The sequence below is a fragment of the Dermacentor andersoni genome, chromosome 9 (assembly GCF_023375885.2).
Source record: "Dermacentor andersoni chromosome 9, qqDerAnde1_hic_scaffold, whole genome shotgun sequence".
Taxonomy (NCBI): Eukaryota; Metazoa; Arthropoda; class Arachnida; order Ixodida; family Ixodidae; genus Dermacentor; species Dermacentor andersoni.
Genome location: NC_092822.1, coordinates 117289513 through 117361601, shown reverse-complemented (window position 1 = coordinate 117361601; position 72089 = coordinate 117289513). Strand labels below are relative to the sequence as shown.

The window sequence follows — 72089 nt, the reverse complement described above, 5'->3', positions numbered from 1 at the left end:
AGGTATTACTAGCCATGTTTTGTTGACATAGACACACCCAGACTTGTTCTTTCTTATATGGCCGGTTATTTTCGTACTTTATGATAAGATGCAGTGCTTTTCGAACGAATGAAAACATGTGATAGTTTGTAGCGAGGTTATTTGAAAACATTTTCTGCTTAAAATTTAATTGAACCAGCCTCTGCCATTATTCAGTGCTTATGTCATTGTATTGGTATGGTTTTACTCCTTATCTTCCTTTCTACTTTTAACATGTGCTAACTTTGTTATGTAACCATTTCTCTTTAATGAAATAATAAATATTTTTCTCATGACATTGCGTCACAAATTTTACAATGATTTTGTTCAATTAGGTAACCTTACACTAGCTGATTGTTATTCTGATAGCTTAACTTACTATGCCTGGGGGATATTCAGTGCAAGCACAGGGCGAAAAATAAACTAAATTATTGGGTATAAGCAGGTCACCGGCAGTAAATGGAGCATACATAAATTTCAGGAAATAGTGCATGCTTATATGTTAAAAGCTACAAAGCTACAGCTACACATGCAGTTTTGTTTGTAAATGCTGAGACATTAGAGAGAGAGAGAGAGAGAGCTCTTTATTAGAAAAACAGAGAATTTTGCCGGCGCGTATATAACCGCTGGTATGCTACTCTGTATAGGGATGGGGACTGGAATTAAAAGATTCCAGAAGAGACTGGGAGAAAAAGAGGATAACAATAAATATAGAATGTCCGAGTGGACCTGATACTAATATTTACAGGTGACATGGCAAGCAAATTTAGGCTTTTGTATGTAAGGTGTGCAATTTTAAGAGCTTTCCTATTAGACCAATTTCTGACAGGTATTTGAACAATAAATTCAAAACCCGTCGCTGTTTTGAAGGGCCGGGCATTGGACCTAAGATGCTCGGTAACGTTAACGGTTCGTGGCAAATCATATTCATTTATTGCTCAAAAAATTGTCTCTCGTCGTGGTACGCGGGGCATTCTAATAATATGTGCTCAATTGTCTCTAAGTTGCGACAGTTATCACAGTATGGGTTAGTGGTAAGCCCTATGCGGTACAGATTGTTCGTGTATGCCACGTTCAGTCGAAGACGATGGTACGATGTCTCTGAGTGTTGAGGAAGTGGTCGTGGAATTTTCGGTCTCATTTCTGGGTCAATGTAAGGCAGGAAGCTATCTTGGTGAAGCGGCAGATTCCAGATGCGGTCTCTTTCTTGATAGGCATATTTTTTGCCATGTTTGAAGCGTCGGCTTTTGTAAAAAATGTTCTTTTGAACTTGCGGTATTGGAGTCCATTTCTGGCAGCTTCATCCGCTCTATCATTTCCCGAAATGCCGGAGGGGCAGGTATCCACTGGAACTTTATGCAATGCCCAGCAATCGTACCCCTGTGGTGAAGATAAGCAATATCAAATGATGCAGGTTGATTATTGCAACGCTTGTGCCTATTCCACATACTTTTAGGGCGGCTTTTGAATCTGTGAAAATCACCCATGCCTTTGGTGGCTGCTGTCGAAGTACATACACAAGGGCCTCCTTAATGCCATATAGCTCCGCTGAAGTAGATGATGTCGCTAGCTCAAGACGAAACGAGAATCGTTGCCCTGTAGAGGGAACAAAAAGTCCGCATGCTGATGTGGAGTTGTAGAGCCATCTGTGAAAATGTGCGTTTCGGCTGCGTATTCTTTGTGCATATTGTCGCAGCCTAGTAGGAGACGGGAAAGCCGGCGTAGAGGACGTATGAAAGCACTTTATCTGAGCAGTCAACGCGACGTCGTCGTCTCTGTTTTTCCACTCTCGCGCTACTTCAGCGTCGTTCTCATCACCTGGCACATACCCGCAGCGACCATATAGAATGTGGCATTTGCCCCCCTTTGAAAAAAAAAAGCCATCATCCCGATGCACCAACCGCCGAAGGCTGTGCACAGACGGTGCAAAGTTGAGGTCATGAGGAAATGTATGGCTTCACCCGAAGCACGTACACAACCTCGGGCAGATGCCACCGGCGTTTGGAGCAGTTATGGCTGTCGGGGACAACTTCATAATTCACATCGCTGATGCGGCGCAGAACTGTGTACGGGCCGAAGTATCTTCGCTGGAGCTTTTCAGACAGCCCCCGCCGGCGAATCGCAGTCCAGACCCACACCTGGTCACCAACATTCTATGTGACGGGTCTGTGTCGAAGATTGTAGTGTCGGGCATCGTATTCTTGTTGTTCTTTGATTCGCAAACGCGCAAGCTGCCTGGCTTCCTCTGCACGTTGCGTAAACTCCTCGGCACCAGTCTCGTCGTCACCGCACTCGTGTGGCAGCATTGCGTCCAACATTGTTGTCACTTCGCGTCCGTAAACGAGGTTGAAAGGCGTCACACATGTTGTGTCTTGGCGAGCCGTGTAATACGCAAATGTAACATATGATAAAATCTCGTCCCAGTTCTTGTGGTCGACGCCGACGTACATACCCATCATGTCTGCCAGAGTCTTATACATACGTTCTGTCAGCCCATTGGTTTGGGGATGATAAGCCGTGGTCTTTCGGTGAGTGGTACGACTTAGTCGCAACACGGTATCCAGAAGCACAGCCGTGAACGCAGATCCTCTGTCTGTTATGACCACTGCGGGAGCGCCATGCCTTAGGACGACGGCTTCGACGAAAAATCGCGCTGCTTCGGCTGCTGTTCCACGTTGGATAGCACCTGTTTCGGCGTATCGAGTAAGATAATCCGTGACGACGATTATCCATATATTTCCGGCAGTAGACAGTGGAAACGGACCTAAAAGGTCCATGCCAATTTGTTCTAACGGCGCTTGCGGTATCTGAACAGGATGCAGTAGTACAGCTGGCTTGCCGGGTAGGGCCTTGCGGCGCTGGCAATCCAGGCATGTCTGTTTGTAACGTTTCGCGATCGACGCAAGTCTCGGCCAATAGTACTTTAGCCTAATTCTTGCCAATGTCCGAGTGTAGCCTAAGTCACCAGCGGTCGGCTCGTTGTGACAGGCATGTAGGACTTCGTCGCGAAGAGATGCGGGAATGACGAGTAAGTAGCTGCTGCCACTAGGTGAAAAGTTCTTTTTATAGATAACGTCGTGGCGTAAGCAGAATGAAGGCAGCCCTCTGGCGAATAACCTCGGCACGCTGTTTGTTCTTCCCTCTAAGTAATCGAAAAGAGGAACAAGTTCTGTGTCCTCCAGTTGCTGGCGTGAAACAGCCACAGTATCTAGCACGCCTAGAAAATCCGTGTCATCATCGTCGTGCACGGCAGTCTCGACAGAAGACCGAGAAAGGCAGTCGGCGTCGGCGTGTCGTTTCCCCGATTTGTATACAACAGTGAAGTCGAACTCTTGGAGCCTAAGGCTGCAGCGCGCAAGCCGTCAAGCTGGATCTTTTAAATCGGTCAGCCAACAAAGTGCATGGTGATCACTGACAACGGTGAAACTCCGACCAAACAAATATGGCCGAAATTTCAAGATGGCCCACACAAGTGCGAGACATTCTTTTTCTGTAGTAGAATAGTTAGCCTCCGTCCTTGATAGCGTCCTGCTGGCGTAAGCAATCACTCTTTCGGCGCCGTCCTGCCGCTGTACAAGCACTGCGCCAGGGACGACATTACTAGCGTCGGTATGAAGAATCGTAAGGGCGTCTTCATCGAAGTGTGCGAGCACGGGAGGCCTCTGCAGCCGTTGCCGTAGGTCATCAAAAGCCCGTTGCTGGTCTTCACCCCGCACAAAGCGGACATCTTCTCTGGTAAGATGTGTCAATGGCCATGCGATACGCGAAAATTCCGCGATAAACCGTCGGTAGTAGGCACAAAGGCCCAGAAAACGTCGCACTGCCTTTTTATCTGATGGCGTTGGGAAATTAGCGACGGCGTAGATTTTATCAGGGTCAGGTCGGACACCTTCACGACTAACAACGTGACCGAGAAATTCAAGTTCTTCAAAACCAAAATGGCACTTTTGAGGTTTTAAAGTTAGACCGGCTGAGCGTATTGCTTCAAAGACCGTCTTTAGTCTCTGTAGATGTTCCTCGAACGTGACGGAGAAAACAATCACGTCGTCGAGGTACACCAGACAGGTTTGCCATTTGAGGCCTGAGAGTACCGTGTCCATTAGTCGTTGAAACGTTGCCGGCGCAGAACACAAACCGAAGGGGAGCACCTGAAATTCATAAAGTCCGTCCGGCGTCACAAAAGCGGTCTTCTCACGATCTCTCTCATCAACTTCTATTTGCCAGTAGCCGCTTCTCAAGTCCATCGACGAAAAGTAATGTGCATTTCGTAGCCTGTCCAGTGAATCGTCGATACGCGGCAGCGGATAAAACGTCTTTCTTTGTGATCTGGTTGAGTTTTCGATAGGCGACGCACAAGCGCAGGCTGCCGTCCTTCTTTTTCACCAATACGACAGGCGATGCCCAAGGACTCTTAGAGGGCCGAATAACTCCGTCCTCAAGCAAGGTCTTCATTTGTGTTTGTATTGCCTCGCGCTCTTTAGGTGCTACACGATAAGGATTCTGCCGAATTGGCCTGGCGTCGGCTTCGGTGACAAAACGGTGCTTAGTGAGCGGCGTCTGGCTAACTCGTGACATGGATGAGAAGCAGCTCTTAAACTCATCGGTGAGCTCAAGAAGGCTGTTGCGTTCCACGGGCGATAAGGTGGGACTGATGTCAACCACAGGGGCAGGCATAACCACGGTGGACGTCGCGTGCTCCACTGAGAGGCAGTCCTGTATTGAAGTAAATTCGTCGAAGTAAGCAGCAGCCGTGCCTTTAACAATGTGCCGACGTTCCCTGGTAAAATTCGTCAGCAGGAGTTCAGCCTGTCCGTCGTGTACGTTAATTATGGCACTGGCGATAGAAACCCCTTGACTCAGTACCAGTGCGTCGATGTGTTCAGCGACGCCAGTCCCGGTGTTCAAGTTGTCGCAGATTACAGGTACGAGGGAACAGCTTCGCGGTGGAAGCGTGACGTCGTCGTCGGTGATACGTAAGGGGGGTCGCTGTGTTCTGCGGGGTCGATGTCATCTGAGCTCGTAGAAAATGTGACGACGAGGTCACGGACATTATTCACTGCACCGTACTCTCTCAAGAAATCCATCCCCAATATAAGTTCCTTACAACACTCAAGGAGAATGAAGAGGGTGGCGACAAAGGTTGCACCGGCGATTACTATCCTGGCGGTGCATTTTCCAATCGGTGTCATCAACTGGCCGCAGGCAGTTCTGATGTTGGGCCCGGTCCATGGCGTCTTCACTTTTCTCAGCCGACTCTTTTCAATCTCACCCTCAGTGGATTAGTTTACAGCCTGCCAAGCACAGTACGACTTTCCATCTATGCGGACGACATCTGCATTTGGGCATCAGGTGTGACACGACTTCAGCTTCGCGCTCGGCTTCAGAAGGCAGCCACAATGACATCTTGCTACCTTTGTGAACAAGGACTTGAAATTTCATGCCGAAAGTGCGCAATGGTGGCATTCACGAGGAAGCCAATGTCTGGTAACGGCGTATCTATTAACGGACAACTTATACCATACAGCAGAAGTCACAGATTCTTGGGAGTCGTAATTGACAGAGACGTGTCTTGGGCTCCGCACGTCAATTACGTGAAAAAGCGGCTGACTGCTATCTGTCACCTGTCCAGGTTCCTTGCAGGAAAAAGTTGGGGAGTATCTATACAGGCTATGTTACAGCTGTACATGGCGTTGTTCGTTGGATTCCTGCGATACAGCCTGCCTGCAATATCCAACACCTGCAAGACTAACCTGCGTACGATTCAGTGTATTCAAGCCCAAGCCCTTGGCTTACCACGCAGTGCTTCAACGGCTGAAACCATTGCCCTTGCGCAGGATTACCCAATCACGACGCACATTACCGTTGAGACAATGCGTATGCATCTCAGGCATTATGCTAGGACCCCTTCCCACCACTTGGCGTGCCTCACTGCTTCAAGGCCCTGCTCGACATTTAGCGGTATCGTCAGTGCACATCGTGCGTCGTTTACTTCAGGGTACGCACCTGCGGCCAAGCCAGCGTTTCCTCCGTGGTGTTTGAGCCGTCCACAAGTACATCTAATGATTCCGGGACTACAGAAGAAGACAGATCTACCGGCCCCTGCTCTAAAACAGCTGAGCTTACTTCTTCTGCATGAAAAGTACAGCAACCACGTGCACATCTATACCGATGGATCGACTACGTCGTGCAGTTCTTCTGGTGCCGTGGTTATACCAACGCGAGGAATGACACTGCGGTTCAAGACATCGCATGTCACGACCTCAACGGCGGCAGAACTAACGGCCCTGCGTCGAGCACTGGAGTTCATTGATTCTGAAAGACCTAGAAAGTGGGCTGTGTTCTGCGATTCAAAACCGGCATTACAGCGCACGCAGTCAGTTCTTCGACGCGGATGTCATGACCAATTGACATACGAAGTCGTGAAACTTTACCATGATGTCCGACAAAAAGGTCACGAGGTCGTTTTTCAATGGGTACCTGGTCACTGTGGAATCATTGGCAATGATTCCGCCGATAACGCTGCTCGCACAGCACATCAAGGAGAGCACAGCGTTTCAATTCCGCTTTCGAGGACTGACGCTGCAATGCAGCTTCGACACCTGGCACGCAGACTCACAGTGACCGAGTGGAACTCGCCAAACTTACGACTTACGCGACTGCACCGACTAGACCCCTCCCTGCAACTCCGACCTCCACTCGGACTTCCTCGACGTGAAGCTGCGCTTCTGTGCCGCCTGTGGTTAGGAGTGGCCTTCACAAAGGCATACTCTACATTAATTGGAGTGACTGACAGTGCAGCATGCGAGGTCTGTGGCACCGAAGAAAACATCGACCACCTGCTGTGCCACTGTCCAAGATATGCCCCAGAGAGAAAAGAACTTGCCAAAGCTTTCCAAAAACTGGACAATCGGCCGCTTTCTGTGCAGGTGCTGCTAGAACACCGCCCCCATCGCCCGTCGGCCCATAAAGCGGTGAAGGCGCTTTTGTGTTTCTTAAGGACGACGGGTTTGTGCGACCATCTGTGACTATTAAAGCGATTTCTGTAAGACCACACGCGTCAGCAAACTCGCCGCAATTTTCTTCTTTCCTTCCCTCCTCTCTCTCCCTGTGATCTTTGTTTTCCCGTTTCCCATTCTTCCGGTGTAGGGTAGCCAGCCGGACGTTATTCTGGTTAACCTCCCTGCCTTCTACTTTTCTCTTTCCTCCTCCTCCCTCCCTCAGCCTATCGGCCAGCTTTTTACTTATCGAAAAATGCGAACCAGTGTCGACGAGAGCGGCCACTTGGTGGCTGTCAATGCAAACGACAAGATCGGCGCTGACGGCGTCGGTTACAGGGGGTGTGGTTAGAGTCGTCGGAGTCGTAGAGTCGTCGATCGTCGAAGATGGGGGCTCTTGGATATCTAGCCGGTTTGCAACCTCACCCCCGGAGGTCGCTGCGTCTAGTTTCCCCGGCGCGGGCTAGGGGACCTGCCCCTAGAGGCGTCAGAAAAATCGCGACGGGTCGGTGGGGTGTCACGAGCCGGAGAAGGGGAACGCGATCGAGGCGTCGTTGAACCTTCTAGCCGAAAGTTTGTAGAATTTCCGTCGCAGCTACGTGCAGCATCAACACAGGGTAATTGCAGTTGGGAAATCTTACATACCCAGCCGCGCGGTAGTGGCACGCGCGGTAAACATGTCCTGCTTCGCCGCAATGAAAGCATAGCGGCCGGCGGTCAGCGGTGAGCCACAAATCGGTCTTTCGAAGCGGGTAGCCGGCAGGGGATTCACCGTAGAAACGAGGCGCAGCGATCGACTGGCGGCGATACGGCATAGTTGGCGGCGGCTGTGACTGTTGAAAATAGGGCGTCGGGGGTGGTGGTGATGGCTGCGTCGTAGTAGTCGATGGTGTCAGCAGCATCGAAGAGGCGGGAGGTGGACGATAGGCAGCTTCCGCGTAGGTTAATCGTCGCGGCACCGCCTGCCAGTCGGGCGACGAAAAGGCCTCTCGAACTTTCTCCCGAACGATATCAGCGACAGAAGCCACCGCTGGTGCCATGGGAGAGATCCCGAGCTGCCGGATCTCCTCTCGCACAATCTTTCGGATTACTTCACAGCAGAGACGTGCTGCAGCTCTCAGGTAGAACTGAAGCATTCACCGGCGAGCTCTTGCGGTCATATTGGCGGTACCGTTGCTGTAGTGCCCGTTCTATACCGGTAGCCTCCTTGGTAAATTCGGCCACTGTCGTCGGTGGGTTCCTCACGAGCCCGGCAAACAGTTCCTTCTTCACTCCGCGCAAGAGATAGCGCAACTTCTTTTCTTCGGCCATCTCAGGGTCTGCTCTGCAGAAAAGGCGGGCCATGTCTTCTGCAAACATGGCAAGGCTCTCGTTTGGTTTTTGAATACGGGATTCGAGTAGGCGCTGCGCATTGTCTCTTCTGTCGGTACTAGAGGACGTGTCTAGCATCTGGGTGCGGAAGGCATCCCATGTGGTCAAACTTCTCTCCCGGTTCACAAACCACGTCCGCGCACTGTCTTGAAGCGCGAAATAGACATTAGACAGCTTTTACTGGCAGCCCCAGTCATTATAACTGGCGACACGCTCAAATTGGCCCAGCCAATCTTGGAGAACTTCAAAAGCGTCGCCATGGAAACTTTCCGGTATCTTAGAATTCTGTAGCGTCACCTGCGATGGAGTTGCAGTAGCCATGGCGGAAGTAGGTAGACGCGTTCCAGCAGGGTCCTGCAAAGGGTTGAACTCGGGCGTCAGGCCTAGCAGGCGGCGACTGTACCGGTGAACAGGAGTTTCGACGAACGAAGGTGATTCTGCTTTCGAGGTATGGCTCCGCGAAGGGATACCGAGCATGAGGCAATCCTACCCAGCACTTCCACCAGTGTCGCAGCCTAGTAGGAGGCGGGAAAGCCGGCGTAGAGGACGCATGAAAGCACTTGATGATGATGATGATGTCCTTGATGAGATTGGCGCTTACCCACTCGCGGGGATTGGCCAAGAGTCGGGCAGACTTTGCTTATGTGTTCAGAAAATGGAGGTAAAAATCTAAAATTTTGTTACATGAATTTAGGTGAGGGAAAATCGAAACGGTTCAGTAGATTGTCATGCTACGTAGAGGAAAAAAAATTATTATCGATAATATATCAATGAGGCAATAGAGGAGGAATGAATAGAATAATGCGGTCATCAATGAAATCGGTTTGATTCAATAATAATTTTTTCTAAGGCGAAGCACACATTCCTGTGTGAGTGCCCAAGCACAGACGCTCCGAAAGACAGTAGTATCGAAGTGTTCAATGGCAGGCCAAGCTGTCGCACTGTAATTTCTAATGTCATTTTTCTCATGGAGGAGAAACGCCGGCATTCCAGTAGGTAGTGCTCAATCGTTTCTAATGCATTGCAAAAATGGCACAATGGGGATATTGCCAGACCAGATCGGTGCATGTAAAAATTTAGAGCTGGGACTCGTCGACGTAGTCTCGTTAATGTAACTTCCGTTTGTCTTGTTTTGCGAAACTTCCTGCTCCAAGGGAATTGTAAGTGGCGTAGTTCCAAGGATGATTTGAGGTTCGATTGAGATGTTAAAATGATGTATCTTCTGAACCTGGCGGACGTGATAAAGCCCATCGTTGGAAGAAGGGGAAGCACTGGGCCACTGATAGAAGCCTTGGCCAAGCTGTCTGCCAGCTCATTCATAAATATGCCTTTGTGCCCAGGTACCCATATTAATCGTAAACTTCTCAAATGACTTGGAGCCAGTGAGTACAAAGTTTTCAATATGTGTGTCTCGCCGGGAGCAGTAAGTGAGGTGCACAACGACAAAGAATCTGTGATTTTTACCGCCGTTGACCTGAAAGATTGTAGTTTTCGTAAAGCTAGGACAACAGCTAGGAATTCCGCTAGGTATATTGGAGTGAAGTCGGGAAGCCGAATAGAAAAAGACCAGTCCAATGATGATGAGAAGATTCCAACTCCTGCCTTTTCTTCACTCTGCGAAGCATCCGTTGCTATAATTACGTTAGTGTGGAGTTGATTCAAGTGATCCTGGAGTAAGCCGTTAAGAATATGCGAGGGAAGCTGCCTTGCATTATTTGGGTATAGGTCATCATACGTAATAACTAGTGAATTTGAGATGCTGTTTTCCGTGATTATATCATTTATATTTACGTCTAACGGATTCAATAACGATTGCGATACAATGACTTGTGGCGTGTGAAACCGTGGCCATCTGACTCCAAAAAACTGGACTCGTTGTTTGATGAAGATGGACTGGGATCTTCTTAGTGGGGATTCATAGAGCCTTATAAATGTTTGAAAGGTAAGTATTTTAAATCTCATTTCAAGGGAAGGTAATCGTGCTTCCTTGTAGAGCACAGCGTTGGCTACAAACTTTGGTAGCCCCAGACATAAGCGAAGCGCTTCCCTTTCCAGCAAAACTAGTGGGCGTAGTTTGTAAGCCGCGGCGCCGGAGAATAACACACAACCGAACTCTAGTATAGGTCGAATATACATGTGGTAAATCATTATGAGTGTGTCTCTGCGCATGCCCCATCGATAATTACTTATCCTTCGTAATATCCCCATTGCACGAGAAGCTTTTGAAGTTATATGTTCAATATGCTGACGCCAATCAAGATTACCATCATAAATAATTCCAAGGTACTTGACCTTTTCCACTTGTGGGATAGTGGAGTGACGGTATGAAAGGGATATAGTAACTGGGTCTTGTAGGGGAAAGACAAGAACGGCACTCTTATTCACATTAAGGGACAAGCGAATATTGTCCAGCCATGCTTCTAGCTCGCATAAGTATTCCTGTAAGCAATCGTACAGTGACTGAATATCACTTGCTGATGCAAAAAACGCTATATCATCAGCGTAAACGTACGTGCTTACATTTTGATGATGGGGAATCGAGCTGACTAGGATGTTAAACAGTAGCGGGGACAAAACTGCCCCTTGAGGAACCCCGCGTGTTTGTCTGAATTTTCCCGATAAAATTCCGCTTTGTGCACAGTAAAACTCCCTGCCCTGCAAGAACTCTGCAGTCCACGTCACGAAGTAGTCTGGCAATCCAATATCCTGCATCCTCTTTATTAATAAAGGGTATTCCACACTAGCGTATGCTTTAGAAATGTCTAATGTGACTAGGGCAGCATATTGTTTTTGGTGACGAGCCAACTGAATTCGGCTTTCTAGGTCTATATGTGCGCACCAAATGGACATCCCTGGTCTAAATCCAATTTGGCAGGGGCTCAATAATTCTCTTGTGGTCACAAACTGAACCATACCTGCGTTTAATAATCTTTCTATTAATTTTACAAAATTTGATGTTAGAGAAATAGGCCGAATATTGTCTAGGACATACCCTTTGGTTTGGTCTTTCAGCAGAGGAATCACCTTCGCAATTCTCCACACAGGAGAGAACCATGCGTATTGTACTGAGTAATTTATGGTATCTAACAAGCCGTTGGGAGCGACTTCAAAGAGAAGTTTAATCATCTTGGTAGTGACTCCATCGGGACCTGGGGCTGCGGCTGGTAAACAGGAAACGGCTTGGGACAATTCTGCCATGGAAAACTCTTCGAAATTTTCTGAAGTGCCCTGCGCGTAAGGAGAGAAGGGAAGAGAGGTAGCGAAGCGGGTCTCTAACCCTTGCGCGATTACATTTAGGGAGTCAGCTTTTTCACTTGTGGTTAAAACTACCGACTCCCAGTTCAAGGGGCGTGGAATCATTTTTTGGGATCTTAAAAACCGAAATAATGCACGCTTATTATTTGCTTTCGAAAGGAATTCGAAATGTCGGACATTGTAATCGTCTTTTGCCTTACCTACCGTTCTTTTAAATGTTCCAGCAATAAATTTATAGTTTTTCCAGTTTTTCGGAGATTGGTTATGCATGAGTTGTTTCCATGCAGCCTTGCGTCGCTTGTAGTCCCGCGAGCCATCGTCATTCCACTAATTTGTAGCAGCAGTGTTTTTACATGCCTTTAACTGGAACTCTGATCTTTTGCGCGAAGTATCAATTATTGAGCAAATATCCTCGGCTTTCAATGGAGAATTTTCCATTGATTTGAAAGTAGTCCGCAAGCAATTTTTAAATGTACGGTAATCCACAAGAGTGGATTCGAGCCTGCACGGTGGACTGCGGACCTACCACTTCAAACATAACAGGCAAATGATCGCTTGTCGTCCCGACATTCACCATTTCCCATGCGGATGTGGGAATACCTGGACCTGAAAATGTAAGATCCAGCACAGATCTGAACTGTCGGCGAAGAAACGTAACTGATCCCGAATTTTGACACGAAAAATTATTTGTGATTGCCCAGTCCCATAGACGGTTTCCGCACGGGTCTGTCCTGGATCCCCATGATACATGATGAGAGTTGAAGTCACCTGCCAAAATTATATCTTTACCGCATTTCGCCATAACCGAGTCCAGTGGGTGTGTATCCTGCACACCCGAGGGAAAGTATATATTGACTAATGAGAAAGGCCTACTGCCAGGGAGAGTAATTTCTACTGCTAGAATTTCACACTCTGGAGACATCAGGTGGAATGATATATTTGCCCTGTGGCAAAACTTGCTTGAGACCATAATTAACAGTCCCCCACCTCTCGATGGGCGATCTAGGCGAAAGGACCTAAAATTGCGCAGAGAAAATTGTTTTTCAGGGGATAAGCAGGTTTCTTGCAGTAAAATTACATCTGGAGAAATTTGAGATGATAGAACGTTTAAGTCTGTAGAAGCAGCGAATACTGATCTGCAGTTCCACTGCAATACCCTCATCTACCTTCCAGTGATGAGAGCACCGCAGAGGCCATAGCCTCCTCCGATATATTACCTTTCGGGTTGACTTCAGGGAGGATTTTCTTGGATTTACTAACTGAGTGCGAAGTGGTAGCCTCAAGGGGAGAACACCTCCTTTTATGTGCCCTCACGTCAATTTCCATGTTTGAGGTATCTGGATAATCAGGGTTGTCTGGGCTATTAGTTGCCTTGGTTGAGGTACCTGCGACAGACCTGACATGCTCTATATGGGTTGCGGACGCAATTGCTTCATTTTCCTGAGAGTGGGTTAAACAAGCATTCATGTCAGAGCATGATGGCAGGGCAGTAACACTCGGTAATAATTTTTCTAACCTTGAGGTAACCAGTCCATTGAAGCATTCCGTGACGCTTTCTACTATGCGCTCCATAATTTTAGCCATAGACTTTTCAATAGCTTGTGCGATTACCTCTGACAGGCTTCCATCAACGACAGCTTGGGTTCGTGCTGTCACACTCGCATAACCTTGGGCTCTTTCTTTTACCGCCGCAATCGCCTCTTGACGTGAGCAGCGCCTTTTGTCCATAACATCCATTATTTGGACTTCTTGAGTTCTCGCAGGGCAGTTTGAGTAATCAGCTTTGGGGGCTCCACCGCAGAGGCAGCAAGAGTCCGACTCGGCCGAGCAATTACTAGCGGAATGGCTCCCGCCGCAGACGCAACAACGAAGGCTGGATTTGCAACCACCCATGCTGTGACCGTAGCGCCAACAATTTCGACATTGTAATGGACGCGAGGCAAGCGGGTCCACTCTGAATATTAGAGGCCAGACTTTTATCTCTGTAGGGCAAGACGTGCCTGCAAACGTGGCAATTACTGACTCAGTAGGGACGCGTGTATTGTCCACCATTCTGTTGCACCGGTAAACAGCAATTACTCCAGCCGCGGAGAGCTTTTCTAGAGTCTCTGTCGGACTTAAGGAGGAGTCTACACCACGAACTATTCCCTTAGTGCAGGCAAGATGCGGGGGAATGAAGGCACTCACTTGCATCGATCCAATGATGAGCACTTAAGTAAGTCGTACACACACGCCTGGTCTGGCGAACGGCAAACAATCCCACCTCTCCCAAACTGTCGCACATCAGTGATGTGCAAGTAGTGATGCGTTGCCGCCTGAAGTTCCGCCTGCACTGCCTTCGGGTTGTTGAGCCGGATGGCTCCTCCATGCAGAGGCACCAGCGCCACAGGAATGCTGCTCACTCCACTACGAAAGAAAGCTTCAAGAGGCATTTTATCAGGTGGTAGCGAGGCCGACCAGGGCGGAGACCGCCCCGAGCCGTCCCCTGGAGAACATTTAGACATTTGTGGCTCTATCGCCGTAGCAGACAATGTAAATTTATCTTAAAACCCTGCTTGGTATCTACAAAGCTGGACAAAATCCGCCCGACACTTAGCCAAAACCCCGAAAGCTCATTGTTGCGATCCGAACGACTCCACGAGCTTTCGTTCTGCGCTCCAAACGAGAGACTCCAAACTGCTCTCCAAACGAGAACAGTCAACGCGACGTCATTGTCGTCTCTGTTTTTCCACTCTCGCGCTACTTCAGCGTCGTTCTCATCGCCTGGCACATACCCACGGCGACCTTATACAATGGGGCAATATATTCCAAAGCTATCTGATAAGTCGCTGCTTGAGGCATTTTCTTTTTCGCACTGATTCGAGGTATATATGGCACGATTTCCAGTGGGGACAGTGTTCATGGTGAAATGTTTCGTGGCATAATTTGTGGCGCCTAGCAGGAATCGAATTATATATGCTTCCGACGGCCTGCCCAAAGCTAGATGTAGTAAGGGTTCTAGAAATATTTTTTAAAAAGTGAGTCTTTGTATGAATGACGTGAGGGAGGTGAATCCGAAGTGTCTCCTGCGAAGATAGCACTTCGAGATGCAGGCATCCAGCTTCTGCTACAGCTCCTGAGCGGGACTACCCCTTCGGAAGGCCAAGACATACGCGAAGGCAGTTGTTTCATGCTGCTTCAAGATTTTTCTTGCTTGTGGGAGACAGTTTGTGCTGGATCGGGAGGTAATATCGTAGTGTTCCGTCGACGTAGGCCTTATGGAGGAGCACCATTGCTTGACAGTTGCTGCCCCACTGTTATCCGGCTAAAAATCGGAATACGTGCGACGCCGAGGAAATCTTCTCACTCAGTTTTTTCACTTAGGGCGACCATGTGAGGTTCCTATCGATCGTCACTCCAAGAAACCTTTGCGTCTTGACGTATGGAAGGGCACGACCACCCAACACTAGTGGGTACTTTTCATACACCTCCGCGTGAATGCCATGGCAACGCTTTTGTCGGGGGACAATTTCAGACCCCTTGGATTTAGGTAGGCCGATATATTTGCTAGCGCTCTCTGGAGACGTTGTTGGGTGGTACTGCGGGAACGCGCCGCACTCCAAATGCAGATGTTCTCCGCATACAGTCTGATTCTGACGCTACGGGGCAGGTTTCTTCTCAGATGGATGAGGACTAAATTAAATAATACCGGGCTTAACACAGCTCCTTGTGGCACTCCCTTCTCGACGGCATAAAGCGCCGTGGGGCCATCCGGGGTACACATGAAAAGTTGGCGTCCTTGAAGATAGTCATCAATCCATGTAAAGCCGTCCACCAAGACCGAGGGTTTCCAAAGCGTCAAGTATTGCTTTATGATAGACCGAATCATATGCTGCCTTAATGTCTAAAAATAATGCAGCAGGTATGTTTTCAGAGACCAATTCATCTTCAATTGAGGAGACCAAGGCAATGACATTATCAATTGCGAACCTGTTTTGCCGGAAGCCATTCATTTTCTCCGGGTAAACTTTTGTAGTGTCCAGGAACCAATTTAGTCGTTTGTAGATCTTTTTTCGAATAGCTTCCCTACGCAGCTAAGCAGAGATATGCGTCTGAAGGAGGCGTAATTTGTTGGCTGCTTCCCTAGCTTCAATATAGGAATAACTTTCGCAAGCTTCCATTTCGTAGGAACCTCCCCAGTTATCCATGAGGTGTTGGAGTACTCCAGAAGGCGTAGGCGAGATGTGTGGCATAGATTTACGAGTGCTTCGTAACTCACACCGTCATGGCCAGGTGATGATCGCTTGTTTACTTCGCCGATTGCTGCCGTGAGCTCTTCGATGGTGAATGGTAATATTAAGTCATGAAGGGTAGCTCGAGGTGGACTAGGCTGATGACTTGCAATTTGCGGAAAAGGTTGTGCCCCGTGGGAAAGGAGCCTGCAGTACCGTTCTGCCACCTCTTTCAGGGATGCGCGCTCATGTAATGAGAGGGCGATAAAAGGATAAAGCTGTTGCGGCTCTTTGCGAATGCCTCTCACGACTCGCCAGATTTTTCCCAGCGGTTGTCGTATGTCCAGTGTCCCACAAAAGTCCCTCCATCTTTTTCGGTCCAGTTTGGTGAGGTAACGTCGTATATCTCTTTGTGCCCGTCGACAAGTTCGGAGGTCTTCGATATTCTTAGTACGTAGAGCCTTCCTTTCGTCACGCCTTCGAATGGCACATAACCTTTCAAATTCCTCATCGTTAGTTTGTACATTACAATGCTTAGTGGCAGAGCGGGTACTTTGTTTGAGGCAATGAGCTATTGTCGGTATTAATCCTGCATTTGTGGTCGAGGCTGTGATCCCTTTGTCTACGGCTGCTGTGTAAGCTTCCCGGTCTACCGACTTCAGTTTCACTTTTCTGGGCGACGTCCGAAAATTAAGGGCAGAGATTAGGATCGGGTAGTGATCACTACCTCGAGTCTCGAAATCTGTACGCCCTCCGAACATAGGGGCCACTTGACTTGATACGAATGTGACGTCAATGCAGCTAACAGTCTTCGGATTTCTCACGTATGTTATGCTGCCATCGTTCAAGGGCTCTATATTGTATTTTGCAAGAAGCTTCGCCAGCTTAGCACCCCAACCACATGTATGTGAACTGCTCCAGATCTCGTTATGTGCGTTGAAATCGCCACAAATAATATGTGAAGACTGAGTGTATGTCAACAAGTTTTCCAATCTTGTCACGTCGAAAGGTGATCCTGGTTCCAAGTAGACTCCGATCAGGGTAAACACTTTGCATGCAATCACTGTGGTTGCACAAATATATTCGTTCTTGTCATGTGGTGCTACGTCAATCGCAGACGCAGGTATGTCGTTGCGAAATCCAACGAGCAGTCGGCTAATTTCATTTTGTCGCCTTGAACGATGAAAATAATAACCCTTTATCCTAAACTGCTCGTCGACGCGGGACTCGGAAATGACCACAAAAGGGGATCGGTAAACTCGCGCAAGATGCTTAAAGTCTGCTAACTTCGAGCGCAAACCGCGAGCGTTCCACTGAAATATAGTACATGTGCGGAAGTGTTTGTTGGTGGACACCGCTTGTAAACGATTGTTGGCGAAGCCATCGTTGCTACTGCGAAGAATCACGGCTTTGCGCCGTGAAAGAAGACGACACCAGCGGTTCCAAAGCCAGGACAGCCTCTACATCAGGGATGCTCTTAAACGATGGGCTGGCATGGCATTGCGGCGAATATTATGGGAATCAGCATATTTGATATCTCATTTGCAGTGCTACCATCTGACAGCTTTTCTTGGTTGTTCCTGTTCTTCTGCTGCGACCTTGAGGACACTTGTTGCTGTTGTGGACTTGAGGTTATATCACTTGAGGGCTTTGATGGGCTCTTTGCAGTTGAAGGCCTTTGCTGGTTTTCTTTCACGACTGAGGCGTAGGACTTTTTCAAAGCCGTGTCGCTGCGCTGCACCGTGTCGTGTTGCTTTTGGTTTGTAGATGTATACATCACATCCGGATTCGGTGGTGGTTCTCTTCGTTTCCGCACTCTTCCTTGTATTTGCTCCATCGTCCGTGCAAGAGTGGCTGATTTCTTTTTAGGACACCCTCCGTATGACGCAACATGCTCAGCTCCACAGTTTGCACACCGAGGCTGGGAACGTGACGTACACTCCTTATGCGTATGTGGACCAGCGCATATGTTGCAGCGGATGGGGCCTTTACAATATTTCGCTATATGTCCATGTCTTTGACATCTGAAACATTGAGTAGCAGACCCCATGTATTCCGTCACGGGATAACGGCAGAATCCAAGCGACACTCGGTTTGGTAAAGGGGCGTCCTTAGAGAATTCCAGGATGACCGAGCGTCTTCGGGTTTCCGTTACTACGCCATCTTCGTTAGGGACGTAGAAAACTTGCCTTTTAGCAGATATGACTCCTTGTTCGCTCAAATCCTCCTTGAGGTCGTCGTCTGAGTACTCAACAGGAACGTCCTGTATCCTCCCGTACGTGGCAGAGTAGGAGTATGGAACTCGAGCTTCTACAGGAATACCCGATAGATCTGTCACTGTGAGGAGACGATTGGCTGCAGGAAGTGTAGACACTGTCGCCATGAGGCTGCCATCCTTGTTGAGACGGTGGCTGAGTATCTTTTCTTGGGCTGTTGTCACGACCGCAGAAGCCAGAAGATTTGGGTTTACTTTCCATAAGCTGCTGTCAGGCTGAGTTGGCTTGAATATAACAGGAATACCTGCGGCTCTTTTCTTTTTGTAAGAGACGACAGTGAAGGCTGTCTGGTCCATCTCTTCGTTGTCTCCTGTAAATTCCCTTGTGTCGATCTCATCTTCACGTAGCCTTTTCCTTGCTTGCTCATCTTCTCTGTGGTCTACAGGAGGAACACGCTGACCTGATTGCTTGCGACGGATGCCATCAGAGCATCACGAAGGGCGGCCGACGGCGGAGGCTCGCCGCGCTGCTTCGGTCCGGTGTGCTTCGGGAGCCGCTTGCTGTGCTTCTCTCGCAGGACGGTGACCCCAGACCGGCGTTTGGTGAGAGAGAGGCACAAAGAGGAAAAATGAGCTCTACACTTGCTAAAAAAGACTTAGAATTACAGACGGGCGTTCGGAAGCGAGCCTATCTGAAACATTATTCTAAGTTGAAGCGCTTTGTTGCGCTTTGTTCTTTGGCTTTCAGTGCTACCTTTATGTCATTATATATGTGAAGGTACTAATAGAATCGTCCCGTGGCGATGAATGACAACTTTAATGAATAGAGGTATAAAAGATGTGCTTAAAACGGCAAAAAACTGCTTGACAGGCAAACGTACGCTTCTGTAGTACTGCACTGGTTACCGTCGCCAGTTCATGCATTGCTTGCGCTCTATTGCATTCAATATGAGCTACAACAGCGAACTGTGGTGGCTTTCCCTCCTGGTCAAGCTGGTGCTGCTGCGAAAATTTCTGACCAAGAAAAGTGGAGATTTTAAATTTTTTCAGAAATGCATTAACATCATGCTTTTGGTTGTGCATCGATGCGATCGTGAAGCCTAAACGTTCTGCCTGAAAGGGTCGCACGTTATATATGCTACCAGATGACAGACCAGAAGCGCAATATGACGACGCCTCACACATTCTGGCTCATACTGAACAAGGTAATAACATAGCTAAGGCTAGGCAGCATTCACAACAGCTAGTCTCTTCATTAACTACATGGCTATATTGAACGCTCAAATTCTTGCAGGGATAACACCCTTCTGGAAAGGTGTTGTCCGTGCTACACCCATATTGAAAGGATGGTGTCTGGGTTACACTCATATAGGAAGGGTGTTGTTTGTTTTGCACCCATAGGCAAGGTGACGTCATACTAACACCCTTTCCTTTGTGGCGTGGTAATTTAACCCCTTTGCTTGGGGTGTAGCAATACACCCTAAAAGGGTGTCACCCATGGGACAAGTCATTTACAGCCTTAATGGTGTTAAAGGTGTTAAACTTTTTATAGTGTATAGGCGTCCTCGTCAAAGTGCGCAAGTACCGGCGGCACCTGCATGCGTCGTTTGAGTTCTTGAAATGCGTTGGCCAGCGTGCTTTTCCACTTGAACTGGACATCACATTTGGTTAGATGCGTTAGCGGCTCTGCGATGCGTGAAAAGTCATTGACAAAGCGCTTATAGTAGGCACATATGCCAAGCAATCTACGCACTGCCTTGTTATCGATCTGTGGGAACTTTGCTATGGCAGCTGTCTTCTGCGGGTCGGGGCGGACACCAGATTTTCTGATGACGTGACCTAGGAACAGAAGCACATCGTAAGCGAAGCGGCACTTTCCCGGCTTTAGAGTGAGCCCTGATGACTTCGTGGCCTCTAATACTGTCGCAAGCCGCCTAAGGTGATCGTCGAAATTTCCGGCGAAGACAGCGACGTCATCCAAGTAAACAAGACATGTCTGCCACTTCATTCCTGCTAACACCGTGTCCATGACGCACTGAAACGTTGCAAGCGCCGAGCACAGTCCGAATGGCACGACCTTGAACTCGTAGAGGCCGTCTGGCGTGATGAAGATGGTCTTTTCGCGATCTCTCTTGTCGACTTCTATTTGCCAGCAGCCAGACTTGAGGTCCATCGATGAGAAATATTTAGCGTTGCAGAGCCGATCCAATGCGTCGTCTGTCCGTGGGAGGGGGTATATGTCCTTCTTCGTGATCTTGTTCACTCGACGATAATCGACGCAGAAACGTAGGGTTCCGTCCTTTTTCTTCCCCAAGACTACGGGAGATGCCCACGGGCTTTTCGACGGCTGGATGATGTCGTCGCGCAGCATTTCGTCGACTTGTTGCCTAATAGCGGCACGTTCTGCCGTCGAAACTCGGTAAGGGCTCTGGCGGAGTGGTCGAGCTCACTCTTCAGTTATTATGCGACGCTTTGCGACTGGTGTTTGTCAAATCCTCGATGACGTCGAAAAACACTCTTTGTATCGTCGTAGAAGACTTCTGATCTGTTGCTGCTTACTCATGGGAAACATGGATTTATGTGGAAGTCTGGTTCGGGAACTATGGTCGTCAGGGTAGATGCGGCAGAATCTGAGAGGACAAACGATTGCTGGTTTCCACAATTTCCTCGATGTACGCCATTATCGTGCCCTTGTTGACGTGCTTGAACTCCTGGCTCAAGTTTGCAAGCAACACCTTCGTTTTTCCTCCGTGCAGTTCAGCGATTCCTCTTGCAACACAAATTTCACGGTCGAGTAGCAGACGTTGGTCACACTCGATGAGGCCTTCTACGTTAGCGGGTGTTTCGGCGCCGACGGAAGTGGTAATGCTGGAGCGTGGTGGGATGCTCACTTAATCTTCGAGAACACTCAAGGCGGGGTGACCACGAGAGCTATTCGGTGGTAACACTTCATCTTTCGACAGCGTTATCGATTTCGACTTCAGCTCGATGACTTCGCCGCGTTGGTTCAGAAAGTCCATGCCGAGAATGACGTCTTGTGAACTCTGTTGGAGGATAACGAAGGTGGCAGGGTAAGTCCGGTCATGAACGGTAATTCTTGCGGCGCAGATTCCAGTCGATGTTATGACGTGTCCTCGAGCTGTCCGAATTTGAGAGCCTTCCCATGCAGTCTTAAATTTCTTCAACTGGGCCGCAATGGGTCCACTCATGACGGATTAATCGGCTCCTGTGTCTACTAAGGCGGTGACTGCGTGGTCGTCGAGAAGCACGTAGAGGTCGGTGGTTCGTTGTCTTGCGTTACAGTTAGGTCTTGGCGTCAAATCGCGGCTACATCGCGGCTACATCGCGTTGATCTGTGGCTGGAACGTCGCGTCGTCAGGTCCTCTTTCATCGGCGTATTCTTTGCTGCCAGACTTCGTCGGGACGGCCGTGTGTCGTCGTTGTTATGTCGCCGAGATAGTCTCTTCGGCGTCTTCATTGGCGGCGGAGGATATTCGTCAGTTCGACGAACACCAACCGCACCTCCATCGGTTGCTACTTTTAGTTTTCCGGATATGGGCTGACGAGCCGGCCCCGGGCTAGGCCAGTGAATGGTCGTCGTTGCGGCAACAGGTTGCGGTCTGGTGACGGTGAACGGGGCGGTCGTCGAGAGTTCCACTGAGTGGCGGCTAGGTAATCGGCGATATCACGTGCACGCTCTCCAAGCTGTGGACGCGGCGCGTTGACGGCGAACCCTCTCAGTCCCAAGTCGCGGTATGGGCATCGGTGGTACACATGGCCCGCTTCTCCGCAGGGATAGCAGAGCGGGCGGTGGTCGGGGGCTCGCTAAATGTCCGTCTTCCTCGCGTAGGAGTGCTTGGCGACGGGTGGGCGTGCTGGCGGCGGCGGCGGACGGCGGAATTGCGGCGTTACAGCGCCCTGGTGCGGTCGCGGAGGGGGACCTTGGCAGCGTGCGACGGCGGCGCAGGTCATCGCTTCTGGCTGAGGCTGCGGTAATTGAGGTTGCACCTCAGGAACTCCAAGCAATCGCTGAACCTCATTTTTCATGATGTCGGCGATCGAGGCCACTTGAGGTGGCGACGAAGGCAAGACCTTGCGCAGTTCTTCGCGCACAATGGCCCTGATGGTCTCTTGAAGGTCGTCGGAACCCAGTCCTTGGATGGCCTACTGCGGCGTGAGCACCTGGCGGTTATATTGCCGGGTGCGCATTTCCAGAGTTTTCTCGATCATCGATGCCTCTGCAGGAAACTCAGCTATGGTCTTCGCCGGGTTGCCAATCAGTTCGGCGAAAAATTCTTCCTTGACGGGAGGCGGACTTTTTTCTCCTCCGACATTTCCGGGTCGTGCCGGAAAAGACGGTCCATCTCCTCCGTGAAGATCGCTATGGTCTCATTGGGAAGCTGTACTCGGGCTTCCAGTAGCGCTTGGGCGCGCTCTTTACGCACGACGCTTGTGAATGTTTGCAAAAAGCCGGTTCGGAACAGTCCCACGTCGTTAAGGTAGCTTCTCGATTCTCGAACCACGTCCTGGTCGCATCTTCCATTGCGAAATAGACATGTCCCAGCTTGTCGTCGCTGTTCCAGCTGTTAAACGTAGCGACCCTCTCATCCGTCTCCAGCCAGCTTTCCGGGTCCTCAAATGTGGAACCGCGGTACGTCTGTGCCTCCCTGGGCTGCTGCAGAGCTATTGGGGCCGCTGTGACTGCCATTGGGGCTGTCTTCTTGGTCGTCTCTCGACGATCTACTTGGACGATCTTCTTGTTCGTCTCTGGTTGAAGTCCGTGTTCCGGGGACAGCTGATGTTGCCGGTGGCTTGCTAGATGTTCCGGGAGGACGTTGGTGTTGTCTTTGCGGTCCGGGCTTGGATTACGGCTTATCGGGGGCGTCCGGTACATGAACGTAAAGCACCTCCACGAGATCTCACCTAGCAGTGACGGTGAAGAAGGCAGCAAAACTGTGATTAACGAAACTAGCGTTTTATTGGGCAAACTTGTGCCCTCAAAAGCACGCTACACTCAAAGAACAACGATAGCAGCGAACACACTCGGCGATCGTCGAAAATCTGATCAGCAGGTCAAGCGCGTCGGCTTTCACACATCAGTCGTCGAATGTTCCAGAGTAATCGCTGGGACCAGGGTGTCTTCCACAAAGTTCTACACTATTCGCGTCCCGCATACGTGCAATCAGATTACACAAGGTTCGGGGACAGAGAGCGGATGGAACGATCGATAACATTCCAGAAACTTCCGATACATGTAGGCGCGTCCTGCGCTGTGCGATAACATTTGTTAGGCGGTGAAAAGCGGTCACCCGGAAAATATAAACAAGTACACGTGCCAATATATATACATTTGTGTCGTGTGCTACACAGCTTGGCTGGTCGTCCGCCGTCATAAAGTGGGATGGGTCATGATTTTCTTTATCACTCTTTGTCCTCTTCCCAACACCTATTTTCCACCATGCACGCCTGTGCAGGGTATGGGACTGGAAACTCGCATCTGGTTAATCTGCGCGCCTTTCCCCCCTCTCTCTAAGGTCCCTTTAGGGAATCGACATCAACATGGTCATCCCCCATAGTGGGTGTGCGCCACAGGTAGCGCGAAATCGAACCACACCACCGCGATCCCCGGAAGCCGGGGCCTGGAGGCAACCGTCCAAATTCGTCGGCCATGAGCGGCGCGAGGGATTGCTCGCCGACGGGCGTGCGGCCGGTGGCACGGCGGGCCCAGTCACCCGCCAGCGGCGACCCATCGTCGGAGATGCAGGGCAACGTGACCGTGGGTCACGGAGGTGACCACTGGCTCCGGCAGTCCATCACCATCAAGAGCAAGGTGCGAGCCACAGTCGCCAGTGTCAGCACGTTCAGGGTCCGGTGCAATATGGTATGGATTTGAGATGCACTCGTAAGCCGAAATTGGGGAAAGCTGGACTAAATTCAGCCGTTAGACCACCGGATAAACAGTTCGTCCTCCAAGGAGTAAATGAGTGCAGTTGCCTCTTGTGCGCAAATGCCTAATTTGAATGAGGCCAAAGGGAGGAGTACAAAGCGCGTCTATTGGATCATTTCTTGCCGCAGATTATCCCAGAGGACCAGACGAGCGCTGCTTAAGCTGTCAGCTCACGCGTGCCAGTGGAGCAGCTTATATCCTTCGGTGCCGCCATAGAATACTTGGTCGAGATAATGCAACGATTATATTCCTATTCTATTCCTTCTCGCGCTTCGACAGCGGTCCGCTCACGATATCACCAGGACTGAGAAACCGTGAACGGTGGGTGATACGAAAGGAACATATTCAAGCGAGAAGAATCGCTGCATTACAGCGGCTGTTCTCTTTACTGCGACACGTACCAATCGGGAGCCAGGTCCTGTCCGCTCATTTGTGTCGCGTAATAATCTACAGGAGCTGTGCCACCAAAGTCCCGTCGCAAACGCTACGAGTTTATCAGTTTCACATTTCGTAAAGTGCATTTCCGTCTCACACGTGCGGTATCAGAGGGAAATAAAATAAAATCCAGAGCCCTTCCACTCTGTGAAGAAGGATGACAGCGAAGCTGTGAAGGTGGGCCCCTTAATGGTGAACTGCACCTGCGCCGCGCGTCGGCCCGGCATTGCACTATCTTTTATCTTTAGGATCGGCACACGTGTGAAAAATTGTTTGTCTATATCCACGCCGACGAGATCAGCTAGAACCTAGCCATAAACAGCTCGATAGCTGCCGCGACCGCGTTTGCGCCTTTTCCGTTCGTGCTTCGACGCCGTGGTGGCCACTGTGCACATAGGCGGCGTCGCTTCTTTGCGTGTATAGCAATGTGCGCTTTCCCGGTCGCCTACCAGGCGTCGAACCGTTGAGGTGGTGAAACAGTGGGCAACTGCGTTTGCACGCTTTCCGTTAGGGATTAGACGCCGCGGTGGTCAATGTGCACCTTCGCGGCGTCTGTTCTTTGCATGTGTAGCAATATGCGCTATCCCGCTCACCCACCAGGCGTCCTACCGTTGAGGTTATGGCTAAGTTGGCGACTGCGTTCGCACCCTTTCCGTTCGTGCTTCGACGCCGCGGTGGCCACTGTGCACATTCGCGGCGTCTCTTCTTTGCGTGTATAGCAATATGCGCTTTCCCACTCGCCCACCAGGCGTCGTACCGTTGAGGTTGTGAAACAGTGGGCAACTGCGTTTGCACGCTTTCCGTTAGGGATTAGACGCCGCGGTGGTCAATGTGCACATTCGCGGTTTCTCTTCTTTGCATGTGTAGCAATATGCGCTATCCCGCTCACCCACCAGGCGTCGAACCGTTGAGGTTATGGTAAAGTGGGCGACTGCGTTCGCACCCTTTCTGTTCGTGCTTCGACCCCGTGGTTGTCACTGTGCACATTCGCGGCGTCTCTTCTTTGCATGTATAGCAATATGCGCTTTCCCGCTCGCCCACCAGGCGTCGTACCGTTGAAGTAATGGTAAACTCAGCGACTGCGCATGTTCAAGGTGTGCACAGGCTTGCGCGCAACCCTCGTTCACAAAGTGAAGCGTCACTGTAACTTTTTGATTCGGTATAATAACACGCTGTGCAACAGATGCTCCCACGCACCAAGGACAGGTACTCAAGGACAGCTGCATCCTGTGCACACGTTCGTTGCACCCGCACGCAGATGTGCGGAACTGTACATGCAGGCTCGTTTAAGTAGGCCCTCCGCCTGGTGCAACTGCATTATTGAACTAATTTCTCAAGCGTAAAATGCGTGACAAAATTTCGAAAGGACGACTTACACACAACTCGCAGAAATAATAGGAAGGAATTGTAATTGGTATGTACGAGAAAACATAATCCTGCAACGCTGAAACTCAAACACAGTCTTCCAGCCGCCGTTTGTTTTGCGTGAGCAAAGCAACGCACGCGGACACGTACAATCCCGCTTCACTGTTAAAAAAAGAAAAAAAAGGTGGGGGGAGGGGGTTTACGCGTCCAAAGCCTCATTTGATTATCAGGCACTCCATAGCCGAGGACAGCGAATTAACCTTGACCCCTGGCGATCTTTAACGTGCACCTGATGCACGGCACGTGGGTGTTTTTGGATTTCGTCGCCATTTCAATCGCGTCCGGGTCTTCGACCGGCGCGACGCCGAAGCCACTAAACAACCATGGTAGGTGGTTAAGGAAAATCTATAGGACATGCGCAGAACGATGCGCAATACGGGGTGAATGAGGATAAAGAAGCGCCACGTTTCCGCCAGAGAAATGAGCCGCGATGGGGAGCACGCATGAGCCGTGGCGTTGAACGGGCTCGGTCCAATGTGCGGCCACGCTGAGAATTTCGCTGGCCGAATGACGCGCAGGATAAACATCGAAAAGATTGGACGAGACTTGCATGATGCCCAGGAATGAGAGGACCTAGCTTTCGCAGAAAATCAGCCAACACACCAGCACGCCAGAGATGCATAGCGTGCGAAAGAAGATCTGACAGGAAGCCGGAGAAGTCAGCCTTGATAAGGCTCTGCCCTGGTACCAACGTTCGTGCTACTCGGCGTTGATGGAAGGGGGGCGAGAAGGAAAAGCGAGTTGGTTATGGTTATGATTGTCACATTATACGGGGTGATCATTTTTTCAGATTTCCGGAATTTTCAAATGTCATCAGTTGCTGGTAACATAATTCTAGACCTCCAGCTAGGTTATTCAGAGAGGCGGACTTGCACGAGAAACCGAAACATGTATTCAACTAATTCACAAAAATTAACTCATTCATTTTTTTGATTAATTGCTTTAGGGCAGATATTGCAATTTAGGTATTGTGGCTGTTGAGCTTGCAAGTCATATTCACTTGGAGTAAATGTTCAGAATGAGACCAGTTTGGCCATATGCACTACCAAATTGGTAGTAAAAATGCATTCTTGTCCCACCAATAGGGCTTCTGCTTTGCCCAAGGGGGCGCTGCGAAAATGGTGCTAAAAAGCGCCCTCTGTCCTGAACTAGGTAGTACCAAGCTCGGTCGTCTGCTTCAGAAAGCAGGTTTACAATATGGACCCGCCACTATAGGTGGTGTTGTACCACGGCTTGGAGCGAATATCGGGCGCCGAAGATTTTTTCATGGGTGGCACGCTGCGTAAAGGCAAGAAATTATGCAACACGGAATACGTGTACGCCGTTCAAGAAATAAGCGGCGAAGTTTTAGCGTGGTGTCAATCGTAAGTGAAGCGAGTCGCGTACGAAGTTGAACTTCAGGCAAGGTTTTCACGCTGCTAGATTCAGGCGCACAAACGTGAGGAAATGCTTGCTATAAATGAATTAAAGCAGCGATAAGCAAACATCATGTGTACGGAACTGCTCGAGCGCGCGACGGTACGCGCCGCGACGGCAGCGGTCTTTCGACATGCCGCGAAACGGCGGGCCTCCTGCAATATTTGTTGACTGCATGCCGCTATACAAATAGTTATGCCTGCACTGTAGTAGCAGCCATCTGTCCCTTTAGCGACTGAGAAATAACTGACGCAGTGGATATGAGCTCGCAGTAACGTACCTGCGAATCGCGCTGCAGCGCGAGCTCGTGCGCTGCTCGTTTGATGTAGCTTTTAATGACAGCGCTCGAACGTCGATGTGCTGCAATCACTACTACCTTGCTGCGCTGCTTCAACGTGCTGGCTTGAGGTCAAGGATGAGCACATATAACTCTAACCTGTGCTGCTCGTAGTGGGGTAGTGAATTGTCACCGAATCAGCCCGACCATTTGTGGTCATTTGCGCACACCTGGTCACTTCACCACTTCGCACCGGTCGAATGGTTAATTGTCGCTGTGGCTGGGTCTCGAATCGTGAATCACCAGCCATGCCTGCTGCTCTCTCGGTCTGCCATTTAATTATCTGAAGTGAGGTGTTGGACTTGACCTGTAAATTATATACTGCATCTCTCATTTTTGCTACTTGCTGTCAGGCGGAAGAGACCTGTTGTAGGCTGCGAGGAAAGCTGTAGGCACATACGCGGGGTGACTGGTCGAATTGCTTTTCTCGTTGCCCACAAAGTGGCGACTGCATATCCTGGTGTTCGGCGCTGGTTGCCATGGTTTGCCGTCGGGACTGTAGGTGCAAAAGAATTTTAGCAATGCAGATAATCATGCAAGCTAATTTTTTTAAATTAGTGGCATATGTGTTTCCGTTGCTCGTGCTAGTAATGTCCGCCTCTTTGAATGACGGAGCTCAACGACAACATCTATGCTATATGCCAGAAGCCATTTTTTTTTTAATTCGGTAAAATTTAAAAATGAGCACCCTGTACAATGCGTACGAGATCATTTCGCGCACAACCAGGGCATGGCAGATATTTCTATATCAATCAACCAATCAATCAATCAAGCAAGCGATTAATCAGTCAATGTTTATTGTTTCCGATACCTATAATACATGTTATTTTTATACGGGTAAGACCCTGAACGTTTTCAAGGGTTGTGGCAGAGGTCCGTTTTTAACAGTAGTGATTGCAAGTCAATAACAAGGCAAGCATTTCAGATATTACAGTAACTTTGTTACAAATGCGTGCAATTTTTTTTTTAATTAACATGGTTGCTGTTGAGTTTAGTAGATGAACGCGAACAAGCCACCTATATAAATAAAATGATGTGGATAGTGTGATACTGTACTGTAAGGTGTTCCACAGTTCTGCGGCCCTATGAGAAAATGAGTCTAATCCATTTTTAGTCCTATGCAGAGCATGCGTAATGGAACAGTTGAGGCTGAACATTCAAGATCATTCCCTTTCAAAGAAATGAAAGAAAAGTGGCAGTTTTGCCCGAAAGGGGAGGCACCGATTGCGATAGGAAAATATTAGGCAGCTATACGAAGTAAGGATAGTAGTTTCATCAGCCATATAAACATGGGAACATTCGCTTGCTAACAGAATTAACAAGCACGGCGTCAGCGCGCACAAGAAGACATGAAGACATCACACTGGATGATCGCGGACAGTCGCTGCAAAACGCTGTACACTGGTGTGAGCAAGCGTGGCAGAAGCAGCGACCGAAGTGACCTTCGTGCGGTCTATCGCTTCAACACAAAAGCGGCAAGAACACAGCGCACGCAAAGGCATGAGCCGTGTGCCAACCCCTTTCAAGATACGGCGTTCTCGACTGCGCACGGCCGTGCAAAGCACACACATGGCGGAGTCGAAGCTGCCCCTCCTCCCTCCCGTGCTACCTCCCCACGTTCCTCCATATTGTCGCAGTACAACGCGGACTGTAGACAGGGAGACGTTCAAGAGCCGTATGACAACTTGTTCAAATACAAAACAGGCCAGAGGCACGTCTTCTTCGTCCTCGCCGAATCCCACTGACCCACTAGACGAAATCCGTTAATGTCCCTATCTTCGTTGTCGTCTGCATAGAAGAATAGACGCACGCGTCATTTGTCCCCCCCCCCCCCCCCCTAAGAGAGCATCGTCCCGATGCTAGACCAGAAGTGTCACTTGTGGAAGTAAGGGTCTCTCGCATAGTTATTCGCTCACATACGGCTTCATGCGGACAACGTGCACAAGTTCAGGACGGTGCCCTCCTGCCACTGCACAAGAACAGCTCCCAAGCCAACATTGCTGGCATCAGTGTGGAGCAATGTAGGAGCGGTCTCATGAAAGTGAGCAAGCACTGGAGGTGTCTGGAGACGTTCCCGCAAGTCAGTGAATGCACCTTGCTCTTCGTCGCCCCATACAAAAGCAACCTCGTCTCTCGTCAAGCGAGTTAACGGCGACGCAATGCGAGCAAAGTCCGCAATAAACCGGCGGTAATAGGCACAGAGGCCCAGAAAGCGCCTGACAGCCTTTTTATCGGTTCGTACTGGAAACTGTGCTACGGCCGCAATTTTCTCAGGATCTGGGCGAACACCTGCGTGGCTGACGACGTGACCGAGAAACCGTAGTTCCCCGAAGCCAAAGTGGCACTTCTCCGGCTTAAGGGTGAGGCCGGCGGACCGGATGGACTGCAGAACCGCTTCAAGCCGTTGGAGGTGTTCTTCAAAAGTTGCGGAGAACACTATGACGTCGTCCAGGTACACTAAGCAGGTTTTCCACTTCAGACCCAAAAGCACAGTGTCCATGAGGCGTTGGAATGTAGCAGGGGCAGAGCACAAGCCGAAAGGCAAGACTTTAAATTCGTATAGGCCGTCTGGCGTCACAAAAGCAGTTTTTTCACGGTCTCTCGGATCTACCTCGATTTGCCAATATCCGCTTTTTAAGTCCATTGAAGAGAAGTAACGCGCGTGACGAAGCCTGTCGAGTGGATCATCTATACGGGGAAGCGGGTACACGTCTTTCTTTGTCACTTGATTTAGTTTTCGGTAGTCCACGCAGAAACGCAAGCTGCCGTCTTTTTTCTTAACTAGAACTACAGGAGATGCCCAAGGACTCGTTGATGGTTGAATCACGTCGTCTTCCAGCATTTTTGTCACTTGGTGTTGTATGGCTTCACGTTCTCTGGGAGCCACACGATAAGGATTTTGGTGAATTGGTCTTGCCGTATCCTCTGTAATTATCCGATGCTTCGTTAGAGGCGTCCGTCTGACGCTGGACGTCGACGCAAAGCAGTCATTGAACTTCGACAATAGCGTGAGAAGCCGCTCTCGTTCGTGCTGCGACAAAGCAGTGCTGACGTCGAGTGCAGAAGCTGGGCCTTGCGTAGGTGCTTCTTCGAGTAGCGAACAGCAGCCTCGAACATCCGCAACGCCATCAAAATAAGCCACAGCCCTACCCTTTGGAAGGTACCGTCGCTCTGTGCTAAAATTGGTTAGTAACAAGTTAGTGCGCCCGTCGGTGACATTTAGGATTCCTCGTGCGACCGAGATACCGTGAGTAAGCAACAAAGTGGTTATTTGGTCGGCAACTCCCTCGCAATGAAACGGTGTGTCACATGCTACCGTAACAAGGGTGCATGATCGAGGTGGGATGACGACGTCGTCTTCTGCTAGACGAAAGGAGTTGCGTTGCGGCGATAAGCAATGGACTAAACCAGGGCTCTTACAAAACGTCACCATGCGGTCCGGAATGTTAATTACGGCGCCTTATTCTTTAAGGAAATCCATTCCAATAATGAAATGCTTGCAGCACACAGGAAGAACGATGAAAGTGGCCACGAAAGAAGAATCCCAGATGCTAATTCTAGCAGTACATCTTCCAATAGGCATCAGTAATTGCCCGCCTGCCGTCCTTATGTGGGGTCCCGTCCATGGCATCTTTACTTTCTTCAGACGGAGGACGAGTTCCTGACTCATTATAGAGAAGTCGGCACCAGTGTCGACTAACGCTGTCACCGGCTGTCCATCCACCAAAACATCAATGTCGGCGCTCACAATTTCTTCGATGTCGGGGTTTATCGGCTTCACGTCGTTCTGCGGCGAGAGTGTCGGGGGCTTTTTATTGTCTTGCGCTGGGCCTGCAACCTTACCCCCAGAGGTCGCCGCCTTCAGTTTCCCCGGCGTGGTCTGGGCGACCTTCGTTCTCGGAGGTCAGCAAAAGTACGTCCAGTAGGGGAAGGCATCTGACGTGGAGGGGTTGGGGAGCGCGACCGACGGCCGAAATCGGACTGAACATGCGGCACAGATTCGTCATTCGATTGCGCTATTGGAGGTCCCTGAAAAGCAGTTTCGTCGCGGCGTAGCATGGAGTCGTCAGTTGCACGTCGACCATAGGACCATGGACGAAAAGGTCGAAATGATGTGTCGCGATGCCAGCAATGACGCGAAATGTGGCTGTCGCCTCCGCAGTGAAAACAGAGTGGGCGCCTATCAACGGTGCGCCATGCGTCGGTTCTCCGAAATTGCGACCGTCCCGTAGCATCGTTTTGCGGCGTTGGACAAGGCGCTGTGAACGGCGGCTGGTGGTATGACTGTAGCTGCGTGACGGGTGCGCGCCTCGAAGCCCCCTCTTGCGGCGGCGACCAAGGAGCGACTGTCGGAGGCTGGTGGTGCGGCGGTGTGGTTGTAACGGGTGGTGGACATCGGAAAGCGGCTGCGTAGGTCATGGGACGCTGGTGATCTTGCAGATCGGCTGCCGGTAACACCTGCCTGATTTTGTCACGCACCACTCCGGCGATTGAAGCTACGGGTCTCTCCACTGTCGGTGTCAGAATCTTTTGAATTTATTCTCTGGCGAGTTCTCTGATCAGTTCTCGCAAGGGGCTCTGATACTCGCCAGTCAGTGCGGCGGAATTGATTGTGGTGCTGGTGGACAGTCGATTGTACTGTCTGCATCTCTGATGAAGGGCCCGCTCAATAGCCGTAGCCTCTTTGATAAAGTCAGTGACGGTGACTGGTGGATTCCGCACAAGTCCCGCGAATAACTGCTCTTTTACACCTCGCATGAGGTAGCGTAACTTTCTTTCGTCAGTCATGCTCGGGTCGGCTCTACAAAAGAGGCGGGCCATGTTCTCGGCGAACATTGTTACCAACTCATTAGGTTGTTGTACGCGTAGCTCCATCATCTGCTGGGCACGGTCGCATCGGTCGGCACTCGCAAAAGTATCTGTGATTTTCTGACGAAAGTCATTCCATGTCGTTAGGCTAGCTTCGCGGTTTTCGTACCAAGTACGGCCGCTGTCGTCGAGGGCGAAATAGACGTGGGAGAGCTTTGCTGCTCAGTCGACTGATTAATCTGTGCGACGCGTTCATATTTGTCAAGCCACTCTTCAATGTCTTCGAAGACTGCTCCACGATAGCGATCGGGAACCAGAGGATGCAGAACGGTTACTTGCTGTGGACTGGAAAACCGGCTGCTTTGGGGTGCTTGGGCTGGTTTCGGCCTTTGCGAGATGTGTGGAACTCCTAGAGAGAGGTGGTTGAAGAGGGGAGAACTCCGGGGCAAGGCCTAGCAGTCGACGACTAAAGCGATGCACGGGTGTTCAAACTGGTGATAAAGCGTCCGGGCTAGAGGAACGACTCCCAGAAGGACTCCCGAGCATCAGGCGCGGTCAGTACACCGCACCTCCACCAGTGTCGCAGTACAACGCGGACTGTAGACAGGGAGACGTTCAAGAACCGTAGGACAACTTGTTCAAATACAAAACAGGCCAGAGACACGTCTTCTTCGTCCTCGCCGAATCCCACTGACCCACTAGACGAAATCCGTTAATGTCCCTATCTACGTTGTCGTCTGCATAGAAGAATAGACGCGCGCGTCTATATATGGCGCGCGAGATAAAGCCGCGATCGTCAGTTCCCCTTGCGCCCGGTCGCGAAATACGCAGTTCCTGCCAGAGCCCAACACCGCCCCCCCCCCCTCCCTCCCTCTCATCCCGCCGGCCTCTCGCGCGACGGAAGACGGCGCGTTTGCTCTCTGCTTTTTTTCCTCGCGCGCGCCAGATTGAGCCGCGATCGTCGGCTCCCCTCGTGTGCTTTCACTCGAACATACAGCATACGGCGCGCGGCGACGGTGCTATCGCCCTTCGGCTTTATACGGAACATCACGGCGACGACGGCGACAAAAATGCGCCGGGAGTGTCCATATAATTGCTATCGCAGTAAAAGAGAAGCAAAACGCCAGGGACGTTCTTGATGCAAAACGTGCGCCCGCTCTCTCCCTCCGGAACCCCGAAATCATCTGCTCTGGTCAAATGCTTTGCGTTTGTGCGTATGTTCCGGGCACTCCAATAGAACGTGGAAAGCGGGTTCTGGATTTGCAAGTGACAGGAGCGGTTGTTGTTACAGCCTATTTTAGAAGGTATTGCCGAGTGAATAACGCGGCTCCCAATTTCGATCTGGGCAGTAAAATGTCCTGGCACAGCCTTGTTATTGATGGAAGTCTGAATAGTGAATACGTGTTTATCTAGCCTAAGTACAGCTATCTTGATGCTGGTCTAAATCAGGGTTATGCAAACATATTGGCCGGAGGGCTAGTTTGACAGCCAGTGGTGTATTTGAGCAACGTACAATAATTAATTCTAATTGAAATATTATGCGCCTTTCCTCCAAATGCAATTTTATATTCCCCAAGGTATGAACTAAATATGGTTCTCAAAGGGTAGCATCTGTGGTAATGAAACGTTGGAATTTTTTTGTATTATAATATTGAGTGTGCCTTTTCTATATCGTCATTCAGATATCAGCCTCGCAATTTCATGGTTAAACTATATCGCCATTTATACAATATGTCTTTTAAATACAACTTCAACTTTGTTGTTTGGAATACTGTTTGCGTCGTTTCCAACTTCAGCTTGTGCCTTTACCCTATCGTTTCATATTTTCCGTTGTATTATTGCTTTATCTCAATGTGTATTTGTATTTTTGTACTTTTATAGTCCACTGCTTTTTTGCTGTTAAGTAGGATTTCTTTTTTTTAAACAATAGTACATTTTAGCATAACATTTAACATTTTTAACACTTTAACGTAAAAGGTCCTCCTACAGTGTTTACACTATGGAACCTTTTTCTGTACTAGATATCTATACTTTTGTATCTAAATAAAGCATTTCAAACTTCAAATAAATATAAGAGAAAATGAATTATTAAGCATAAGTGATGCCCTACATGAGCCTAAAATAAACAGAACTTTATTCCAAATAATTGACGCGCTTTATTCAAATAATTTATTATTTAGCTAATTAAATTGACCTTCTGGAGTACCGTCCAGAAAAATCCGCCGATGATTACGATACTCCCTAATGCGAAACTTGAGCGCAGCTCTATGCGTGTTTTCATTTCGCGATGTATTGAGGCAAGGAATTTGAGGGAGATGTAGCAGAGTCGGCAATCGTCGAAAATTTGATCTGCGAGTCAATCGTGTCCGCTTTTATGCATTACTCGTCGAAAGTTCCAGTGTAGTCGCTGGTGCCACTTGGCTTCCAGAAATTACTATACAACTCGCGCCGCGCACACAATCAGATAAAAAAAAAACTGTTTCTCCCGAAAGGCGAATGGTGGATTGGAATAGCAAATTACTACGCAGCTAGCTATACGAAGTAAGTATAGTAGTTTTATCGGCCGTATAAAGTTGGAAACATTCGCTTACCAACTGAATTAACAAGCACAGTGTCAGCGCGCAGAAGCAAAGATGAACATATACGACTCAACGAGCGCAGACACCCGCTGTCAAAACGATGGTGTGAGCAAGCACGGCAGCAGTAGCGAGCGAAGTGACCTTCGTCACTTCACTTCAATGCAAGAGCGGCGAGAACACAGTGCGCACCATGGTATGAGCCTTCTGCAAATCCCTTTCAAGATACGAAGCACGCCAGCGCACACGGCCGTGCAAAGTACGCGCTTGTCGGCAGAGTCGAAGCCGCCCTCCTCTCCCTCCTGCACTGACTCCCCGCTTTCCTCCATATGAGGCGCGCGAGATTGAGCCGCGATCGTCAGTCCCGCTTGCTCCTGGTAGCGAAATGCGCAGTTGCTGCCGTAGCACAACGCCGATTCCCCCTCCCTCCCTCCCATCCTCCCCCAGCCTTTCGCTCAAGGTGAGACTGCGCGTTTGCTCTCCGCCTTCTCCTTCGCGGGCGCCAGATTGAGCCGCGATCCTCGGCTTCCGTCGCGTGCTTTCACTCGCACATACAGCACACGACGGGCGGCAGCGGTGTTATCGACTTTGGACTTTATAGGGAACACCACGGCGACGGTGATGGCAAAAATACGCCAGGAGTGAAAAACAATCGCAAACCATGACAATCTAAACAAGCATGAACGAGATCGAACCAAGCAAGCCAAACAAGTGCGAGCGAGAGCTCACGCGAGCAGACGATAGCACGAAATGAGTGGTCCCGCTGATACCATACGAGTACGCATCGAGCAATCGGGTGAGTCCGCATGAAGCTAGTTTCTATGGCAGGGCCCCCAAGCCGCTTCCAGAGAACGGCCTCTCCAGAAGAGACCGTTGCACGTTCCTGCGCTTGCGGACTGGCTGCACCTGGACTGCGGCCCGGCTGTACGCCGAGGGCCGCGCCACGTCACCTGCCTGCAAGAGGTGCGGGGACCCCGAGACTCTGGAGCACCTTCTCTGTGCTTGCACATACTTGGCGCATGAACGCTGCGTAGTGACCAACACTTACAGACACCACGGCGAGACTGACCTGCTGTTCCCGGTGTGTCCCCGGCTACCTGCGCTGCGAAGCCTGCTGGAGTTCATAAATTCCACTGGAATAGACACCCTGTAAGCGCCCGCTACAACACTGGCCACATTACTGATGACTACGACCTGCCGCGCATAGTGAAGTCTATTAGGCCACATCCTTCCTTTTTCTCTATCGTCTTTCACTTCCCACTTGCTCTCGCTTGACAACGCTTCACCGTGCTCGCTGGCGCGTTGCGGAATCGAGCATCTTTCCATTCTTTAGATAATAACCATCATCATCATCATCATTATCATCAAACCAGTTTCCCGCGCGCACGTCATCGAAGGAGCCGCTTTGACTGGTGTCCGCTGTTCGAGGCTCTGGTCCTTCATCTGTCGCTCCGCGTTGTCTTTCATATTTCGATGTTCTGCTCGTTTCCTCCCTTACGCTGCCGCCGTCGCCGACGCTCACCCCAAGAACGGTGCAGAGCTGCGCTCTAAAAAGAGGCTTGATTCCTAATTTACGATTAGCATTTTGCTTTTACCGCCATGTTCTTCAAGGTATGTCGTTTTAAAATACTAATAAACATTGGTGATGTCCAACAAGCTTATAATTGAGTGCCGGTAAGCGCATTCTCCAAAACGGGATAAAACACCGACGCGCGGGACAAGCGCTTCTAGCAACAGTTGTGAGTGGCGGATGTCCCCTGCGTCAGTGTCTTATCCCGTTTTGAGACTGCGCTTACCGGTATTCATTTATTGGCATGAACAAACTGGCCCAGCAACAAACTCTGTTGGTCCAACGCACTTGCTCACATTTGTAGTGTACAGTTTTCTTGCTCACTAAGCAGTAGTTTTACCTGCATCAAGCAGATCTACAGGATGTTGAGGGGGTCTGGGAAGCGTCGCCAGTCTTTACAAAGGACCCTTTGTTTTGCTGGTGTTTCGTTACCACGCAACTCCTGCATTTCTACAAATCTGTGTTGACTTCTGTGCATATAATGTTTACGTTTCAGTGGTGTAGAGGCCTAAGCCAGTCGATGTAGCATTGCCGAGAATAAAACAGCGACACGCAGGATACACAGGACAGAGAGCGCTCGTGCTGTTTCGTCTTCCTCACTGTCCTGTGTATCGCGCTATTTATCCTCGACAATATTTGACAAAGAAAGGACGACTCGTGTAAGTTAGAATATAGGCTAATTTTAATAAAACGAAAGTTCGAAATGTTACGCGACTACGCGTTTAAAAAAGCCGTATTTTTCTTCAACGCGAAGCTGGATGTGGCTATGGTTCCATGTATTGTTCGTGTTTGTGCGTCAACAATAAAAAGAATGAGCATGGACGGATCTCGGCAATCCGCGGCGGAGATGAAGCAGACTTCAAGCACTCCGTCCCTTACAATAGTAGTGAATTATGATAATAATAAATCAAATCAATAAATCAAGATGTATTGTTTCAAGTCGGTGGCTACTCTGAAACCGTTTGTGAACAGCACATGGACGCACGAACAGAAAGCGTTGCCATATACGCAAAAGGACAAAATTTACGTACAACCATGCGTTCTTGACTAGCTAGAGGACAGTGCCACCAACTGTGGTGATGTCTGTGCCATACAAACGAAAGGCGGAATTTCCAATGTGTATATATATCCAGCCAACCAAGTTATCGAGAATTTAGTGAGCACGCAATTTGCGTGGGTTAGCCGCGGTGACACCACCCCTGTGATCATTGTTGGAGACTTCAGTGTGGGCATCTCAAAACGAGACACGAAATGGTTCACTCAGTTTGTGCTAGAAGAGTTTGGTTTGAAGTGCCACACCAATCCAAGTCAACCAACTACTCAACAACCGTCGTGTATAGATGTAACTTTGGCCAAGAATATGTCCGAGGTTGTAGCCGAACCAATCAATGTATATCACAGTATTCGTTACGATTACCAAGTGGTGAAAATAAATATATGTACGGTTGTCTAACCCTGTGCTATGTACTACAGCTTCGCTGGTCATCAACCTTCACAGAGTGGAATGGGTCCTCAATTTCGTTTCCGTTCTATTCTGTGTGATTGCAACCAGGCAGCCTTATTTGCTATATTTTTCGGTGTGTTATGAACAATAATAACGTTTTTACTGGATGTCTTACTCCTTGGAAAGGCAAGTTACTTCAAGAGATATCTTCAGGTGCGCACAAGCGTTTTTGCATGACACGCAAAGCTAACATTCTTGCGTGATTGAACCAACTAACAAAGTGGTAAAATTAACCGTGACTAAGCCGCTATTCAATTATTGTATATTTAATCAACGAAGCAGAGTGTGAGACCGGGCTAATTGGCATTCCATGCTGAAATGACTAGCGCAAGTGTGAACACGGGACACTAAAAAGGCGACAAGGACAAGCGCATACTTCCAACTGCTGTTTATTACAAAAAGGTATGAATATATACTCTCGCGCACTTGATCACAATCAGTTGCAACTGTGCAAGACAACATGGTCATCACAAATAAACAAGAGCGCACCATGGCCCGGTAAAGGCTCAACGAAATTGTCAAGCTCTACAATGTAATCCTTTCATTCCAGATATTCAAGTGCGGTGAAAATAATATGAGGCAGGTGGTTACAAGTGGTTTATGTAGGAACTCCATACTTGCATAATAACCGCATTTTGTACCAGCTGTTCTTTTTTTAGACCATACAAAAAAGTTATGGGGTTTTACGTGCCGAAACCACTTTCTGATTATGAGGCACGCCGTAGTGGGGGACTCCGGAAATTTGGACTACATGGGGTTCTTTAACGAGCACCTAACTCTAAGTACACGGGTGTTTTCGCATTTAGCTCCCATCGAAATGCGGCCGCCGTGGGCGGGATTCGATCCCGTGTCCTTGTGCTCAGCCGTCTAACACCATAGGCACTGAGCAACCACAGCGGGTTGAGACCATACAAAGCCTTTAAAACTCCCCTGTTGTAGATACCATAATTCTGGTCATTCAGTTAGATTACTCAGAGACGGACAAAAATTTCACGAGAAATTCAAATTTAAAATAAAAATAAGTAACAAGAATTCGCTAACTATCTTTTTATTAATTACTTTATGTTAAGGGCTGCCATTTGCCAATTGTAGCCGGTTGGTTTAATAGTAGTTTCACTCACGCACGTTTAATAGTTTCACTCAGTTTCGCTAGTTATTTGCGATAGGCGAATGCATAAATTGTTTAAGCATAAAAAACTGCGAGAAGTGTTCTGTACGCACTCCGAGAACGCGCACAATGAGCTATTGGTTGTGCGTAACACCGCTCGCAAAATTAGCGCAGACACGACTAGTGCAATAAAGCTCAAAGCTTTTATCATTCACACGGGTCGCCAGTGATGTGGATATATCCATACGTATATACAGGTGCGGCAACAAGTTGCTACAGATGAACTTCACATTAGATTATTATCTATCGGAGTATACTGCAAGAGATTCCCAGGCGACACAATGTTCTCAGAAAGGTGAAAAGATAGTCCTTACTGCGACTATGTGTACTAATGTGTGAATCTATTTGTTCAAAACGAAGAACCATTGCAACTGGAAGATGTCCGTTTAAAACCTTCTACGTGTCTTCTGATTCGCATTGTCCGCAGCGAAGTCACGTCCAGGGAGAGACCGTTAAGAGGCCGTTCAGGAGGGGCCAAGAACTGGCAAAATCCGTCCAGCTCTCGCCTCGTGATGACGTACATTGTTGGTGGTTTCTCAGTTGTCGGGCCAAGATCGCCTCCAGAGCGCGAGTGAAACGAATGCGCAGGTGGAGAGTTCGGGCAGCGCCAAGACGGTGGTGACCTGCACCTCGGAGAGGGGCAGCTCCACTCGGTCCGTGGTGCAGCAGAGGAGCACCACCAGTGGCGGCCACCCCGAGGTAGGCAGCCGAACCTCGAGAGCGTACACGTCGCTCAACGCTTCTGATGGCCAGCCTCGGCCAGTCGCTCCAATACTTTGCTTCACAGTATATGCAGATTCGGAGTCGCTGTTCACGTAAGCTAGAGGCAGAACCCTTCTGCTGGATGCTTGTAAGCGTCTGGGAGCAGTAAGAGCACCAAAAGAACACCGACAATTTCCGCAAGATGTCAGTTGCAACGCCACTACAGAAAATATCTTAGAGTGACAGCATCCGGTGTTAAACGACCGCGCCAAATGACATCTCGCAGCCACTTGGGCAGTAACATACAGGTGCCTTAAAATGCTCATTCGAGGAATCCATCACGTGGACAGAGTTATGAGGATGCGTTTTGAGCGTTGTGTTTCCGCCAGGAGGGGTACACTGTTAGTGCTCACCTAGTGGACATGTGCACTTCGCCTGCCGCTGATGTTCTGATCGGCTGGGCTTGGGTACGCGTAGGTAGGCGCCCCCAGTTAATCAGTGGTTCAGCAGTAGATGAAATGTCCACTAGGTGGACATTTACAGAATATCCTCCCTTGAGAATGACACTACGAAAGTTGCCGTGGGCATCGACGCCAACGCTATATAAGCCCCTTGTGAGTAGTAAACTAGTCGGTACTCCCTATACTTAGCTGATTGCGTGTTGCTGACTTCCCAAGTTGGCATAGGAGAAGCGCATAATAGTTTGAAAATATGCCTTTCCCTTTGCTTCCTCGTGTTGCAACGCGCAAAGCCTTTCTGGTTGGTCGCAGCAAGCGACATGGAGCGTTAACGCGCCCGTGAATAAAAGCGAGAGCTGTTCAATCGCAGCAGATATGTAGCCCTGCTTCCTGCGGCTAGGGCAACGTCCAGACTTGTACGTAACGATTTACGTGTAAATAACTGTTTTTACCATAAAATTTATGCTAATTTTGTGATTTAACGATTACTTTGTTTACGCGGTGACTCACTGTAATGTCATTACTTTCTTCAGTAACTAATTACATGTCATCAATTACTTCATTGACGAGACAAGCGGCAACAAACGACGCAGCCTCGAAAACTTGAATTTGGCGAAAGCTACTATGGAACAACGGAGATCGTCTGAGGCCTTGCCTTGCCGAAGAGCGCGTTCAGACTGGCAAATTCGTGGGCCCAGTATCTGTTTTGTTTTCTCATCTTAACGCTCCGTCAGAAGTTGGCTGATAAATTTAACAGGTGCTGGTATGGCTCGATAGCAAAGGCCACTTAAGAAGCTATAGCATAGCCAGAAAATCACATATAGCAGCGATTCCGGCAGCTTTTCTTTGGCCTAACCAGTGAGTATTCTCCAAGCCCCAGCAACAGTGAAGCTCCACGCTTCGTAGAGCACCCAGATGCGGAACAACCACAATCTTGCGCTCAAGATACGTTATAAAACCGCCCAGCGCGCACGTCGAGCGAACTGGCTAACCTCCCTGTCTTTTCCCACCTTTTCCTCCTCGAGCAAGCTTTCAGTGTCGCTGCTCATGTCTTCAAAGCAATAAACGAGGAACGGTCACTAATGAATTCTCGAAATGCAAGTGTTAGTGCAGATAAGGGGCCCTACAATCTAAAACTACTCCAATCTGTTTTTATTCCAATCTCTGGATGTCAAATTTTCGTAACTGCCGACGCAAGCATCGGGCGGTGACCCGCAGCGTCGCTTGAACAGGCCAATGAAACGCTCTCCCCGTTTATAGGTCGCTTTGCCTTCAAAGCAGATAACATTGCCTATCTTGACAGGTTTGCCTTATATGATTGGCTGACCAGAGGTGCGGAGCATGCAGATGTGGAGAAGGTTTAGGTCGGACATAGCTAGCACAGTGAAAGTACTGGTAACGGATGAAGAGGGTGGACCAGCGTCTGTGATTGACTCGTTTCTTCTTCTTCAGGTTTTGGTGTCTCGTAGAAAATCGGGGCGGTGTGCAACGGCAGGGCTAAAACGCAGCTAGAACGCATCCTAAGCTAATAAAATTTGAAATAGCGATGTCGTAAGTACGCTGATACGGCTCCACAACGTCTTAGTACCACGCAAAAATTTTTATAATACGCAAATATATCCATTCTCTCCGGCCGCTCCCAATAGCGGGGCGATCGGCGGGCAGCCATCTTCCATTCATTTCGGAACGGGGCAATCTCCGGCTCTTGCAAAAAAAAAAATTTCCCGTTTTTTCGGTATATTAATGCGTCTTTACTGCATATACACGTAACTTTGACGCGGTGAATATTCGAGGTTTTGTGACATCGCGTGACACACAGGAGAAGAGGGCGCAGCCCGAAAACTTTTCACCGTTCGCGGAGGACTTATGGTGAAAAAACGCTGAATCGGAAATAATTATTTTTCTTTTGTTATGTCTAAGAATGCATAATCAGCGTATACATGCCACATCAGAAGAGGAACTGTCGCGGTTTTCCTGACGCTGTGTGACAGACAAGCGAAGCGGGGGAGGCCCGAAAAAAATGTTGACCAATCATGGAGGGCAGATTGCAGAAACGGAATAGAAAAAAGTTTGAAATGGCATTACGCCAGAGCTCCAAAGCATTGTATGAATAGCTGCAGAGGACGCACTGAAAGTACTAGGGCAGCTCGTTCTCTTTACTCTATCTGTGCAATGCTTACAAAAGTTCGGAGTAAAGTAACGTAGGAGGAATCGATTACTATTGTATAATTGCTCAATTACTTTCGTGGGGCAATTATTCGTAACTGTAATCTATGAAAATTTGCATGAATAAATTGTAATTGGCATCGGTTACTTTCTTTCTGTGACATGTACAAGTCTGGCAATGCCTAACCGGCTTACGAGCGCTCTAGGCCGCAAGTGATATCGCGAGAGATTTTGTGAAACACGTGAGCGCAGGAACCCCGTTCCGCACTGACGGCGCGTTGCGGCCAGAAGCACAAGGAGAGGACGATGCAGCTCTCCCAGCTCCTCGCATGCATCACATGCACATCTTCTTAGAAATGGCCGTAAAGAACGAAGTGCCCCAAGTCTTGCTGTCACTTCTCGGTATTAGCTCACGCTTTGAGTTACAGCCTATAAGTAAAACCGACCACTCATCTCGAAATTCTACATATCAACGATCGAAGTAATTCTTGGCCAGAAGATGTATATGATCGATTGGCGCACACGGAAAGCCCGCGCATGGCACACTGCAGCGATATAAGAAGGACATTTAACGTGGAACTGATCCAAACGGACATCGGGAATCAAGGGGGTAGCTGTCGACGAAAGCAGTGCACCACCCTGTTTTCAAATGCAGCCGCAGCACGCGCGGCTATCGGTGCTGGACGAGCAGCCTATTAGTGTGTGGCCTGGCCGTTAGCAAAATAGGCTAGTGCGTTTCGTGACAGGATGCCTGCCCAGGAGCGACGTACCAAGGCCAGATCTTTACTGTCGTTTTCTATGACATAACATGATAGCACAGGGGCGCGCATGCCCCTCATCCATCCTAGGCGAAGGAGGATGGCGTTCAATAACGGTATATTCTTGCCGCTGACTAAAGCCTGTACGCACTGTGAGTGACACAGTGGGGTCTGCACTCGTGACCTTTTCGTGGGCTGATCTATAAACTTTGGCGCAGCGGGCGCCAAACGAGTGTGACATCACCCAACTTTTGTGTCTCGCGATTGTGGAATGTTAGCTAATGTTTCGCGAAGAAGTCTGTTAAAAAGGCTGGCTACGTTATTGTACGCAACACACGTTCAGAAATTCGCCACTGCCTTTACCGCAGGATGCAGAATGCCCACTGTACGCAGCGAAGTTTACACTCACTACGTACAAGCGCGGATTACTTACGCAAATTGCTTCTGCGCACCGAGCAGTGTGCGGAGGTGAAGGAAGGAGGGACGCCGCACAGCCGGTATACGAGTCTAACCGGTTGTCGCGATTTCGCGACACGCCGCTTCTGACCTCCCGAATCTGAACAGATTGTCCAATCAAAAAGCCAAATTCTGACGACATGTGTAGTACAACTACAACAGGCTGGCGTGTCACAACCTCTGAAAATATTTTTTTCCTACGGAGATTCGAATTACAACGTCAAGGCTCCATCCATTCGAACACTCAAATTGCACTTATATCTGCATTACTGACTCTTTTACATGCTGCTGTAAGATGCCAAACGACTTGCGTGTGCAGTGAGGAAGGGTGCGAACTTAGATGCATTCAATCGCGTTTGACAAACGTTTTACTATTTTGTTAGATGCCCATAGTTTGCCAGCGGTAGCGAATGGCGTAAAACTTGTTTTGAATATTCTAGCCACACACGCGAGCGCTTTAAACGTCAGTTCAAATGTTTCTCGTTTGGTAAAAAAAATTGAGACACTAACTTGTTAAACAGTTGACACTGGAAAACAAAAAGCCAAAAAAGGGCCTGTCTCACTACCTGTCCTTTCACGCTGATCATGTTTGCGCGTCCCTTCAGCAGACAGTCGTCACGGCTATCAGGACGTTCGCACGAGCCCGAACAAAAGCGGGCTTGAGTCTGCTCTTCCAGTCAGAAATTTCTGCATATACAGGACTCGTCTGAAAGCTACCCTTTCAAGTTGAGTGATGTATGGACCATCCGACGCTCACGGGGAAAATTGAATGAACCCTAGCAGCCTTGCGAGGTGCACGCATACGAGCATCTATCCGTCCGTTAACTCCCATGGAGGCGGCGAGGAAGTGCCACTCAATGTTTCAGTGCTCCGATCTGCATATGATGTCGACGACACATGCTGCTCCGACATGGATACATTATACTTATCTCAAGCGACAACACCCGAGGCATCAACTCGCCTTTTCCTTTCGTGAATTGCATGCCGCCATGCAGAGCTCAGAAAGAAACACGGTACAGATGGAATAGCGTGCGCAGTGCTGAGAAACCTACCATATAATTATCAGGACGCTCTGGTGGATCATATAAACATAGCTTGGAAAGGAGTAGTCATTCCAAAACAATGGAAGCTCGCAGCAGTAAAACAACTTCCTTAGATGGAGAAATCAACCTGCAGAATATATGATTTCGGAGTCATGGCACATCATGCAGACGTGCATGCATGCACGTCTTTTACCGCTCGTGTCGAAAAAAATGGAGATGATGATTTTAGAACGTCTAGGGAAATGGCAAGCCTTCAACTTTTTCCGAGACAATGATAGGCTTCAGATGGTATGCGATTACTCACGACGCTGTGCTAAGGATGAAAAACCAGGTATATGATTTACCATGTACATCTCAGCTAAGAAGAATTGTAGGAGCGGATATGCAACCTGCGTTTGATGTGTCTCCTGCCGCTCAATTCTAGGAAGCCTCAATAAAGGTTTCCTCATGAAAGGACGGTCAAAGTGAAACTTGATGCATGTGTGTCACCTAGCTATACGCAATAACGCGGGGAACACCTCAAGATTCGGTTCGCTCACCAAAGTTATTTAACTTTGCGATGACGAAGCTTCCCGCATAAAAAACACGAGGCCTATAGCACATAACCTGCACGCTGACGACATAATGATTAGGTACAGTCGAAGATTACCAGGATGGCAGGAACACATTGTTCAAAGTGGACTTGATATCATATGTGAGTAGGCCGAAACACTAGAGCAGGAATGTTCCCCTTCAAAATCAGAATGTATCGTCATTAGTGAAGTGAGGCAAACAATATAACAACCTAATACGACTTTGAATGAAAGACGTACATTTACCCCGCAAGAATATCATAGGAGTCCTCGTTATTTACAGCGAAGCGGTCTATGGCGAGGATCCCGGGATTGTTTCGTGGCTTTAACGTCGACAGAAAACAGTGGTGGGCCGATCCCGACGGCACTGCAAGGCAGAGCATTGGCTCATACCACATTAAGGCAGAGGCTACAAGCTGTGACTAATCAATGGCTCATACTGCAGTAAGCAAGCAAAAATGCAATGGCTCATAACCTCGTAAGCAGAATCTACAAGCACTCAGCAAAGGGAAGCGAACATAGCATACATTTTTTGGAAACACGCGTACAAAATACAAAACGGCATACGCTTCAATAAACAATAAGCTCAAAATAAGCATCTGAACCACATAGTTGATGATAAGGCGCTCCTGATGATAACAACGCGAAGCACGTAGCGCTCCCCGCACGTGTTTCCCGGTAGAGATTACTGTAGCGCAAGCTGCCATGGGGACGACAGATTGCGACGTGGGGAGCGACGTCCCTAGCCTTTGGTATATAAAATAGCCGGCCTAGCAACTGATTTCAATGTTGTTGTAGCACTGCTATGGGCGGCGGCGTGCTGCCAAATTTACCATTACTCCCATCACTCTAATATAACAATACTGCCATTACTCTAAAGCCATAAAGCATTGCAGTTGTGGTGGTTTTCAACAGCTTCGCTGGGCATATACTTTCGCAGAGCCGGGATGGTGAGTCAATCTTTTGTTTCTGAGGGACAATGGCAAAGCAGCGACATGGGTGCAGAAGCTGACCGTACAGCTTCAGCAGATCCTTGCTGTGCTGCGTATGATAACTAGGCATAGGAGAGGAGTCAAAGAGGACGAGGTACACAAGGTTATAGAAGACCGTATTTCTTAAATTCACTATATCTACCATGCGCCACCACAGCCAATACGCAACGCCAAAAGAAAAACAAGAAAAATAGACATCATAATTAGAAAATGTGCTGGGCTTGCTGTGGGAGTTCGCACCCAACCATAAAATAAAAGCAATCGGCCTCTTTAACCCATTAGGAGACAGAATAGGTATCTGTAATCCGATGCAAATACGAAAAGTAATATAACATTTTCAGGTTAGACGAATGCTGACCTGGCTTAGACACGAAACCGGTAATTTATGCCCAATTTTGTTGATATTACCTCCACGAGTTGATGTGCCCGGGATGAAACTAGACCCCGTTCCAAAGAATATACACTCGCAAAAGAACCGAGGACGGCCAGAAAGAAAAGGTGAAGTTTCGCTCGGCGAAGCATCGATTGGGATAGTAAATTATTAGAGAGATATTCGATAAGGATAGCAGTTTTATCGGCCCTATACATTTGTAAACACTCGCTTACTAACTAAATTAACAAGCATGGTGTCACGCGCGCGCAAACAAACACGAACACATCACACTCGATGACCGCGGTCACTCGCTGTCAAAACGCTGGCGTGAGGAAGCGCGACAGCAGCGGCGAGAAAATTGACCTTCGTGCTGCCTCTCACTTCAACGCGAACTAAGCGGCAAGAACATAGCGGGCTTCTTCTGTTATGCGGTGCCGCACTGTACGCAAACCATACGCGGCTTCCGGTCTGACTAGCCCTGACTATTTGATCACAGCGCACGGTAAATCGACGGGAACTGACAGTGTAACGTCACCACAAAGCGCTCACTGCAACTGGTTTATTATCACGCAAAGCGCTTGTAAATGTACATTTCGGCGCATTCGCGCGCGCAGAAGCAGCAACAAAGCCGCTACGTGAAGCCCCTCCTCGATAGCGGTGAGAAACCTCGTGCGAATCAAAGTCACGACGTGGCTTTGGTTCGTAATTGGTTACAGGTAAGCTATTACGTGCAATTCGTTACGCACAAGTCTCCTCCTTATACACTTCACTCAGTGTAACAAAAAGAGTTGCGCAATATTTGCGTTGTCGAACGCGTATGACGATGGCCAACGCAACATGGCCCTCGCGTGTACTTCTCGGGCCGGCTGGCATAAAGCATTTGCTCCTCCATGCCTTATGTATAATGTACACAGGTGGTGCGTGCCGCGACGTTCTCCCGCGAGATGACCAACGGCACCATGGAGACTATCAACACCTACGAGGACAGCCGTACCGGTGTTCGGCAGCTGAGTGTGGGGCGCCACATCGGGGACCGGTACGCAGGGCAGCCTTTCCCTTTGCACACTCTCGGCAATTCCTTCTTTGCCTCCCTATCCGCCACAATCTAAACAAAACCTTCGGGATTGGGCGCGCGCGCCCAATCTCGGAGGCCACGCTTTATGGCATATCGCTTCCTACAAAGATTTACTATATAGGATTCGCGGGCGCCATGGTCGTTCAGTTACCGTGCGAACAACGAATATTAGTATACATAAATTTGTATAATTTCCCTGCTTGTGGCTTGAGACGTTATTAATGCGTTAGCATTCTTCGCATACTTCACGCGATTTCAAGGGTCTATCTATATTTGTAGTTATGCGTGCTTCTATCCAACCATCTTTCCACCTACCTGGGCCACTGGTAGTCAGCGGCCGAATTGGTAACGCATCGGGTTGCTGTGCTGAGGAGACAGGGTTTGAAACCAACCGTTGGACCAAATTGGGTCACTGAGTATGTGGCAACGTGTACATACGCACCGCACTTCAATGAACCTCTATCAGGCCCACATGAGTCCCTATGGAGGCGGTACTGGGTAGGTACTGCGGTTCGAAGAAACTCTTTGACGCCAACTTGAAGTACTGGGTATGTGCGACTCGGTCTTTGCTAGTCTCCAATGATCTCCTTCGATGCCAGCTTAGGTGCCTGGGTATGTGGCAGTACGGGTGTGACACTCTTCAACGAAAGAATTTGACACCGACTTGAGTAGCTAGGTGTGTGCCACTGGGAATGTGCTGCTCTACAACGACAAAAAAGATCCGTTAAATTTATCCGATCCTTAGCGCAATCGAATCTACGTCACAAGGGTTCCTCAAGGACAGCAACCCGATGCATTAGCAGGCCGCGGAACAAATGTGTGACGTTTCTTTAATTAACGGAAAACACGGGGAAAGCGGGAGATGGAAATTCTAGACGATGAGCAAAACGAGAACAAGGGTAACCTATCACCGCGACAGAAATTTTAAGGACACGTTAGTGCACGCAAATGTCAGCCAACATCACTCCCCCGTAATAAAAGCATGTCGCCCCATGTGCAAAACCTGCAGGGGCCGTCAAAGTGACATTAAAATCACAAGCACTGCAATAGTTATACACACGAAGTGAAAACTAGCTTTACTTGCACTAGTTCCGATGTGATTTATATGTTTGAATGTTCCTTCTGTAACGAACAATATATAGGTGAAACGGCACAATCAATGAACTTCAGTTTAAATGGACATCGTGCTAATACAGCTAAAAACCTTCCCAATGACGTCGCCGAGCTTTTTCAACCAACCAAGTCATAACTTTGGTGAACTTGAACTCTACAGCCTACAGTCAAATTTCCGTTTTGCGCGAAACAGAAAATACAGAGAATCATACCGAACCCTTAAGTTCAAGACATTGCAAGCAATAGGCATAAACGTTTCAAAGGGAGCTATCTATTCGGTATGCGAAATTTCAAGCTATGGGCATCGGCACACATATATATTTTACTGGGTAGCTTGAGTTTCTTTTTCTTCCATCTCTTTATTTATTTTGTATTTTTTTTATTTTGTTTATATGATAACTCCATTTAGGTATTTTTTTTTTTTAACGGGAACCATTTTCTGGTGCTTCTCTTATTCTCTCTTTCAGAGAGACGATAACCCGCTAACCTCCTGCGGAGCACATAAACCCCCGCCTCCCGTCATTGTCCAGGTCCAGGTCCCTTCCACGACACTATCTCTACCCCTATCATTCCCTCCCCCCTTTTGCAGCGCGCTTGAGGTGTCCTCTAATGAGAGACAGTTACTGCGCTGCACTTTATCTCACTTTTACCTGCTTCCTTTAAGAATATCCCCCCTTCCACGACAAAAAAAAACACGTTCGGCTGACACACGGCGCTAGCGCACAGTCTCTCACCGACTTTGAATAGCACCCCTTTATTTTCAATTCTACACCTTCACCGCTAGCACACCCTCGGTCGTTGTCTCGCACACCCGCCTTGCACCTTCTCCCCTTTAGAAGAAGCCTACCTATATATACCGTGCCGAGGAAGGCATACGTCGCCTTAAAAAAGGCAAGTCCACTTGTCGAAACGTTGGCTTCCTCTTTTACCTTGTTCTCGTTTTGTTAATGTTTTTTTTTTAATAACGTCTTTCACGCCAACGCTTTCGCGAGCTGCCCCCTAAATTCACTGGGTATGTGCCACTCCTTAATGAAACTCTCGCCAACTTGTGCCACTGAGCTTTAAGCTTGTGCCACTGAGTGTGCAGCCAAGCGAGGGAGGGAGTTTTCGAATTATCAACTACCTCCTGGGCTAATTCGCCGTGCGGCTGATTACGCGCTTCACGCAGAGACGCCAACTACAGCTGCACGTAACCACGGTTTCACCGGTAGTGGGATCGCAATATGCACCTCAAGGTGTTCGAACCCGCCACCTCCCATATTCGAAGGAAGCGAGGGAACAATCCTCAGCGTTCGCTGGTACCGGTGCGCCACGCTTCTAGTCTCGCAGGCCACGCGCGGACTTCGCGGCAGTGCCGCTAGATGGCGCAGCGTGCTCAAAAAAAAGAAGCGCGAGAGGGGAGCCAGGTTCCCGCATGTCACGTTTCTCAGGGATTCGCGTGCACCCACACGTTGTGCATTTCGGAGGTCACGAGCAGGCTGCGCGGTGGGGGCGCTAGATGGCGCCCTGTGTTGCTAGGGAAGCGTGAAAGAGGAGTCCCGCTGCAGTACGCGCCTCATACTTAACTCGTTCCGATGATGGCAATACATTGCGTCTCTATATTTTGATCCAATGCTAAACGCATTACCGTCGACAGTCATCGGGAGATGGGTTCTGTCGCATTTTCCTTTTAAAGAACAGCTCCTGAAATTAGTTATTAGCATTTGTATTGGTTTCAGAATGCACTGGACATACAAAAAATGGTGGAGCAGACTAGACAGAAATATGACAAAAAACACTTATTTCTCCTAGCTGACGTCATGGAAATGCTCGCTGGCGACCTTCTAGTGAACGAATGCCAGTTTTGTTCTAGAAACATTCGCGACTGCCATCTTGTTTCTTTAACTGGCTATACAGTTAGTATTTGTGGTGGCATTGCCCTTCAACTCAATCGAAGAATGCTCGCGAAGGCGCAAACGCGTTTTTCTTACCTAACTCCTTTTTCGAGTGTTTTCTCGTTTCTTGGCTGAGTGCGGTTTTGCAGGAGTCATTGCTTTTATCACGTCTATTACATATGTAGGGTTCGCGTACGTCCCGATGAAGAGCGATCGCTCGACGCAGTGATCGAATGCGTTTCACCGAGGACTTGTTCAAACGGGAGCAACTGTATGTGTTTGTATACGGACGGACAGTTGCTCCAACAGAAATCTTGTGAGCACTTACTATCATCGTTAAAGGGACTGACAACCAATTTTTACGGTACCCATTTTTGTAGTGCGATGGAAAGCGTACCGGTCAGTGTGTTCAATCGTGCAGTGATAATGCGTAAAATACCGTGGAACATTTTATGTCCGAATTTTTCGATCTCCAGTAGTCGTTCACTTGAAGCAAGCTGGAAACAGTGTTATGTGAGCGCGATAGCGATTATACGCCGGCATTGGTGGGAGGCAGACGACGAAAGTGCTGCCGTAGCTGCGAGAAAGTATTATCGTGTTTATCAAACCGATCTTCCTGCGATTCATATTTTCCAAGTGTTAAATTATTTCTACAATAACAGCTACGTGCTTTAGCGGTTTCTTGTCCAGCAACGTTTGGCATTAATAAGTCAAGGGTGTTTTTTTTAGTCAAGCCAAGATCATTTCTCGGAAGCGAAACGGCGCTTTTACACCCGACACGTTGTCGAGCGTGTTGCCCCAGCCACGCATGCGCTTTCGATTTGCCTAGAATGTCGCCTCTCGAATACCTGGGCGAGCTGGAATGAAGCATTCTAGCTCACATTCGGGCTCAGAGATTCGCGCGCATACAGCAGCACTCATGTGCATGCCATGCGCTGAGGGATGCGTACGCCGCTCGTTACGTAGCGCGAACCTTTTCTTACTTCGTAATACGCCTATAGAATAAATCGCAAACGACTACTAATACACGAAGTGCAATCGCAAGCAATAAGTATGCGCTACTTAATCACAGCCAACTTAGGTACAGTCATCTCATATACACTACATATGAAGTGCCACAGCCAGTTCGCAACACTCACTGGTTCTTGTGTATTTATTTGCTAATTTAGAAGTTGTAATGCCTACCTTAATCGCGAAGAACGTACTCAATTTCATCACTATATATCGCAGTCTTTTCATTTTTGTCAATGTCTTAACACATTCTAGCCAGTTGTCAGTCCGTCCCTTTAAATGTGTACAGACGGAAAATTTTATTGTTTTTCTTTCATCGCATTTTTCTTGCGCTATTTTAAGCTGGGACCCTATAACGTAGAACTATTCCAATATGTTTTTATTCCGATCTCCTGACGTCAAATTTGCGTAACCGCCGACGCAAGCATCGGTCAGTGACCCGTCGGGTTATCTGAACAGACCAATCAAACGCTCTTCTCGTTTATAGGAGGTCCCTTTTGTTTGCTTGAAAAACGAGTAACATTGTCTATACTGAGCGTCTTGTCTTATCTAATTGGTTCACAAGAGGCGAGGAGCACGTTCAAGTGGAGCGGGATTTGATGGGGCCGAGCCAGTGCGCTGAAAATCGGTAACCGGATGAAGAGGGTGGTACCGGCGTCTGCAATTGGTCCGCTTACCCTTACTTAGCTTGAGGTGGCTGGTCGAAAATCGCTGCGGCATGTAACGGAAGGTTAAGAATGCCACTACGACGATCCGTCTTAGTGGCAGCGATCCGTCTCAGCAAAGAAGAGCTGGCAGAGCGAGGTCGTAAACGTGCCGAAAGTGCTCGAAAATGTTACAGGGCCGCGCAAAAAGCTTTATTATACGCAAATAAACCTATGCTCTCCCGCACGTGCGAATAGGCGGTGCCTGAGGGATCGGTGGCAGTCATATTTTATTCCTTTCGGAACGGGATAGTTTGTGGCTATTCAGATAAAAATTTGGTTTTCTTGGGCATATTAATGCATCTTTAAGGCGTACACGTCACTATGACGCGGTGAGTTTTCGCAGTTTTGTGACATGGCGTAACGGGCAGGTGAAGTGGGTGAAGCCCGAAAACTTTTGACCAATAGCCGACGGCTAATGGCGAAAAGGCACCGAATCAGAAATGACTATTTTTCTTTTGTTCGGTCAAACCATGCATAATCCGCGTGTAGACATCATATCAGATGGGGAGCTATCGTGGTTTTCGTGACGTCGAGCGACAGACAGGTGAAGTGGGGGTGGTCCAAAAAAGTTTTTGGCCCATCGCAGAGTTCTGATTGCAGAATTGTAATAGAAATGTTTGGAATAGCTTTACGTTATAGGGCCCCTGATATCATAAACCAACTAGCCCAGCAGCACGTATTGGTATTTTGTGTCTTGTTTTCTTTTTTATTATGAAACATTATTCTCCGAGTGCCGCCACTTCTTCGAGGGTGGGTGGGGGATGTCTGGCGCCCTTCTCAATCCCGGCCGTAGAGCCGTCTAAAATCATGTGCCACAGGGGCGACATGGTTAAGTTCCTCTGGCACCACGGGCTATGTAACGCTGGATTTTACTTTGCTTTCAATCTTATATCTTGCACTTAAAACCTTTTTTTATTATAAAAACAAACACTACAACATGTAATCCTTACACAACCGTTTGCTACACATTTACATTATCTATAGAACCGTTTCCTACAACTCACGAATGTTTCGCATTACACGTAGACGTCAACTACAGTTCAGTCTGCCAATTTCTTTTTATTTGTTTACATACGGCAGGATATGAAGCCTCAGTTCCTCGCGAACGCCACATATTATATTGAATTACGTCACACATTGACACGAAAATTTCAAAGCGCATACCGTATAGGCTGCGCGCCATCGAAAGAGAAGCCGGAGGCTGGATTTGAAAAAAAAAAAAAAAAAAAAAAGAGAGAAACCCGAGCAATTGCATCTTGCCTCGATCCCGTTACAAAACTCGCCACAAAAAATTTTGTTGTCTTCCTATCGAATGTCTCTTCCTTCTCGGCGTGCCATCTGCTGAGAGGCAATTGAACAACGAGCGCGCTTTTCTTTTTTTCATGACGTCTCAACGCTTCTTGTGCGCGGTCAGGTCGCATGTGAGCGAGAAGAGCCGCAACGAGTTCACGGGCGTGGAGGAGAAGACCGAGCGGCTGGTCAACATCCCGTACGAAGAGCTCGGCGGCTTCGAGAGCGAGTGGCGGCAGCGGACGGCGCGCAACTGAACCGTGGCAACGAGTCCGGTGCCCGTAGGACCCCTGGCCGCGACTCGACTGCGATTGGCCGTCTTCGGCTTAGGCTCCACTCGCGGCGCAGATTGAGGCCCACGCACAGCCGCTGGCTGAGAGATGTGCCGCGAAATTCCGTGCGCTTTGCGCTTGTGCGTCCCTATTAAAACGAAACAACGAAGACTTGAAGGCGATTCAACTTGTAGCAGAAGTCGACGATGTCTTCCTGAGCGAGTTGGGGAGACGGCGTCGCTGCGCACGGCACCACTCTACCTCGTCACCCCACGCGTGAGGAGGAGGAACTGCTTAAATGTTTGCCTCCACTACCGTCGCCAGCGGGCCGCATTGTCAGATTGCGCTATCTCCGGGAAAGGCCCGCTAAGGAGGATAGAAACACGGATACTTGATACGGAAAAGTGGGAGTAACTCGCTGAGGGAGTCATCTCACCAGATTTATTTATTCATTTTATTTATTTATACATACTGCAGCCTCTATGATACTATTGCAGGAGTGGGATGAACAACAAACATGCAGCATTTATAATCAAGCTTGCGTGAATTGTTTCAGTGGTAGTGAACGGATGTTACCCGGTAATGAATTCAATACTTTAATTGTTGATGAAAAAAATTTGTGTTTAAAGGAATTAGTGCGGGCAAAAAAGGTTGAGATATTTAGAGCATGGTGACTCCTCGTACATGAGGGTGTGGCAAAAGTCAAATAGTTATAAAGAGAGGAAAGGCGAGGCGAGGAGAATTGATTAACGTGTGAAGGGATTTTAGGCATACAAGCTTCTGACGCTCTGCGAGAGGAGTGAAACCAAGCAGGAGAACAGAGTTAGATGGCGAAAAGTCCTTGTCATATCTCTTACCAACAAAACGCACTGCCTTTTTTTGCACTGATTCTTGTTTTCTGACGTCACAGTGCTTGTATGGGTTCCATACAACGCAGCCATATTCGAGGATGGGGCGAATGAGGGTTTTATATGTAAAGTTTAGTTTCTTGAGGAACAAGACGCAGCGTACGATATAAGTAACCTAGTCTTTTAAGAGCTTTGTTACAGGTGACATCAATGTGTTTCGACCATGGCAAATCATGTGTTAGTAGGATACCTAAATATTTGTCAGAAGCGAGTGAGAAAGTGAGAAGGGTCATGTAGTAACGCACGAACACGGTACTTCCTATAGGCAGGATTTCCTAATACGTCAACAGGGTTATATTAGACCGGGCGCATCGATTTTCCCACCTGCACTTTATGCGATCAGACTGGAGATACTGAACGGTTACTGGGGTCTTGCACATCATACCGAGGTGAAAAGGATGCTCCACTTAACGAACTGAAAAATAAAAATAAAAGCAAATTACCTTGCGCATTCGTGCCTGCAACACCTTGCGTTCCCCAGAAGGCTTAGTTATAGCCCGCAAAAAGCTTCAATTCTTGTCGACTCTTAAGACGTTCGATGGACATGTGGTGACATATCGCCGTAACGTTGCAAGAGACGCTCAGCAGGACCAACTGCCAACCTAGATCACCAGGCTAAACTCGCCGTTTGCTACAACCCACCACTACTACATACCTCCATCGCAAAATTGTGGTTACCCAACACCTCGATTCTCGCAGTCTGGGTCTTCTATGAAGCGGAGCGCTTTAATTGCTGTTGAGGCTAGGGAAATGCGTTCGCAGTAGAGTCAGTGAAGAATCAAAATTGTACTAAGTGATTCCCTGGCATCAACACCCGATGTGGCCGTGTCTGCCGAGCCCCTTCAGTTTGCCGGCCAGCATCTGGCGGACCTCCTGTCGGCGCTGTTCAATCGCTAGCCATTTAGACTCAAGCGGCTAATTGTAACGGAGGCCAGCAAACGTTCACGTTCCTTGAAACAAATCGGCTATGTAATTTAACATAATGCCGCAGGTTATTCAGCCTGAAAAATACTGTTCGTGTGTTACGATCAAGAAAATAGATGTCAATGAGTCACTTATGTAGGGTGCCCCAACTACCATGCACCAATATGTAAATATATGCGAATGCTACGTAGCTGGACAGAACCAAGGTAATGATCTTCGCCGTCGCTTGGCGATACTCATTCCGCCTAAATGCCTAATTAGTCTTAATTATCTAATTAAATAATTGAGTTTATTCTAATTAGACGAAAAGTGTCAATGAGAAAATTGTACAGCGACATGGAAAACCCCCGATACAGCTTTCTGTTGCCAAATACGTGCTACATTAAAGTACTTTTTCCGAAGGTGAAACAAGCCCCCGAATACACGCAAAACTGGCGCACGACTGGCCGCTCGGGGCACTTGTGAAACTTATTTTGGACTGCCCAGCGACTGCCTCCTCTACAAGGTAAACGCGCAAGGCGTGTCACACCCAATCCTAGCGGCCCAATCAGGCGATACGTGATAAACAAAAATAACATACTTACATGGGCCCTATTGTGGAAAAAGGAATACTTGGCCTCAGCCGTTGTTCGATTTGCCAGTTGCCTACAGTGTCCACTTTCAAATGTGGAAAGGGGGTAAATGGCCTACATTGCCCCCTTCCCCCAACGTCCACCCCACCACTTGTGACAGTGGGGGACAAGTGCCACGCCCAATCCCTCTCGGTATATATGCCTATACTCCCAACCGCTGTTCGGAGTAAAGCTTTCTCCAAGCCGGAAGGGTGTCGCACGGCCCCGTGAAGTGCTTTTCGTGACTTCCGAGTTGATGCGAGTCGCTGGCACGCGATCGAAAACACCGAGCGCACTAGAGCGAGAGCGTCGTTCAGTGCCGACGTTATTGGAGCACTGGTCGTCGTTCGCATTTGAACGCGCATCGAGTAGAGCTTCCCCTGCCAGTCGCAGACACGACGGCGAGCTCCTCGGGAAGGGAATTCCCCGTCAAGTGCAACGCACCCACTCGGTGCGCAAGAGCGTGTCTCGTTCCCTCGACAAAGCCCTGTACCTAAGGTGCGTGTGCGCACGTGTGTCTGTGGGCTTGCAGTTTTGAAGAAGCGCGCACCTGCATTTTGTTTGTGAAGACGTGGGCGCGTGCGCGCATCCCCGCGTCTGTGCGTGTGTAAGCGCGCTGTCCGTGTGCGTAGTGGGCGCGCGTGCACTCGCACTGTCGTATCTGCAAGTCACCGTCGTCTCGTTAATTACAACTGTCGCACGAGCAGCAGAACGACTGCTACGAAGCGGCGCTCTCTCTCTCTCTCTCTCTCTCTCTCTCACTGTGGGTATGTGACTGCCTCTCACCAACCCAAACTATGTGCGTAAGGCCACCCCGCTCACATAAACCCTGACAAGCGATAGCAAACAAATGGGGGGGGGGGGGGGGGAACAACAAAAAAAAATTGGCTGTGGTTTAGCTCCGGTTAAACCTAGTGGAGTAGCGACAGCTACAGACTCCCGGCTGCGCTTAGGCTTCGCTTGTAGTTAGACATGGGGTTACACATGTGTAACCCCATGTTCGGGTTGACAATATTTACTCATACCGCTTGTTGAACACACTCTACTTTTCAAACAGAGAACTCTCGGACTTTATTACAGCCTTATCATGTCTAGAGCGTCGTGTTATTACAGTACCTACAAGAAACACCCAAATATGGTCTATACCGCGATTTCGTACAACTTATAAATATCACACTTTGACATACAACGTCCCAACAACACTAAACACGTATGAAAACACAACCAGTTGCAGTAAAAAACAGTTACGTTCTTTCTTTTGTGCTATTGTTTGCTAGTAAAAGATTCAGTATCTACAAATATCTGCTATATACAATATTGCTTGCAAATCGGTTATTAAAAACATTAATTTTTTTTTTGCTGCATTTTTAGTGTGTTTGTGTGAGTGTAAACATGCGGTACTATGTGTCGAAATTTGCATATGCATTTTCATGTGCATCGTATTTCAAGTGTATTTGTGTGATTTATGAATGTTATATTACGCAATGTATTCTGCATCTTTTTCATTTTTGCCTTTGTAACAGTGTATCTTAGTCCTTTTCCTCCGCACCTTGTATAGCGCTGCCATGTAACGGTTACCTGGGCCCCGTCAAGCCGTTTATACGGCTTTTAGCCCAGCGGACCTTCCAGCGTATTGTCTGGTAAATAAACATGAATTTGAATTTGAATTAGTTAGACAATAACCTTAGGGGTTTCCCACTAGGCTAAGAAAGGCAGGAGCGATGGCTGCAACGCCAGGAGCGGTAGCCGCGACGAGGCGAGTTGCCGGAGAATCGAGGGCCATGGTGTGACGTCACAGTGCGGCGACGGCGAAGAGGCGAAAACCTGGCGTAATGTAGACAAAAATATACGAAAAAAAAAGAAAGAAATTAAGGAACACGCGGGCGCAGCTCAACCACGCGCACTTCAGTGGCAGAGCCGTCGTCCTCCGCGGCACATTTGGGTCGGCACGCGTTTAGAGCCGCCTCTCACGACGCGGGGCTCCAGCCCGCCGCTACCCGTCTTTTGTGACGGCGCCCTTCCCTCCCCTCGACGGGCCGCCTCTCGCTTTTCGTGCATTTGTTTGTGCCGGAGAAAGCGGTAAGCGGGCGCGCTTTCGCGGCCTTGGGAATTACCGGCGGCAGGGCGAAAACTTCGGTCACTTCGGTGCAGCGTTTCGCGCCGCCGTTCGCTTCTAACGAACGGGAAAATTACGCGCTGTGTCTATGCACCGGCACTCGCGCCGCTCGGCGCGAGTCAACACCGTGCCAGCTTCTATTTTATTTTAATGCATTTTATTCCCAGTACTGCTACACCTAGTTGGCAGCTCAGCGGCTGGGCAATACACGAGCCTTGCAAAGTGTTCACGAATGTTAAGAGAATGCTCACGTGCACCCCTTCCCTCCCCCACCTCTCCCTGGCACCGCTTATGACGTAACCGCGCTTTCCACCTATATTTTCGTTTCACCTTCTCATTGAATATCTTCTCTTCCGTTGTTCATCGCATGTATCTTATCTCCTCAAATTATTTTGTTACCCTTCAACTTTTAGCCTCGCGCACAAGTTGGCACTTTCTTCAGTGTCTGTACAATTTTCTTTGCGAGCGTATCGGCAAGGTGCTCTTTATGACTCCATATACCATACGTGCCCGTTAACTCATTTTGCTTAATCTAGGCATTTACTTGATCCGGATCCTCTGTGGTAACATGGCCTAGATTATCGAATGTGCTCTAACGCAGTTTCATGATCGAGGCTGACTGTGAACCACAAAGCCTTATTCCCATGTCGTGATATATTGAACGTTACTTTAGTGTTTTGACTATTAATCCTCACAGCTACTCTCAAGTGATTACGCCAGTCCAATTTCTCAACCACTCGCTTTAAGTTATCCCCAGAGTTACTGAACAGGACAAGTGCTGAGATATTCTGTTTTTCTTCGCAACATCATTCTTCCCAAATTTCTCACCTTGGATTCTTCATTCAAGCATGCATTAAATAATAATGAAGCTATGAAGCGAACTTTAAAAATGTTCTTCTTTTTCCCCGGCTAGCGAATGTTCTGTACCGCGAAGGCGTCGAGACGCACCATCAGAGATGGTTTGCACGAGTGGGAAGTCTTCAACACATGCTGAAAGTGGCGGTTGAAATCGCTTGTGGCATCGTCTGGAAGGAAGAAAGAGACTTACAAGTGATAGTTACTTGCATCTTAAATAACGTTTTACATAAATGATTTACAAAGCTAAATGCGAACAGCTTGGGGAAATTTTATATTTCTTACTGCCTAACTGACAAAGTCTTACGTATTGAACGATGGGTCGGGACCCCGTAGCTGCATTTCCTCGAGCGTCTCCGTACGCAATCACTGCCGAATCGTTGTCTCACTGGACCGTCACGCCACCAGTCACTGAGTTTCTTCTAATTTGCTTCGTGGATGGAACTGACCCTATAAGGTCACTTTTTCAACGTAGTTTTCAACTCATGCCAAACGTAAGCTCCTAGAAAAGGCCTGCAAACGCGGCGAGCATAATAAAAGACCCGCAGATGGACTCCATCCGCAGAATGTGGGCGCCAGGGATGATTGAAGTGTTTGCCACGTGTTCTCGATATCCTCCTCAAGGCGCCGTATCCCAGGAAGTGAAACCTCGGTACAGCTACAAACTCGTGTCACACGACAGCGAAGCTGTCAGCGATGTGCCACGGGAGAAATCCTTACTAAGGGAACGTCGATCTTGCATCTCAACTTTGCGTCGAGAAAGTTCTTCAGGGCTCACACGGGGACACCGTGCCGAAACCATCTATTCCGCATGCGCGTCCTGTAGGATTTGCGTGCCGTTGGGACACAGTGGTAGTGTGTGAAGGCGCGTATCCACACGTCGAGACCGGAGCAGTGCGCAACCTTCCGAACGCTCCGCGTGGAAACATATGCACGAAAGCCGTGCACGGTGCCGTTCATCGCATGCTACCGAAGCCTCTTTTATGGCACCGTCAGATAAACACCAGCGATGCCGTTCGCGCCTGAACGTGCGCCACGCATGTGGAGTAAGCCGGCGTATATAGTTGCCGAATGCCGGGTCATTGAAGTACTACGAAGTGTACCAGGATCGGCACCATTCGCCACCGTCAATGCGGTCTTCGCCGGATAAGACCGGTGAAGGGAGCTGGCCTTTCAAGAGGCACAACTCCCTCTCGGAAGGATACAGTCGTTCGAAATAACAACTGAGGTCCGAAGGCAGCTGTGCAGCAATACTGTTGGAAATATTCGTATCAAGCTGTCGACGTATAAAAAATGTGAAAGCTGACAAGTCGTCTCTGAGGCTATTTCTGTTAACCATATATTGTCCCAAGCCGCTTAGAAATCTGAGAACAAGGATAGTAAATGTTCGCCTACTATAACTGAGGTTTTCTTTAAACGCTCACTATTTGTGTTGAGGTGAAAAACACAGCAGACTTGTGCGACCTTAGAGAATCACAGCCCAAATTATAGCGAATCTGTTGCTTTCGAGCAGTTGTATTAAGCAGTTGAGTTGTCTCAAATTAAACAGCACGCTTTAAAGTGCGGTCCGCACATGATTCGCACGCTTGAAACCTGGCCCGCATATAACGTAGTTTATAGCACTTGTTTAATAAATGTGTTTACAGAGGCTGTAATTTATATACGCGCGTTTTACTTAGTGAATTCATCGGACATACCGTCATCCCCTCGCACCCCCTTTTTATTTTTACTAAATTTGATGTCGTTTGCAATTACAGTTCTCCCAATGTAGTGGTCTAAATTATGCGCCATTCGTATAATACATGCATAAGTTTAATGCTCCTGAGCGCTTGCATACGTAATATAGTGCTAAGGCCGTAATTTAATCCTCGTGCTTCGAACTTAACCTGCGCATTACCCACAACATTTCTCTGATATTGCGTTTATTCAAAAAGAAAACGCCAACCAAGGTGTAAAACAAACATTTAGTGAAGAAGTAAGACGCGTTTCAGCTCGCACAGCCTTGTTCACGATCTCCTGTGTGAGGACAACATCCTTCAAGTTTTTATTAAATGTTTATTTTTAGGTCTTGGTTGGCGTTCGATTCTTTCATTATGCCTCTTCTCGACGAGAGCGGGGATTCCGTGAAACTCTGGATTTAAATTTCGCGTTTATTTCACCGAAGACGAATAAACCTCGTCCAACATATAAAGATAGCGTGAAAAAATTCACCGACTACAACGACACTCCCTAAAATGCGAAATTTGAGCGCAGCTCTATACGTGTTTTTATGTCGCCATATATCGGCTGGCACGTACAATCTGTCCCGTGCCGCAACCTGCAAAAGGAGCCAAGTGTGGCACGACTGCCTCGCCAATCTGGAGATCGCTAGAGCCAGCGCGTGGGAGACGCGTGGACGCGACCCACAGCAACCGCCGCCGGCAGACGTCCCAGACAACGCGCGCTACTCTGGCGCCATCTCGTAGCCATCGTCGCCGCACTACGCTTTTCTTCTCATGCTTTCGCCATACCCTCCTGCTCCGCTTTCCACCTCATGTTTCCGCTGTATCCTCCTCTCCGCTTTCCTACTCTCGTATTTCACCCTCCGCTGCGCTCCACGTTCGCTTTCGTCTTTCGCTGTGCTCGCTCGCTCGGTTACGCCGCCGTAGCCGCAGCCGACGCTCGCCGCAGGAACGGGAGCCTAAAAGATGCGTTCTAGAAGAAAAAAGGCACGCTTATACAACGCAGTCATCATCATCATCATCAGCCTATTTATGTCCACTGCAGGACGAAGACCTCTCCCTACGATCTCCAATTACCCCTGTCCTGCGCCAACCGATTCCAACTAGCACCCGCAAATTTCCTAATTTCGTCGCAACACCTAGTCTTCTGCCATCCTCTACTGCGCTTCTCTTCTCTTGGTACCCATTCTGTCACCATAATGGTCCAACGGTTATCTATCTAATTACATGACCTGCCCAGCACCATTTCTTTTTCTTAATGTCTATTAGAATATCGTCTATACCCGTTTGCTCTCTGACCCAAACCGCTCTCTTTCTGTCTCTTAAAGTTATGCCTAGCATTCTTCGTTCCATCGCTCTTTGCGCGATCCTAAACTTGTTCTCAAGGTTCTTTGTCCGTCTACAAGTCTCTGCCCCCTATGTCAACAACGGTAAAATGCACTCATTGTATACTTTCCTTTTCAATGATATCGGTAAACTCCCAGTCAGGAGCTCACGATGTCTGCAGTATGCGATCCAACATATTTTTATTCTTCTGTGAATTTCCTTCTCATGATCAGGGTTCCCTGCGATTACTTGACCTAGATAAACGTACTCCTTCACATACTCTAGAGGCTCACTTGCGATCTGGAACTCATGTTCTCCTGTCCGGTTATTTATCATTATATTTGTCTTCTGCATATTAATCTTCAGGCCCACTCTTACACTCTCCCTGTTAAGGTCCTCAATCATTTGTTGTAACTCGAAGGCTGCTGAGGTATTCGCAGTCGATCCTTACTCCTAAACGTTCACAGTTTAATAGCTTGAATACTTCTTCCAAGCACGAAGTGAATAGCATTGGAGAGACTGTGCCTCCTTGTCTGACCCCTTTCTTTATAGGTATCTTCCTACTTCTCTTGTGTAGAATTAAGGTGGCTGTGGAATCTCTATAGATATTTTCCGGGTATTTACGTAGGTGGTCTGTACTCCTTGATTGCGCAATGCCTCTATGACTGCTGGTATCTCTACTGAATCAAATGCTTTTTCGTAATCTATGAAAGCCATAGAGAGAGGCTTATTGTACTCTGTGGATTTCTCGATAACCTTATTAATGACGTGAATGTGATCCATTGTAGAGTATCCCTTCCTGAAGCCAGCTTGTTCCCTTGGTGGACTAAAGTCCTGTGCTGCCCTTATTCTACTGGAGATTATTTTGGTAAATATTTGATATAATACTGGGAGTAAGCTAATGGGCCTATAATTTTTCAGTTCTTTAACGTTGCCCTTTTGTGGAATAGTATAACGTTTGCATTCTTCCAGTTTTCTGGGACCCTTGCAGTCGATATACACTTCGTATAGAGAGCCGCCAGTTTTCCTAGCATTATGTCTCCTCCATCTTTGATTAAATCGACTGTTATTCCATCCTTTCCTGCCGCTTTCCCCCGTTTCATGCCTTCCAACGTTAGGATGGATAGTTGGGCGTGTTGGTTAAGCATGATCTGAAGTAAAGACGATAAAAAGGCGCCCTGTGTGTGTGTTCCTTCTTCGTCCATCGTCTTTTTAGCGCCTTCACTTCAAATCATGCCTTGCAAGGCCCTCCTGACCTAATGTCTAGTTATAGGAGGAGTTTCTGTATACTGTTCATTGTTGTTTCAAATAGAATACTCCTGAGTTATCTGGGTACTGGACAGGTCAGTATAGAATTCTTCCACTGCTTTTATTATACCTTCGAGATTGCTGATGATATTACCCCGCTTATCTTTCGGTGTATACATCTTGGTTTGTCCTATGCCAAGTTTCCTCCTCACTGATTTCAGGCTGCATCCATATTTTACGGCTTCTTCAGTCATTATCACGTTATAATTTCCAATATCGCTTATTTTCGATTTGTTCATCAGTTTTAATAGTTCTGCGAATTCTATCTTATCTCTTGAGTTGGACACTTTCATTCTCTGTCGTTTCTGTACTAGGTCCTTTGTTACTGGGAAGGGCTTGCCTACTGGTTGCCTTGGTGCCTTGCCTCCCACTTCAATTGCTGCCTCTGAAGCCAGCCTCGTTACGGTTGCATTCATTACCTCTATGTCATCATCATCATCTCTCTGTTCTAAGGCTGCATATTTGTTTGCAAGTACCAGCCTAAATTTGTGTGCTTTTACCCTTACTGCCTCTACGTTGACGTGTTTTTTCTTGACCGATTTGACTCTTTCTCTGTTCAAATTGAGGTGAATCCTGGCCCTCACTTATGATCACTGCACTTTACCCTACCAATAACTTCTACATCCTGCACTATGCTGGGATCGGCAGAAAGTACGAAATCAATTTCATCTTGTTTCACCTTTAGGGCTTTTCCAGGTCCATTTTCTGGTGCTACATTTCTTGAAAAAGGTGTTAATTATTCTCAGCTTATTCCTTTCTCCGAATCCTACCAGCATCTCTTCTCTAGCGTTTCTAGAATCGCCACCGTAGTTGCCAATTGCATGTTCGCCCGCCTGCTTTTTCCCCACTTTTGCATTGAAGTCACCCATTACCACTGTATACCGCGTTTGCACGTTTCTCATCGCTAATTCAACATCTTCATGAAACTGATCTATTTTCCCCATCTTCGTGGCTTGACGCTGGAGCGTAGGTTTGTACTACCTTTAATTTATACCTCTTATTGAGTTTGATTACGACTACTGCTACCCTCTCGTTTATGCTGTACAATTCGTCAACGTTTCCCGCTATGTCCTTATGGATTAGGAATCCTACCCCGTTTTGCTTCTTATCCGGCAAACCTCTATAGCAGAGGACATGGCCGTTATTCAGCAATGTATAAGTCTCACCAGTTCTAATTTCACTAAGGCCGATAATATCCCAAACAATGTCTGATAGTTCTTCGAAGAGTCCTGCTAAGCTAGCCTCACTCGAGAGGGTTCGGGTGTTAAACGTTGCAAGGGTCAGTTTCCATTGGCGGCCTGTTCGGACCCAGAGATTCTTAGCACCCTCTGCTGCGTTGCAAGTCTGACCGCCGCCTTGGTCAGATGCTCCGCCACGCGCTCGCAACTTATTCGGCGGAAACCCCGGAGCAGATGCTACGGGATCTACAGACCCGCAACCCGGACGCTGATATCATCTGAGCCCGTAGAATGGGTAGGACCCTCTACATATTGATCACCTTTGTGCACGGATCAGTCCCTCACATCATACGCTATATACTTGAGTGTACTGTATAGATGCACGCCGTACTAGGGAAATCCAGACGCGTGTACAAACTGTTGTCGACCGCGCGACAGATATTTGTACTCCAACGCTAACAGTGGTATCTGCTCGCGGTGCGTGGACAAGCATGACCCGCAAGGTATTCTCTCCTGCGTCCCCATCTGTATTCCCCGTGGGGGCCAGCACCTCACGGACACCGGCTCGTGCAAGGCAAGAAATCCCGCCACCAAAAGACGGAGCCCACCATCCCAGTAGAGAAAGCATCCTACCAAGAAGGACTTTCCCCCCGTCCGCACAACCCTCCCGTTTACCTCTACATGGGCTTCCAAAGCTGCCAAGGCGAACATCACGACCTCCCAGGGCCCGGAACTGAAGGCTTTGCGGGAAGAGGTAAAGCCGCTCAGGGCAGCTGCCTCCAACCCTGCTCTACACCTCACACTACAACCCCCATCTTCTTCACCAACCCAGTCTGTTCAACAGCCTCAGAAAAAGAAGAGGCCTTATGAGAGCCGAGCCCAACCCATAGACATGAAAGCCAAATTTCAGGACCTCGCCCAAAACGTAGAATCCAGCTTCACAGTGCGAATTACTGCGCAGGGCACTGCACAGTGCGTGATTATGATTAAAGCTACCATTACCCGTATAATGGAAACGGTCATCTCTAGCATCATCACGAAGGTAGAGGAGAGCGAAGCACAAAATTACCTCCCCTATCGCTCACACTCTCATAGAACATCATAGTGCCACTCTTTGCAAAGCAAATTGGGCTCAGGTTTGTGACAGCCTCCGTGGCAATCTCTCCAAAGTCCGCGCTTTTCACCTGTTACGCCACATGCTAGGCCCCACGTGATCTAAAACCAAGACGCGTCTTAGCATTCGCCGCCTCACTCATAACCACTGGCAGGACCCCGACGCTTTTCTCGCGCTAGTGAAATGCGCCTATACCACCCCAGGTCTTCCTTGCAAACATCCCGAGTACACGGGCTCAACCAACCCCAGCTTGACACCCCTATTGCAGAATCAGAATTTCCTGAAGCCCTATTAAAATTACGCAACACTGCACCTGGGGAAGATCAAGTTACCAGTGCTGCCATCGGAAATCTTGATGATGCCTCTACATCTCAGCTAGTCTCCTACTTTAACGAGTGCTCGGAGGAATGTATCCTCCCTGCCTCCTGGAAGCATGGAAAACTCATATTTCTCCCAAAACCCCGCAAGCCCCTCACCCTAGAGAACATCCGCCCCATATCTCTTACATCCTGTCTCGGCAAGGCCTTCGAGCACATAATTCTTGCTCGACTAACAACGTACATAGAAAATAATCATTTTTCCCCCGCAGCATGGTGGGTTTTCGTGCGCATCTATCTGCGCAGGATGCCCTACTCCAAATTACGCATGACGTGCTTCATGATACAACACCCCACCTCACTAAAGCTATCCTGGCAGTTGATCTCACTAAGGCATTTGACAGACTTTGACACGACGCCATTTTATGAGAACTGCGCGGACTACAGGTGGGCTCTAAAAGCTACATCTACGTTCGCGCCTTTCTCTCTGGCCACACTGCCTCCTTGCACATTGATCAGCTCAGCACAACCCTTTATTCACACGGCGATCACGGAACCCCTCAAGGCGCGGTCCTTTCCCCCTTCTATTTAATAATGCTCTCATCCCCTTAGCCCACAAACTCAATCACATCCCGTACCTAAAGCATGCCCTGTATGTTGATACCACATGGACCACTCTTGGCTCTGACGGGGAAATTGAGGAAACCCTTCCATTAGCAAACGACACCATCTCCGCTCACGCGTCACCTATAGGGCTCGAATGTTCCCCCTCAAAAATCGGCGCTGCTCCTAATTACAAGGATCCCCTATCCCACTCAACCCCACCCTGCGCATCCTTGGCCTTTACGAGCAGGATTCCGTACGCAGTGACCATACCCTTAAAAGATTTAAGGCATCCACGCAATCCGGTTTACAGCTTCTACGCCGCGTATGCTCCCTGCACGAGGGTTTAGACGAAGCGGACAACATGAACGTTGTAAATGCTTTTGCGCTTAGCCGCATTCTATACTCCACCCCGTACCACAAGCTCAACCACACAGAAACCGAGCGCTTGAATACCATGATCCGCCTTGCAACTAAGGTAGCCCTAAACCTACCTCATAGCTCGTACCACCTCAAACATACCTCAAACATACCTCAAACTCCTTGCACTAGGCATGCATAACAGCCTTCCCGAACTAGTTGACGCGCACCTTCAGACGCAGTATCTAAGACTTGCCTCGGAGCGCCACTGGCCGCCATATCCTCGCTTCCCTTCACATCAACATGCCCACTAATCAGTCCACCCTTATATCCATCCCTCTACACATACATACTGCCCTCGTAGTTAAACCCCTTCCGCAAAACGTCCATCCCCAGCATCATATCACTCACCGCGTAGCTCGCGCAAACGCCGTTCACAGGTATTACGAACAAGCCCACAATGTCATTTAGGTAGACGCCGCATGTACAACGCATGAAGCTGTAGCAGTTGGTTACAACCCTACTCTACCCCGTCCCCTAACTCACCGTCTTCGCTGGGGCTGTACATCTGAGAAGGCAGAGGAAACTGCCATCACCCAAGCCATTCTGATGCTCAATAAATCTTTAGCGATTCAGACAACGGCTCTGTCCAACTTTGCCAGAGGCAGGATTCACATCCCTGCCTGGAACTTGTTGAACGCCCCACACTACGCTAGGTAGTGTCGTTCCGGCTCACTCTGAGAACCCCGGAAACAAGGCTGCCGATAAATTGGCCGGAGGTTTGATTTGCCAGACGGAGGACGGCCTCGATCTGGGCTACTCGAGGGAACGGGCGCACACCTTCGCAGAGCTCACGCAAATACCCCATTTGGACCGTCGTACTCGCCCTCCTCCCCACCTCTCCCTTACCCACTCTCAACAGATCCCCTGGAGACGCCTCCAGACCCGCTCTCTTCCATTCCCTCAGCTGCTATCCCACTATTGTGGCACCTCCCCTACGTGCTCCCTATGTGGCGACCGTCACGCTACACTTTCGCACATCATTTTCGGCTGTCCTGCTGATCTTCCCCCGCAGGGACAGCTCGCCACCTCAAGTGGGAGGACTGGGAGGTCCCGCTCTCGTCCACGGACCCGACATAGCAGCTTGCAGCGGTGACTCGGGCTCCCGACGTCATGAACAAAAAGAACATGACCGCTTAGACGTAGCGTGGGACCGCACAGTGGTCCAGGGAACCAAGGTGGTCCAAACTCACTCGACATCAGTAAATATTTTTTGGTTATGTCTGTCCATCATGGCTGTGTACAGCGCTGTAACCTTGCGCTATAAATGAAAAAAAAAAGTGTTAAAGAACAAACGCTTAAGGAAAGGGTTTAAGGTAAGATACTAGACTTGGGTGGCTTTTCTTTAGCTCTAACATTTATGTTGTATAGGTATGCCTTCAAGTGTGCACTCGTTCGGCAGCACAGCGCTCCACCGCTCTAGACAGAAGTGACAGAGTCTGTACGCGTGACCATATATTGTGACCCCAGCTAAGCCTCCCTTTTCCCACATCCAAGACGAGGCATCTTGGCGACGAACTATAGAGGACCTGACAAATGGGTTCCTGGCATGAACATCAACCAGTCTGGTACTGTCTTCTTCAACGTTAGGGTCAGGACGAACTGAGGCGTACAGGTCAGGCGACATCACCAAGAGAATCGAAAGCCCTTCAAAAGCTTGAGCACCTTATGGCGTACACTTATTTCTCAATCACATCGGCGGCCGCATGAAATGAACCCATATTTCAAATTACAACTCCTACGCAGTCTTACTCGATGTCAATATACATTGGTCTGTCGCCTGGGAATGCACATTGGTTTTACAAACGCTCATTCATTGCCAATGGAAATGGCGGACACTGCCAGTTGTCACACATGTGGCATGCACAGAAGAAACGTTCAGTCACCTGTTAGTCGACTGCCCATCAATATCGTGCGTCAGCTATGTGCAAGACCTCAAAAGTGCTGTTACGTTTTTTTAAGTTCTACCAACTTATATGACATAGTGCGACTGATTGAACGGTGAACGCTTGCGCAGCGTTTTATACAACGAGTCCGCGTGGGGATGGCAAGTATACAGTATACACGTACACCATTAAAAGTGAAGCAGTTAACGAGGCTTCTAGCTTTCTGGCACTGAGTCATGTCAGTCTTTCTTGCGACAAAAGGGGAATGTGCCTAATTTTAAAGCCAAGGCCAAGGTCGTCCCCTTGGCACTCCCTTGATTACATAATCGCGACACCGAAAATAATGCACGCTTGTGGTTCCTAGCAAGCAAAGGGGCCTCCGGCCTTCCTGGCACAATCGATCCAGTTTCGTGGTCGCTGCACACAACTGCAAATAGTCGAGTCGCAGGATAGCGGTGAGATAGAGCATCGAAGCAGGCGCGAGAGCAACAACCCCCTTCGCTGCAGGAAACAAAAAAAAGATTCCAAAACTCACGAGCTCCGCGCCAGCGAGCCGCAAACGCCCTTGAGCCACCCATCGCCTCTCCGCCGTTGCCGCCCGACCGACTTCTCTTTCACCCCTTGAAACCCGCTCTCCGCCTTATTACTGTCCTTACATTATCGCGTTGTTTTCGGCTGTTGCTTTTATTTTTCCGTAACGGACTTCTCTCCCAGAACAACGCGCTCGCGTGGCGTTCCGCTCGCGTGCCCACTACAGTTGCTCCGCGCGCTGGTCGTCTGCTCGCGCTTTTACCGCTGTGTCTGCTTGGTCGTGTGCCTCCGCCTGCCTCCGTCAAATACAAGGATATTCTTAACTGTCACCTGTTTGGCCGGTGCGCGCTGTCGTCTGCTTCATCTGCAACATTGACGAAATGGAGGTAAGCGCAACTTGCATGCATTTATATTAAATCCGAAAAACACGATCATGACTCACTTAGTGTCGTGCGGATGATAACATATGCCTTTGGAAAGCTGTGCTCCAGGGACGTGTGCCCCGTGGCTTTCGAGTGTCGCACAAAAAAAAAAAAAAAAAAGATGCGGCGCGGTAAATTGATGTCAATTTCCGGCGTCGGAAATGTCACTTCGTGATCCATCCACTTACATCACTTCATAATGGTAAGAAACAGAAGTAAGCGAATTATTTACAACCCGATGAAATCTTTATCTTTAGCTTTATTTTATTCGATAAAGATGAGAGAGGGGAAAAGACGTATCTTGGTTTGGGAAGGTACCGGCTCCTTAATTACACCGTTCAGCAAAGAGGATATGGTCTAGATTATGCGCTAAAAGATCATGCATCAAGGACATATGATGCTGCAAGTGTGCATAACAATGTATGTGTGTGTGTGTGTGTGTGTGTGTGTGTGTGTGTGTAATTCTGTACATACGTATGCATAATCCACATTTTTAACTTTATTATGCCGTTAAACGAAAACAAACGTTACTGGAGCGATAAAAAAAGATTGCTAACCGTGCAACGCATCATGATACAGCGTGTATGGAAGGAACAGTAAAATGTTTTTCTTGCTTTTTCTGCAAACGTGTGAAATCGACAAACACTAATATAGAGCGAGTCTGTGGCTTCCCTGCATGTCTGCTTCCGGACGTGAGCGAAAGTGCGTCAGCTGATGCAAGTTGTGCGCCATGCAAAGTTCCTGGGAGTCGTTCTAATTTCGAGACGCCGACCGTTGCGATATTGACGGCTTCCGACATCCGCTGCTGAACTGTGTGTTCTTCATCCGCTTCGACTTTCCGACTTCCGGTTCCGCATTTCTCTTTATGTGCCGCTTGTTTGTGGCTTCGTTGTGGAACGCGAACATGTTATTGTTGTCATCATTCCGTTTCATTTACCCAACAAGGGAGATTGGTAACGAAACTGCGGCATATAGTAGAACGATAACATAACTGAAATGAACAAATTAAAAATTAAAGCATTGATGAGAAGTAAGAGTTAGAAAAGTAAGAGTAAGAAAAGAGTTCTGAAAGACTTTACCAGTCTCAACTAATTTAGTTTAGGCACCACCAAAGCAAGATAAAGGAGTCGAAGGAAGATAATACAAGTTGCTGACAATATATTTTGAATTAATTTACATATCCTGAAGATAAAAAATAAAAAGTACCATAAGTATCTTTTTTTATTGAGAATGAATTTGGTCTTCCATTATCGCAAGTTATGCCTGACTGCTTTCTCTTGACCTCGAAAGTACATGAGAGGCATTTCTTCATTTAAAAAAAAAAAAAAATGTTTTCGAAACTAAGTATGCTGATTTTCTTGGGGTAATATAATTTCTTACCTTAAATTTGATTTTGCTCATGGTTGTTATGGGAACCTTTTTTTTAGAACTTGTTTCACGTTTTTACGAATAAGTCTTGCACACATATTCCGGTATGCTACTTTGTAACATTATTTTATGTTGCACTCATGTAATTCCTTTGCTGCCCATTCGCGAGTTGGGAGCGGCGTGAAACTGCTCGTGGAAGCAGCTTTGCGCAAGGGAAACAGGGAAAGATCTCGTATCTGAATATATATATATATATATATATATATATATATATATATATATATATATATATATATATATATGTGTGTGTGTGTGTGTGTGTGTGTGTGTGTGTGTGTGTGTGTGTGTGTGTGTGTGTGTGTGTGTG

General features: G+C 48.4%; 1 protein-coding gene across 2 annotated transcripts; it reads left to right on the top strand.

Annotated features, from left to right (window-relative positions):
- Positions 1 to 23520: 23520 nt before the first annotated feature.
- On the top strand, positions 23521 to 54285 carry LOC126529569 (myeloid leukemia factor 2-like). 2 transcript variants are annotated; one of them, XM_055069880.2, is made up of 4 exons: positions 23521 to 23946; positions 39841 to 39951; positions 47687 to 47808; positions 53967 to 54285. In XM_055069880.2, exons 1-4 carry the CDS (start codon positions 23734 to 23736, stop codon positions 54097 to 54099), a joined length of 579 nt encoding a protein of 192 aa, XP_054925855.1. In that variant the 5' UTR covers positions 23521 to 23733; the 3' UTR covers positions 54100 to 54285. The 2 variants fall into 2 exon arrangements, with proteins under 2 accessions (XP_054925855.1, XP_054925856.1); XM_055069881.2 differs by having other exon boundaries at positions 23523 to 23895.
- Positions 54286 to 72089: the final 17804 nt, after the last annotated feature.

What these genes read in the sequence shown, in the direction of transcription:
- LOC126529569 (XM_055069880.2), top strand. Translation starts at nt 23,734, where the DNA reads ATGAGCGGCGCGAGGGATTGCTCGCCGACGGGCGTGCGGCCGGTGGCA. An exon ending in TCAGGGTCCGGTGCAATATG is followed by an intron (nt 23,947 to 39,840) that starts GTATGGATTTGA and finishes ACGAATGCGCAG; the next exon opens with GTGGAGAGTTCGGGCAGCGC. An exon ending in CCAGTGGCGGCCACCCCGAG is followed by an intron (nt 39,952 to 47,686) that starts GTAGGCAGCCGA and finishes TAATGTACACAG; the next exon opens with GTGGTGCGTGCCGCGACGTT.